Source organism: Triticum aestivum, chromosome 7A, assembly GCF_018294505.1.
Source record: "Triticum aestivum cultivar Chinese Spring chromosome 7A, IWGSC CS RefSeq v2.1, whole genome shotgun sequence".
In the NCBI taxonomy this organism is placed as follows: Eukaryota; Viridiplantae; Streptophyta; class Magnoliopsida; order Poales; family Poaceae; genus Triticum; species Triticum aestivum.
Genome location: NC_057812.1, coordinates 45,583,742 through 45,655,830, shown reverse-complemented (window position 1 = coordinate 45,655,830; position 72,089 = coordinate 45,583,742). Strand labels below are relative to the sequence as shown.

At 45.2% G+C, this 72,089-nt stretch overlaps 1 protein-coding gene across 1 annotated transcript; it reads left to right on the top strand.

The window, feature by feature from the left end:
- Positions 1-31,285: 31,285 nt before the first annotated feature.
- Positions 31,286-40,963, top strand: LOC123152955 (nitrate reductase [NADH]). The gene is made up of 5 exons (XM_044572310.1): positions 31,286-31,439; positions 32,503-32,573; positions 36,131-37,121; positions 39,139-39,371; positions 39,495-40,963. Exons 1-5 carry the CDS (start codon positions 31,286-31,288, stop codon positions 40,818-40,820), a joined length of 2,775 nt encoding a protein of 924 aa, XP_044428245.1. The 3' UTR covers positions 40,821-40,963.
- Positions 40,964-72,089: the final 31,126 nt, after the last annotated feature.

Sequence of the window (72,089 nt, the reverse complement as noted above, 5' to 3'; positions counted from 1 at the left end):
GGATTGGAAACCCGAGCCCTCTTATTAAATAAGGGACAATGCATACCCGCTCTCCTTTGGAGGGATTGGGGGTGCTCTCCGCTTGCTCTCCGCCATTATAGGTGGCAAGTCCGGCTCGAACCGGGACCATATAGGCCGGAGGGAGGAATCCCTTGGTCTGGAGCGATACTAGCTCGCTATGCGGGATGGAGCACCTCTCCCAGTCTCCAGGCTTAGGACTGGAAGCGCGAGAGGAAGAGTTGCGACGGTTGGCCATGGTGGAATGGACCTTTGTTGGATGCGCTCTGATGAATACTCGCGGAGGGGAGGAGGTATGGTTTGGATCTAAATCCCCATCCCTTTAAATGGGCGGCTCATTTACGTGGCTAGGGGTGTGAATGTAAAAACACCCAGGCTTTTCGTATTCGTTTGACACGTGGAAGGCGGCCATTATTGGTGAAAGTGCGTTATATCGACTAGAGGGGGGTGAATAGGCGATTTTTATGAAAGTCTTCAACACTTGGGAGTTATGAAGACAAATAGTGAAGATTATTCCTATTACTATGCAGCGGAAGTTAGATTACACTAGGCCAGCCATGGTCATGTATTCAATAGAGTGAAAGCACAGTGACAAACAGCTTCAGTGTAATAAGGATCAAGTAGGAAGAAGTTATGAAGCCAAACAGATCATGCATTCACGTTGTGAAGACAAATGATAAAGCAAGCATGCAATGACTTCACAATGAGTAACAGCAAGAGAAGGAGGTGAAGATGAAACCAATGACTCGTTGAAGACAATGATATGTTGGACCAGTTCCAGTTGTTGTGACAACTGTACGTCTGGTTGGAGCGGCTAGGTATTTAAACCTTAGGACACATAGTCCCGGACACCCAGTCCTGAACACACAGTTCAGGACACCAAGTCCTCACCGTATTCTCCTTGAGCTAAGGTCACTTAGTCCTCGCCCAATCACTCTGGTAAGTCTTCAAGGTAGACTCCCAAACCTTCACAGACTTCGTTCACTAGCAATCCACAATGTCTCTTGGATGCTCTGAACGCGACACCTAACCGTCTGGAGGATTCACAGTCCTCAAGTGTAATAAGTCTTCAGATCACACAGACAAGAAGACTTAAGTGATGCCCAATTTACTCTGGCTCTGGGTGGTTAGGGCTTTTCTCCTCACTAGGAATTTTATCTCAAAGGCTTCGAGGTGGGTTGCTCTCAAACGACAAAAGTCGTGCACTAAAATCTGAGCAGCCAACCGTTTATGGTTGTGGGGGTGGGCTATTTATAGCCACTTGGCAACCCGACCTGATTTGTCTGAAATGACCCTGGGTCACTAAGGAACTGACACGTGTCTCAACGGTCACATTTCAAACTCTCATGGCAACTTTACTTGGGCTACAAGTAAAGCTGACTTGTCCGGCTCTGGACAAGATTCGCTCTTATTGTCTTCACTCGAAGACATAGGTTTTTGATTTAGACATCACTTCAGTCATTCTGACTGGTTCTCCTGGACCCCACTTAACAGTACGGTGGTTCCTATGACTCAACAAAAAATAAAAGGAACTACGAAAGATCTAAGTCTTCGAGCTCCATAGGCTTCATAACGTGTCTTCTTTTGTCATAGTCTTCAAAGTGAATATCTTCATATACCACCTTTGTCTTCAATGTCTTCATACATTTTTAGGGGTCATCTCTGGTAGTAAAACCGAATCGATGAGGGACTTCTACCTGTGTTTTCCTATAATTCTCACAAACACATTAGTCCCTTAACTAGATTTGTCGTCAATACTCCAAAACCAACTAGGGGTGGCACTAGATGCACTTACAATCTCCCCCTTTTTGGTGATTGATGACAAACTAGTTGAAGTTTTCAACGGGGAATATAAAGTGTGAAGTTTGTAAAGGAATTTTCTTCATAAGTTGCAAGAGCTCCCCCTGAAGATGTGCATATAAGTTAATTTGCTTTTGGAATGCAAATGCACATGGCAGGTTGTACTTGTGGAGATCAGCTTCAGCTTATGATGACAATCCACTATGCATGTGAAAGTATATGAAGATAATGACATGCATAATGAAAAATGGACGTCTGCAGAATGAGATGAGTGCGGAATTTATCGTCGCACATGCGGAATTTATCTTCGCAAACAGAGTGGTAAGCAAAAACAAGAGTTGTAAACACGAAGCAAAGTATAACAAAACAAGGCACCCGCCCATGTTGACCCGCTTGAAGACTATAAACATCATACGCTTCTCCCCCTTTTGTCAGGAATGACCAAAAAGGTTTGAAGACATAGAGTTCTCTACGCGTTCCCAGGCGCAGCAGGGTCGGTGGAGTTGTTTGGCGGTGCTGAGCTTTGAGGTGCTGTTGTAGGTGGTGGTGAAGTAGCATCATCGTCTTCATCAATGATCCTTGCAGTAACTGTGGCAGCAGAGGAAGAAAACTCAGAGTCTTCAAGTGACGGTGTGTTGAGCATCACAGCCCTTCTAGGAGGTGTGGTGTCAAATTTGAAGCGCTCTGTGAAGCCATCCTCTTCAAGTTCAGCTTCAGTGCAGATCATTGAGAGCCCTTTCCACGTACAACGGCAAGTCTCGTGTGCAACGAAGGCATTCTTGGTGGCAAGATTGCGAAGACGATTGACATCCACCAAGAGGCTCTTCATCTGACGTTTCAACCAGTCGTGATGCCTATCTTGCTTTTGGTGAAGGGCCACAAGAAGCTCTCGGTCAGTGAGGACACGAGCACGCTTCTTGGATCTTGGAGCATCTGTGCTATCTGTGGCTTCAGTTGATGCTGGTGCACGTGTAGTGCCAGCCATTGGATAGACCCTGGACATGGCTTCAACACCTTCAGCATTCTGCGTGAAGCTCTGGTGTTTGGCATTTTGAAGACTTATTGGTTGCTTGGCAGGCTCAGGGTATATTGCTTCAGCAGAGATATCCACATCTGGCAGGAAGATGTGATGGTTTCGGGCTGAGGGCTGATACGATGAGATCGCTTGTTTCAAGCTGAGGAAGGGCTGCATCACCTTGCACATTGTCCTGATGACCAATGTCTTCAGCAGGTATTGGATCGACTGCTGGAATATCTTCTGCGTCAGGTGCCTCTATGGGAGAAGGCTCATGAACTATTAGTCTTCTTTCTGTATTGGGGTGAATGACAGAAAGGGGTTCAACCATCAAGGGCTCTGTGAGAGCAGCCCTAGATTTCCTGGTCTTGCGCTTCTTTTTACTGGGAGCAGTAGGAGAGGCTTCAGAGCTCTTCCTTTTTCTGGCTTCAGCTTCTACAGCTCTTGTCTTCTTTAGCTCTGAAGCTGTTGACCGGCTTTTTGGCTTCGAGCCAGTCGTGGCGGTTGGGAAGACAATGGGAGTGGCTGCTTGTCTTGATGCCTCTGGTTCACTCACAGCAGGCTGCTTCTTCTTCTTTGCGGCCATCCTGGGGTCGATACCTGGACGCCCAAGTGCCTTGCGCTTTTCAGCCTCGTTGTAGGCTTGAACACATTTGTCGGCCAATGACTTCATCCTTTCACGCGAGCCTTGAGCTTCAGCACGCTTCTTCAGAAAGTTTTCTTTGAGATCATGCAGCATGATTTTGAAGCTCCTCACTTCCTGCACGTTGAGGCTCGCCATGTGCTTCTTGAACTGAGCTTTTTCGTGATCAATCTTCTGCTTCAGCTCAACAATGCGCTGAGCAATGGCCAGTTCTGAAGCAATTGCGCCTTGGAAGGCGACGCTGAGTCCAACAGGCAGCTGCAGATCATTGAAGCTTATATCTGGTGTGTCAAACCATTCATCGATGAAGCTGTGGATGATGGCGACATCAAAGAGAGGCAGATTGTTGAAGATTTCCGCTTCCTTCTTGCTTTTGATGAGCTGTTCTAGTGCGTCATCGCCCAGATCTTCATCGCTTGATAGATCAATGGCTTCACAGCGCAGAATGGCAGCAGCAGTGAGCTCTTTACTTGTTTGTTGTTGGGGGTCCTTTCCCTTCAGGGGCTTGGAGACGCGGGATACATCTTCAGACTGCACACTGACTTCAGGAGGTGCAGTTTTCAATGGCTTCGCCCTTGAGATTTTGGAGGCAGGGGCCGGCTTCGAAGCTTTTGGTTTCTTTGACTACTTTGGCTTCGGCACAGCAGGGGCTTCATCAGACTCAGAATCAGCTGGAGGGTCATTCACAGCAGTCCCTTGGACCAAGATGTGGGTGATCAGGCCCTCAAGATTGGCAAACGGACCGATGATATTGGGTTCCGCGTCGCGTGTGCCATCTGCCCTTGGTGAGGAGGGACCAGGATTGAAGTCAAGCCCAAATTTCTTCTTGTTTAGCTTCGCTGACTGTTGAGCAAACTGAAAGTTGCGTTTGAAGAGATTGTCGTCACGACACCAGAGAAGTGATGACGGATGTGCATCATCAGGCTGGGGTCCTCGGACCATGCATGGGTAGAAGCCTTGAGCAATGGCTTCATCTCTGGTCCTGGGTACAAGGTTCTTGTATAAGATATCCCCCCATGGACTCTTGATAGCATTCTTTTCAGCATACTCCTGGGTGACGAAGCGATATTTGAACCACTGTTCTGCCCAATAGCGTCGAATCCATTGGATTCGGGTTTTGCGCTGCCCATAGCTCTCTTCTGGATCTGTTTTGTACATTTCTGCCAAGTCTTCAGGCAGATCCCTGGAAGTTCCCTCACGCCTCTGTCTGCCCCCCTTTCTTGCTGATGCAACTGAAGCCATAAACTTTAACTTGAAAGGCTTCAAAACTTTCGAAGGCTTCAAAGGCTTTCTTTTTCTTGACAAACAGGAACTGGCTTCAGGAGAGTTTATGTGATGCTGTAGGAATTCTGCAAATGAATGCAGACTATGAGAACCGAAGGATTCTCCCACGGACATGTACCTGTGACAGCATTAAGGTGCGAGGGAGGGGGAAGAGGTCATATGCATTCTCAGAAGGTTTTGAAGATTAATCAGTTTAGAAGACATTGACCTCATTGTGCGAAGACATTCACTTATAGATAAGAAGTTGGTTCCAGATTTGTACGAACCCATAGATCAGTACAAGTGAGGAACCTAACTACTTTATGAAGCACAAGTGAATATACTAGGCATGTTATGAGATGCAGCGAGAGATCTAACTGGTGTGAAGAGAAACTTCTTATGGTAGAAAGTGACAGAACCATGAGATCAAAAGAGGCTGTAAAAAGTAGTTTTATTTACCACACTGGAACTGCTAGACGGAAGGAAGTTGATGCCGAGCAGTTCAGTCCTCCGTGCCCTAACTTGGCAACGGAAAACACCTACGGCAACGGCGGAGAGGACGATGTCCGCGGTCGGCGTGAGGACGGCATTGGAGAGGTTGCGGCAGCGAAGCGCTTCGTCTCCGACGTCGTCGAGTGCTAGCGGTGGCGCTAGGGTTCGTGCGAGGATGGAAGAAGGAGATAATGACCGTGGTAAGTGTGAATTTATAGACTCAGAGGCGGCACTGTGCTATTACGCAGGTGCCCCTGGCGGTTCGCATTTGAGGCACGCGTGGCCAGTTAGCGGAAGTTTGGGGTTTGTTCCACGACCCACGCACGCCTAAATTGTCGGGCAGTCGTTCCTGCTTCTCCAGATCTTATGTGGAGGAATAAGCATTAAAAACGGACTTTTATGGTTTTCTCTATGTCTTCGGCTGACAAGGACACAGTGAAGACATTCGACAGTTTCAACAGAATGCATATGACTTGGAGAGATAGAGTTTGATATAGAAAGCATAGAGAGATTAGGGTCCGATCACATTCACTTAGTTCAAAAGATTCAACCAAGAAGACATAGCTATAAGTGAATGCTGTAGAGGACAGAACACTAGTATGTATATATCTATATAATCAATGTAGTGAAGATAATCATGAAGACATGTTGAGTTTGAAGCCAAACCAAATGTGAAGATATTGCAAGGTAACGCCAAGAGTTAAACACTTCAAAATGGAATGTTTGGTGGTGGCGTTACCCACCGTATAGGAAGTATTAGACCCAGACACGGCGCACAATTATCGTGGCGCTCCGAAGTCAAATTCCATATTAATGTATTCACACTTAGAATGTATGTCTTCATTGATTGAAGATATACTTTACTTTGTGTGTTGCACATCTAAGTCATCAATATGCATAAGTGTTAGGATGTGTGCCTGATCACAGGACATTTGAGGATTCCAGGATATTTAGCTCACACCGTAACTTGCAAAACCTCTTCTCATCCAAGGGCTTGGTGAAGATATCTGCCAATTGCTCTTCAGTGTTGACGTGTATGATATCAATGTGTTCATTCACAACATGATCTCTGAGAAAGTGATGACGAATTTCAATGTGCTTTGTCTTCGAGTGCTGAACTGGGTTGTTGGCAATCTTGATGGCGCTTTCGTTGTCACAGTAAAGTGGCACTTGCTTCAGATGAATGCCATAATCCTTGAGTGTTTGCTTCATCCACAGAAGCTGAGCGTAGCAAGATCCAGCAGCAATGTATTCAGATTCAGCAGTGGAGAGAGATACACAGTTCTGCTTCTTTGAAGACCAACATACAAGTGATCGTCCCACATACAGAAGCTGAGCGCAGCAAGATCCAGCAGCAATGTATTCAGATTCAGCAGTGGAGAGAGATACACAGTTCTGCTTCTTTGAAGACCAACATACAAGTGATCGTCCCAGAAAGTGACATGTGCCTGATGTAGACTTGCGATCAACTTTGTCACCAGCATAATCAGCATCCGAAAATCAGTCAAACTCTGAGCCCTTTGGATACCATAGTCCTAGAGTTGGGGTGTGAGCCAAATATCGAAGAATTCGGTTCACAGCTAAGTGATGCGACTCCTTTGGTGCCGCTTGAAATCGAGCACACATGCAAACACTAAGCATGATATCTGGCCTAGATGCACATAAATAAAGCAAAGACCCAATCATGGAGCGGTATACCTTTTGATCGAACTCTTTACCATTGTCGTCAGGACCTAGATGATGTTTGGCTGGCATTGGTGTTGTGAAGCCTTTGCAGTCTTGCATACCAAACTTCTTCAGGCAATCTTTGAGATACTTCTCTTGAGATATGAAGATGCCATTGCGTTGTTGTCGTATTTGAAGACCAAGGAAGAACTTCAGCTCCCCCATCATGGACATCTGATATTGCTCTTGCATCATATATCCAAACTCTTCACTGTACTTCTGATTGGTGCAGCCGAAGATAATGTCATCCACATATATTTGGCACACAAACAGTTCACCATCATATGTCTTCGTGAAAAGAGTGGGATCCAGGGAACCAGGTATGAAGCCTTTGCTCTTCAGAAAGTACTTGAGTGTGTCATACCAGGCCCTAGGGGCTTGTTTGAGGCCATACAGTGCCTTGTTGAGCTTGTATACCATATCAGGATGTTTTGGATTTTCAAAGCCAGGCGGTTGTAAAACATACACTTCTTCTTCAATCTTGCCATTGAGAAAGGCACTTTTCACATCCATTTGATATAGAAGTATGTTATGATGATTTGCATAGGCCAGCAGTATGCGTATGGCTTCAAGCCTTGCCACAGGAGCAAATGTTTCATCGAAGTCAATGCCCTCCACTTGAGTATATCCTTGAGCAACAAGACAAGCTTTGTTTCTGACAACTTGACCATGCTCATCTTGCTTGTTGCGGTATATCCATTTGGTGCCTATTATGTTGTGCTTCCGTGGATCAGGACGCTTAACCAGTTCCCATACATTATTCAGCTCAAACTGTTGAAGCTCTTCTTGCATAGCTTGAATCCATTCAGGTTCCATGAAGGCTTCTTCAACTTTCTTGGGTTCTGATATTGACACGAATGCGAAGTGCCCACAGAAATTTGCTAGCTGAGTTGCCCTTGAACGAGTGAGTGGACCAGGTGCATTGATGCTGTCAATTATTCTGTCAATCTGCACTTCATTTGCAACACGAGGATGTACAGGGCGAAGACTTTGCTCTTGCTGATCTGCGTTGTTGTTTGGAGGAATGTCTTCATGCTGAGCATTGTCTTCATGTTGATCAGGTGCTGAGATGATGAGTTCTTCTTCAGGATGAGCTTCAGAAGGCATAATCTCTCCAGTTCCCATAAGCTTGATTGATTCACTAGCTGGAACTTCATCTAGCACATTTGGCAGTTGCTCTCTTTGTGAACCATTTGTTTCATCAAACCGCACATCCACTGTTTCAACCACTTTGTAATGGAAGAGATTGAAGACTCTGTAGGAGTGTGAATTCTTTCCATATCCAAGCATGAAGCCCTCATGTGCTTTTGGTGCAAACTTTGAGGTGTGGTGTGGGTCCTTGATCCAGCACTTTGCGCCAAATACTCTGAAGTAACTGACATTTGGCTTCTTGCCAGTTAGGAGTTCATAAGATGTCTTGTTCAGAAGCTTGTGAAGATAAACACGATTGATTGTATGGCATGCAGTATCAATGGCTTCAGTCCAGAATTTTCTTGGAGTCTTGTATTCATCTAGCATTGTTCTGGCCATCTCAATGAGTGTTCTGTTCTTGCGTTCGACGACGCCATTCTGCTGTGGCGTGTACGGAGCTGAGAATTCATGTGTGATGCCCAAGGTATCAAGATATGTATCAAGGCCAGTGTTCTTGAATTCAGTGCCATTGTCACTTCTGATGTGCTTTATCTTGGCGCCAAAATTGTTCATAGCTCGATTGGCGAAGCGTCTGAAGACATCCTGCACTTCAGTCTTGTAAAGGATTATGTGTACCCAAGTATATCTAGAGTAATCATCAACAATGACGAAGCCATAGAGGCAAGCAGAAGTAGTAAAGGTTGAGTAGTGAGTGGGACCGAAAAGATCCATGTGGAGCAGTTCGAAGGGTTGTGTAGTAGTCATGATTGTCTTCGAAGGATGTTTTGCCCTTGTCATCTTCCCTGCTTCACAGGCACCGCATAAGTGATCTTTCTTGAACTTGACGCCCTCGATGCCTATGACATGCTTCTTCTTCGCAAGGGTGTGGAGGTTCCTCATGCCAGCATGCCCAAGCCTCCGATGCCAAAGCCAGCATTCTGAAGCTTTTGCAAGAAGACATACTGCAAGTTGTGGTCCTGCTGAGAAATCTACCACGTACAAATCACCTTTCCGATACCCTTCAAACACTAGAGATTTGTCAGATTCCATTAGCACTAGGCAACGATATTTTCCAAACATTACAATCATATTCAAATCGCAAAGCATTGAGACAGACATTAAGTTGAAGCCAAGGGATTCAACAAGCATGACTTTATCCATGTGTTGATCCTTTGAGATTGCAACTCTACCTAGACCCAATACCTTACTTTTACCAGTGTCAGCAAATGTGATGTGGCTCTTGTCGGATGGACGTAATGTTGAGTCCATAAGAAGGCTTCTTCTGCCAGTCATGTGATTTGTACACCCACTATCAATAATCCATTCTGAAGACTTTGAAGTCGCTGGTGTCGTACCCTACAGTGCAGTTAGGGGGATAGGCTTCACGAAGAGAATTGTGAAGCATAAACATTTGACGAACCAGTGGGTTATGAAAACTTAGATCCAGATTAGGACTAATAGGGAGAGTAGCATGCGATTCAGGAACGAAGTACATAATGATGCCATTCGGGCATTTTATCTTGCGCCCTACAAGATTTTTAAGGTCCCCAGCAATAGCATCAGAAGATTTTGTTTTTCTGCTGGAGACCTTTCCCTGCAAAAGAGAGTTAAGCTTTCTTAACCACCCACATCTTCAAGGGTGGCTTAGAAGCAATAAGTCTAAGTGCAGCATCTGAGAATTTTGGCTTTGAAGCCTTAGCAAACAGTCTAGCAGGTGGACAATAATACTCATAGGAATAAGCAGAATAATTTTTGGTCATATGAACACGGTTCGATGAACCGCTCTCATATTCATATGCCTGAGTATGGTTTCCCTGCAAAACATTTGCGTTAGTGTGACTCAGGTGAGTCCTCTGTTTGTATGAAGCCATTGGACCGTATGAAGCCTTTGGTCTGAGGTTTGTCTTCTTCAAGTGAGGTGTCATGAAGACATTCACAGGAAGATTTTCCAGACACTTTTTCGGAACCCAGATCTTCTTCATAGGCGGTCCATTCCTGCAGTTAGTACCAATGTACCTGGCAAACACTTCACCATTCTGATTCTTAAACAGTTTATAGTTTGCATCAAAGGATTCATCAATGATAATGGGGTTAGCACAAGTGAAGCCAGATAAGTTGGATGGATCTGCTGAAGTTCCTTTGCAGCAACCCATGTGGTTTTGGGGTACTGCTCAGGTTTCCAGTAAGAGCCATCTGCATTTATTTTCCTCACGAACCCAACACCCTCTTTCCTAGGGTTTCGGTTCAGAATCTGCTTCTTGAGGACATCACATAATGTCTGATGTCCTTTAAGACTTTTGTACATCCCTGTTTCAAGCAATGTCTTCAACCTAGCATTCTCATCAGCAATAGCAGTGGTATCCTCAGCAGAGGGGTTAGTTACCACATCAACAGTTGAAGATATTGCAACAGCAGTAGCAGTGGAACATTCAGCAACAGAATTAGCATTATCACGCTCAATGCATTTAAGACATGGTGGTTCAAATCCTTCCTGAGCGGGACTGATCTGTTCGGCGCGAAGTGACTCGTTTTCCTTTTGAAGATCTTCATGAGCCGCTCTCAATTTCTCAAGTTCTTGCTTCCTTTGAAGATAATCATAGGAAAGCTTTTCATGAGTTGTTGAGAGAGTATCATGACGATCTTCAAGTTCCTGATACTTAACATGAAGGTTTTTTATGTCTTCAATTAAGGATTCAGATCGAGTCATTTCAGCACCCAACAGATCATCGCTTCTGTCTAACAGTTTTTGAATATGTTCCATAGCTTTCTGTTGTTCAGTTGCAATTTTAGCAAGTGTTTTGTAGCTAGGTTTTGAATCACATTCAGAGTCATCGTCACTAGATGTTTGATAGCGAGTAGTGCGTGTGTTTACCTTGGCACCGCGTGCCATGAAGCAGTAGGTAGGAGTGGAGTCGTTCTTGTCATTTGCGTCGGTGTCGGTGATGCAGTCATTGTCTTCAGTGTTGAAGATGGACTTGGCGACGTATGCTGTAGCCAGACTCGCAATGCCAGAATCAGACTCCTCCTCAGACTCCACCTCTGCCTCCTCAGATGCGGACTCCTCCTCTGAATCCATCTCCTTGCCAACAAACGCACGTGCCTTGCCAGATGAGCTCTTCTTGTGTGATGAAGACTTTGATGAAGACTTGGAAGAAGACTTTGAGTATTTCTTCTTCTTCTTGTCGTCAGAATCATATTCCTTGCTCTTCTTCTTCCTTCTGTTCTCATTGTCCCACTGTGGACACTCAGAGATGAAGTGTCCAGTTTTCTTGCACTTGTGACATGTTTTCTTCTTGTAGTCATGAGCAGAAGCTTCATCATTCCTTGAGCTTGATCGTGAAGATTTTCTGAAGCCTTTCTTCTTGGTGAATTTTTGGAACTTCTTCACTAGCATTGCAAGTTCTCTTCCAATGTCTTCAGGATCATCAGAACTGCAGTCAGATTCTTCTTCAGATGAGGAGACAGCTTTTGCCTTCAAGGCACGAGTTCGCCCATAGTTTGGACCGTAGATATCTCTTTTCTCAGAAAGCTGAAACTCATGTGTGTTGAGCCTCTCAAGTATGTCAGACGGATCGAGTGTCTTGAAATCAGGACGTTCTTGAATCATCAGGGCCAGGATGTCAAACGAACTATCAAGTGATCTCAGCAGCGTCTTGACGATTTCATGTTTGGTGATCTCAGTGGCGCCGAGGGCTTGAAGCTCATTTGTGATGTCAGTGAGCCGGTCAAATGTGTGCTGGACATTCTCATTGTCATTTCGCTTGAAGCGGTTGAAGAGGTTGCGAAGAACACTGATTCTTTGATCTCTCTGGGTTGAGACGCCTTCATTGACCTTGGAGAGCCAGTCCCAGACCAGCTTGGATGTCTTCAAGGCACTCACACGGCCATACTGTCCTTTTGTCAGATGACCACAGATGATATTTTTGGCAGTAGAGTCCAGTTGAGTGAACTTCTTGACATCAGCAGCAGTGACACCTTCTCCAGCCTTGGGAACGCCGTTCTCGACGACATACCATAGGTCGACATCAATGGCTTCAAGATGCATGCGCATCTTATTCTTCCAGTAGGGATATTCAGTTCCATCGAAGACGGGGCACGCAGCGGAGACTTTGATTATCCCTGCAGTCGACATAGCTAAAACTCCAGGTGGTTAAACCGAATCACACAGAACAAGGGAGCACCTTGCTCTGATACCAATTGAAAGTGCGTTATATCGACTAGAGGGGGGGTGAATAGGCGATTTTTATGAAAGTCTTCAAAACTTGGGAGTTATGAAGACAAACAGTGAAGATTATGCCTATTACTATGCAGCGGAAGTTAGATTACACTAGGCCAGCCATGGTCATGTATTCAATAGAGTGAAAGCACAGTGACAAACAGCTTCAGTGTAATAAGGATCAGGTAGGAAGAGGTTATGAAGCCAAACAGATCATACATTCACGTTGTGAAGACAAAAGATAAAGCAAGCATGCAATGGCTTCACAATGAGTAACAGTAAGAAAGGAAGTGAAGATGAAACCAGTGACTCGTTGAAGACAATGATATGTTGGACCAGTTCCAGTTGCTGTGACAACTGTACGTCTGGTTGGAGCGGCTAGGTATTTAAACCTTAGGACACACAGTCCCGGACACCCAGTCCTGAACACACAGTTCAGGACACCAAGTCCTCACCGTATTCTCCTTGAGCTAAGGTCACTTACTCATCGCCCAATCACTCTGGTAAGTCTTCAAGGTAGACTCCCAAACCTTCACAGACTTCGTTCACTGGCAATCCACAATGTCTCTTGGATGCTCTGAACGCGACGCCTAACCGTCTGGAGGATTCACAGTCCTCAAGTGTAATAAGTCTTCAGATCACACAGACAAGAAGACTTAAGTGATGCCCAATTTACTCTGGCTCTGGGTGGTTAGGGCTTTTCTCCTCACTAGGAATTTTCTCTCAAAGGCTTCGAGGTGGGTTGCTCTCAAACGACAAAAGCCGTGCACTGAAATCTGAGCAGCCAACCGTTTATGGTTGTGGGGGTGGGCTATTTATAGCCACTTGGCAACCCGACCTGATTTGTCCGAAATGACCCTGGGTCACTAAGGAACTGACACGTGTCTCAACGGTCAGATTTCAACTCTCATGGCAACTTTACTTGGGCTACAAGCAAAGCTGACTTGTCCGGCTCTGGACAAGATTCGCTCTCATTGTCTTCACTCGAAGACATAGGTTTTTGATTTAGGCATCACTTCAGTCATTCTGACTGGTTCTCCTGGACCCCACTTAACAGTACGGTGGTTCCTATGACTCAACACAAAATAAAAGAACTACGAAAGATCTAAGTCTTCGAGCTCCATAGGCTTCATAACGTGTCTTATTTTGTCATAGTCTTCAAAGTGAATATCTTCATATACCACCTTTGTCTTCAATGTCTTCATACATTTTTAGGGGTCATCTCTGGTAGTAAAACCGAATCGATGAGGGACTTCTACCTGTGTTTTCCTGTAATTCTCACAAACACATTAGTCCCTCAACTAGGTTTGTCGTCAATACTCCAAAACCAACTAGGGGTGGCACTAGATGCACTTACAATCTCCCCCTTTTTGGTGATTGATGAAAAACTAGTTGAAGTTTTCAACGGGGAATATAAAGTGTGAAGTTTGTAAAGGAATTGTCTTCATCAGTTGCAAGAGCTCCCCCTGAAGATGTGCATATAAGTTAATTTTCTTTTGGAATGCAAATGCACATGGCAGTTGTACTTGTGGAGATCAGCTTCAGCTTATGATGACAATCCACTATGCATGTGAAAGTATATGAAGATAATGACATGCATAATGAAAAATGGACGTCTGCAGAATGAGATGAGTGCGGAATTTATCGTCGCACATGCGGAATTTATCTTCGCAAACAGAGTGGTAAGCAAAAACAAGAGTTGTAAACACGAAGCAAAGTATAACAAAACAAGGCACCCGCCCATGTTGACCCGCTTGAAGACTATAAACATCATACGCTTCTCCCCCTTTTGTCAGGAATGACCAAAAAGGTTTGAAGACATAGAGTTCTCTACGCGTTCCCAGGCGCAGCAGGGTCGGTGGAGTTGTTTGGCGGTGCTGAGCTTTGAGGTGCTGTTGCAGGTGGTGGTGAAGTAGCATCATCGTCTTCATCAATGATCCTTGTAGTAACTGTGGCAGCAGAGGAAGAAAACTCAGAGTCTTCAAGTGACGGTGTGTTGCGCATCACAGCCCTTCTAGGAGGTGTGGTGTCAAATTTGAAGCGCTCTGTGAAGCCATCCTCTTCAAGTTCAGCTTCAGTGCAGATCATTGAGAGCCCTTTCCACGTACGACGGCAAGTCTCGTGTGCAACGAAGGCATTCTTGGTGGCAAGATTGCGAAGACGATTGACATCCACCAAGAGGCTCTTCATCTGACGTTTCAACCAGTCATGATGCCTATCTTGCTTTTGGTGAAGGGCCACAAGAAGCTCTCGGTCAGTGAGGAGACGAGCACGCTTCTTGGATATTGGAGCATCTGTGCTATCTGTGGCTTCAGTTGATGCTGGTGCACGTGTAGTGCCAGCCATTGGATAGACCCTGGACATGGCTTCAACACCTTCAGCATTCTGCGTGAAGCTCTGGTGTTCGGCATTTTGAAGACTTATTGGTTGCTTGGCAGGCTCAGGGTATATTGCTTCAGCAGAGATATCCACATCTGGCAGGAAGATGTGATGGTTTCGGGCTGAGGGCTGATACGATGAGATCGCTTGTTTCAAGCTGAGGAAGGGCTGCATCACCTTGCACATTGTCCTGATGACCAATGTCTTCAGCAGGTATTGGATCGGCTACTGGAATATCTTCAGCGTCAGGTGCCTCTGTGGGAGCAGGCTCATGAACTGTCAGTCTTCTTTCTGTATTGGGGTGAATGACAGAAAGGGGTTCAACCATCAAGGGCTCTGTGAGAGCAGCCCTAGATTTCTTGGTCTTGCGCTTCTTTTTACTAGGAGCAGTAGGAGAGGCTTCAGAGCTCTTCCTTTTTCTGGCTTCAGCTTCTGCAGCTCTTGTCTTCTTTAGCTCTGAAGCTGTTGACCGGCTCTTTGGCTTCGAGCCAGTCGTGGCGGTTGGGAAGACAATGGGAGTGGTTGCTTGTCTTGATGCCTCTGGTTCACTCACAGCAGGCTGCTTCTTCTTCTTTGCGGCCATCCTGGGGTCGATACCTGGACGCCCAAGTGCCTTGCGCTTTTCAGCCTCGTTGTAGGCTTGAACACATTTGTCAGCCAATGACTTCATCCTTTCACGCGAGCCTTGAGCTTCAGCATGCTTCTTCAGAAAGTTTTCTTTGAGATCATGCAGCATGATTTTGAAGCTCCTCACTTCCTGCACGCTGAGGCTCGCCATGTGCTTCTTGAACTGAGCTTTTTCGTGATCAATCTTCTGCTTCAGCTCAACAATGCGCTGAGCAATGGCCAGTTCTGAAGTAATTGCGCCTTGGAAGGCGACGCTGAGTCCAACAGGTAGCTGCAGATCATTGAAGCTTATATCTGGTTATGCAAACCATTCATCGATGAAGCTGTGGATGATGGCGACATCAAAGAGAGGCAGATTGTTGAAGATTTCCGCTTCCTCCTTGCTTTTGATGAGCCGTTCTAGTGCGTCATCGCCCAGATCTTCATCGCTTGATAGATCAATGGCTTCATAGCGCAGAATGGCAGCAGCAGTGAGCTCTTTACTTGTTTGTTGTTGGGGCTCCTTTCCCTTCAGGGGCTTGGAGACGCGGGATACATCTTCAGACTGCACACTGACTTCAGGAGGTGCAGTTTTCAATGGCTTCGCCCTTGAGATTTTGGAGGCAGGGGCCGGCTTCGAAGCTTTTGGTTTCTTTGACTGCTTTGGCTTCGGCACAGCAGGGGCTTCATCAGACTCAGAATCAGCTGGAGGGTCATTCACAGCAGTCCCTTGGACCAAGATGTGGGTGATCAGGCCCTCAAGATTGGCAAATGGACCGACGATATTGGGTTCCACGTCGCGTGTGCCATCTGCCCTTGGTGAGGAGGGACCAGGATTGAAGTCAAGCCCAAATTTCTTCTTGTTTAGCTTCGCTGACTATTGAGCAAACTGAAAGTTGCGTTTGAAGAGATTGTCGTCACGACACCAGAGAAGTGATGACGGATGTGCATCATCAGGCTGGGGTCCTCGGACCATGAATGGGTAGAAGCCTTGAGCAATGGCTTCATCTCTGGTCCTGGGTACAAGGTTCTTGTATAAGATATCCCCCCATGGACTCTTGATAGCATTCTTTTCAGCATACTCCTGGGTGACGAAGCGATATTTGAACCACTGTTCTGCCCAATAGCGTCGAATCCATTGGATTCGGGTTTTGCGCTGCCCATAGCTCTCTTCTGGATCTGTTTTGTACATTTCTGCCAAGTCTTCAGGCAGATCCTTGGAAGTTCCCTCACGTCTCTGTCTGCCCCCCTTTCCTTGCTGCTGCTACTGAAGCCATAAACTTTAACTTGAAAGGCCTCAAACTTTCGAAGGCTTCAAAGGCTTTCTTTTTCTTGACAAACAGGAACTGGCTTCAGGAGAGTTTATGTGATGCTGTAGGAATTCTGCAAATGAATGCAGACTATGAGAACCGAAGGATTCTCCCACGGACATGTACCTGTGACAGCATTAAGGTGCGAGGGAAGGGGAAGAGGTCATATGCATTCTCAGAAGGTTTTGAAGATTAATCAGTTTAGAAGACATTGACCTCATTGTGCGAAGACATTCACTCATAGATAAGAAGTTGGTTCCAGATTTGTACGAACCCATAGATCAGTACAAGTGAGGAACCTAACTACTTTATGAAGCACAAGTGAATATACTAGGCATGTTATGAGATGCAGCGAGAGATCTAACTGGTGTGAAGAGAAACTTCTTATGGTAGAAAGTGACAGAACCATGAGATCAAAAGAGGCTGTAAAAAGTAGTTTTATTTACCACACTGGAACTGCTAGACGGAAGGAAGTTGATGCCGAGCAGTTCAGTCCTCCATGCCCTAACTTGGCAATGGAAAACACCTACGGCAACGGCGGAGAGGACGATGTCTGCGGTCGGCGTGAGGACGGCATTGGAGAGGTTGCGGCAGTGAAGCGCTTCGTCTCTGACGTCGTCGAGTGCTAGCGGTGGCGCTAGGGTTCGTGCGAGGATGGAAGAAGGAGATAATGACCGCGGTAAGTGTGAATTTATAGACTCAGAGGCGGCACTGTGCTATTACGCAGGTGCCCCTGGCGGTTTGCATTTGAGGCACGCGTGGCCAGTTAGCGGAAGTTTGGGGTTTGTTCCATGACCCACGCACGCCTAAATTGTCGGGCAGTCATTCCTGCTTCTCCGGATCTTATGTGGAGGAATGAGCATTAAAAACGGACTTTTATGGTTGTCTCTATGTCTTCGGCTGACAAGGACACAGTGAAGACATTCGACAGTTTCAACAGAATGCATATGACTTGGAGAGATAGAGTTTGAGATAGAAAGCATAGAGAGATTAGGGTCCGATCACATTCACTTAGTTCAAAAGATTCAACCAAGAAGACATAGCTATAAGTGAATGCTGTAGAGGACATAACACTAGTATGTATATATCTATATAATCAATGTAGTGAAGATAATCATGAAGACATGTTGAGTTTGAAGCCAAACCAAATGTGAAGATATTGCAAGGTAACGCCATGAGTGAAACACTTCAAAATGGAACGTTTGGTGGTGGCGTTACCCACCGTATAGGAAGTATTAGACCCAGACACGGCGCACAATTATCGTGGCGCTCCGAAGTCAAATTCCACATTAATGTATTCACACTTAGAATGTATGTCTTCATTGATTGAAGATATACTTTACTTTGTGTGTTGCACATCTAAGTCATCAATATGCATAAGTGTTAGGATGTGTGCCTGATCACAGGACATTTGAGGATTCCAGGATATTTAGCTCACACCGTAACTTGCAAAACCTCTTCTCATCCAAGGGCTTGGTGAAGATATCTGCCAATTGCTCTTCAGTGTTGACGTGTATGATATCAATGTCTTCCTTCACAACATGATCTCTGAGAAAGTGATGACGAATTTCAATGTGCTTTGTCTTCGAGTGCTGAACTGGGTTGTTGGCAATCTTGATGGCGCTTTCGTTGTCGCAGTAAAGTGGCACTTGCTTCAGATGAATGCCATAGTCCTTGAGTGTTTGCTTCATCCACAGAAGCTGAGCGCAGCAAGATCCAGCAGCAATGTATTCAGATTCAGCAGTGGAGAGAGATACACAGTTCTGCTTCTTTGAAGACCAACATACAAGTGATCGTCCCAGAAAGTGACATGTGCCTGATGTAGACTTGCGATCAACTTTGTCACCAGCATAATCAGCATCCGAAAATCCAACCAAATCAAACTCTGAGCCCTTTGGATACCATAATCCTAGAGTTGGGGTGTGAGCCAAATATCGAAGAATTCGCTTCACAGCTAAGTGATGCGACTCCTTTGGTGCCGCTTGAAATCGAGCACACATGCAAACACTAAGCATAATATCTGGCCTAGATGCACATAAATAAAGCAAAGAACCAATCATGGAGCGGTATACCTTTTGATCGAACTCTTTACCATTGTCGTCAGGACCTAGATGATGTTTGGCTGGCATTGGTGTTGTGAAGCCTTTGCAGTCTTGCATACCGAACTTCTTCAGGCAATCTTTGAGATACTTCTCTTGAGATATGAAGATGCCATTGCGTTGTTGTCGTATTTGAAGACCAAGGAAGAACTTCAGCTCCCCCATCATGGACATCTGATATTGCTCTTGCATCATATATCCAAACTCTTCACTGTACTTCTGATTGGTGCAGCCGAAGATAATGTCATCCACATATATTTGGCACACAAACAGTTCACCATCATATGTCTTCGTGAAAAGAGTGGGATCCAGGGAACCAGGTATGAAGCCTTTGCTCTTCAGGAAGTATTTGAGTGTGTCATACCAGGCCCTAGGGGCTTGTTTGAGGCCATACAGTGCCTTGTTGAGCTTGTATACCATGTCAGGATGTTTTGGATTTTCAAAGCCAGGCGGTTGTGCAACATACACTTCTTCTTCAATCTTGCCATTGAGAAAGGCACTTTTCACATCCATTTGATATAGAAGTATGTTATGATGATTTGCATAGGCCAGCAGTATGCGTATGGCTTCAAGCCTAGCCACAGGAGCAAATGTTTCATCGAAGTCAATGCCCTCCACTTGAGTATATCCTTGAGCAACGAGACGAGCTTTGTTTCTGACAACTTGACCATGCTCATCTTGCTTGTTGCGGTATATCCATTTGGTGCCTATTATGTTGTGCTTCCGTGGATCAGGACGCTTAACCAGTTCCCATACATTATTCAGCTCAAACTGTTGAAGCTCTTCTTGCATAGCTTGAATCCATTCAGGTTCCATGAAGGCTTCTTCAACTTTCTTGGGTTCTGATATTGAGACGAATGCGAAGTGCCCACAGAAATTTGCTAGCTGAGTTGCCCTTGAACGAGTGAGTGGACCAGGTGCATTGATGCTGTCAATTATTCTGTCAATCTGCACTTCATTTGCAACACGAGGATGTACAGGGCGAAGACTTTGCTCTTGCTGATCTGTGTTGTTGTTGGAGGAATGTCTTCAGGCTGAGCATTATCTTCATGTTGATCAGGTGCTGAGATGATAAGTTCTTCTTCAGGATGAGCTTCAGAAGGTATAATCTCTCCAGTTCCCATAAGCTTGATTGATTCACTAGCTGGAACTTCATCTAGCACATTTGGAAGTTGCTCTCTTTGTGAACCATTTGTCTCATCGAACCGCACATCCACTGTTTCAACCACTTTGTAATGGAAGAGATTGAAGACTCTATAGGAGTGTGAATCCTTTCCATATCCAAGCATAAAACCCTCATGTGCTTTTGGTGCAAACTTTGAGGTGTGGTGTGGGTCCTTGATCCAGCACCTTGCGCCAAATACTCTGAAGTAACTGACATTTGGCTTCTTGCCAGTTAGGAGTTCATAAGATGTCTTGTTCAGAGGCTTGTGAAGATAAACGCGATTGATTGTATGACACGCAGTATCAATGGCTTCAGTCCAGAATTTTCTTGGAGTCTTGTATTCATCTAGCATTGTTCTGGCCATCTCAATGAGTGTTCTGTTCTTGCGTTCGACGACGCCATTCTGCTGTGGCGTGTACGGAGCTGAGAATTCATGTGTGATGCCCAAGGTATCAAGATATGTATCAAGGCCAGTGTTCTTGAATTCAGTGCCATTGTCACTTCTGATGTGCTTTATCTTGGCGCCAAAATTGTTCATAGCTCGATTGGCGAAGCGTCTGAAGACATCCTGCACTTCAGTCTTGTAAAGGATTATGTGCACCCAAGTATATCTAGAGTAATCATCAACAATGACGAAGCCATAGAGGCAAGCAGTAGTAGTAAAAGTTGAGTAGTGAGTGGGACCGAAAAGATCCATGTGGAGCAGTTCGAAGGGTTGTGTAGTAGTCATGATTGTCTTCGAAGGATGTTTTGCCCTTGTCATCTTCCCTGCTTCACAGGCACCGCATAAGTGATCTTTCTTGAACTTGACGCCCTCGATGCCTATGACATGCTTCTTCTTCGCAAGGGTGTGGAGGTTCCTCATGCCAGCATGCCCAAGCCTCCGATGCCAAAGCCAGCATTCTGAAGCTTTTGCAAGAAGACATACTGCAAGTTGTGGTCCTGCTGAGAAATCTACCACGTACAAATCACCTTTCCGATACCCTTCAAACACTAGAGACTTGTCAGATTCCATTAGTACTAGGCAACGATATTTTCCAAACATTACAATCATGTTCAAATCGCAAAGCATTGAGACAGACATTAAGTTGAAGCCAAGGGATTCAACAAGCATGACTTTATCCATGTGTTGATCCTTTGAGATTGCAACTCTACCTAGACCCAATACCTTACTTTTACCAGTGTCAGCAAATGTGATGTGGCTCTTGTCGGATGGACGTAAGGTTGAGTCCATAAGAAGGCTTCTTTTGCCAGTCATGTGATTTGTACACCCACTGTCAATAATCCATTCTGAAGACTTTGAAGTCGCTGGTGTCGTACCCTACAGTGCAGTTAGGGGGATAGGCTTCACGAAGAGAATTGTGAAGCAAAACATTTGACGAACCAGTGGGTTATGAAAACTTAGATCCAGATTAGGACTAATAGGGAGAGTAGCATGCGATTCAGGAACGAAGTACATAATGATGCCATTCGGGCATTTTATCTTGCGCCCTACAAGATTTTTAAGGTCCCCAGCAATAGCGTCAGAAGATTTTGTTTTTCTGCTGGAGACCTTTCCCTGCAAAAGAGAGTTAAGCTTTCTTAACCACCCACATCTTCAAGGGTGGCTTAGAAGCAATAAGTCTAAGTGCAGCATCTGAGAATTTTGGCTTTGAAGCCTTAGCAAACAGTCTAGCAGGTGGACAATAATACTCATAGGAATAAGCAGAATAATTTTTGGTCATATGAACATGACGGTTCGATGAACCGCTCTCATATTCATATGCCTGAGTATGGTTTCCCTGCAAAACATTTGCGTTAGTGTGACTCAGGTGAGTCCTCTGTTTGTATGAAGCCTTTGGACCGTATGAAGCCTTTGGTCTGAGGTTTGTCTTCTTCAAGTGAGGTGTCATGAAGACATTCACAGGAAGATTTTCCAGACACTTTTTCGGAACCCAGATCTTCTTCATAGGCGGTCCATTCCTGCAGTTAGTACCAATGTACCTGGCAAACACTTCACCATTCTGATTCTTAAACAGTTTATAGTTTGCATCAAAGGATTCATCAATGATAATGGGGTTAGCACAAGTGAAGCCAGATAAATTGGATGGATCTGCTGAAGTTCCTTTGCAGCAACCCATGTGGTTTTGGGGTACTGCTCAGGTTTCCAGTAAGAGCCATCTGCATTTATTTTCCTCACGAACCCAACACCCTCTTTCCTAGGGTTTCGGTTCAGAATCTGCTTCTTGAGGACATCACATAATGTCTGATGTCCTTTAAGACTTTTGTACATCCCTGTTTCAAGCAATGTCTTCAACCTAGCATTCTCATCAGCAATAGCAGTGGTATCCTCAGCAGAGGGGTTAGTTACCACATCAACAGTTGAAGATATTGCAACAGCAGTAGCAGTGGAACATTCAGCAACAGAAGTAGCATTATCACGCTCAATGCATTTAAGACATGGTGGTTCAAATCCTTCCTGAGCGGGACTGATCTGTTCGGCGCGAAGTGACTCGTTTTCCTTTTGAAGATCTTCATGAGCCGCTCTCAATTTCTCAAGTTCTTGCTTCCTTTGAAGATAATCATAGGAAAGCTTTTCATGAGTTGTTGAGAGAGTATCATGACGATCTTCAAGTTCCTGATACTTAACGTGAAGGTTTTTTATGTCTTCAATTAAGGATTCAGATCGAGTCATTTCAGCACCCAACAGATCATCGCTTCTGTCTAACAGTTTTTGAATATGTTCCATAGCTTTCTGTTGTTCAGTTGCAATTTTAGCAAGTGTTTTGTAGCTAGGTTTTGAATCACAGTCAGAGTCATCGTCACTAGATGTTTGATAGCGAGTAGTGCGTGTGTTTACCTTGGCACCGCGTGCCATGAAGCAGTAGGTAGGAGTGGAGTCGTTCTTGTCATTTGCGTCGGTGTCGGTGATGCAGTCATTGTCTTCAGTGTTGAAGATGGACTTGGCGACGTATGCTGTAGCCAGACTCGCAATGCCAGAATCAGACTCCTCCTCAGACTCCACCTCTGCCTCCTCAGATGCGGACTCCTCCTCTGAATCCATCTCCTTGCCAACAAACGCACGTGCCTTGCCAGATGAGCTCTTCTTGTGTGATGAAGACTTTGATGAAGACTTGGAAGAAGACTTTGAGTATTTCTTCTTCTTCTTGTCGTCAGAATCATATTCCTTGCTCTTCTTCTTCCTTCTGTTCTCATTGTCCCACTGTGGACACTCAGAGATGAAGTGTCCAGTTTTCTTGCACTTGTGACATGTTTTCTTCTTGTAGTCATGAGCAGAAGCTTCATCATTCCTTGAGCTTGATCGTGAAGATTTTCTGAAGCCTTTCTTCTTGGTGAATTTTTGGAACTTCTTCACTAGCATTGCAAGTTCTCTTCCAATGTCTTCAGGATCATCAGAACTGCAGTCAGATTCTTCTTCAGATGAAGAGACAGCTTTTGCCTTCAAGGCGCGAGTTCGCCCATAGTTTGGACCGTAGATCTCTTTTCTCAGAAAGCTGAAACTCATGTGTGTTGAGCCTCTCAAGTATGTCAGACGGATCGAGTGTCTTGAAATCAGGACGTTCTTGAATCATCAGGGCCAGGATGTCAAACGAACTATCAAGTGATCTCAGCAGCGTCTTGACGATTTCATATTTGGTGATTTCAGTGGCGCCGAGGGCTTGAAGCTCATTTGTGATGTCAGTGAGTCGGTCAAATGTGTGCTGGACATTCTCATTGTCATTTCGCTTGAAGCGGTTGAAGAGGTTGCGAAGAACACTGATTCTTTGATCTCTCTGGGTTGAGACGCCTTCATTGACCTTGGAGAGCCAGTCCCAGACCAGCTTGGATGTCTTCAAGGCACTCACACGGCCATACTGTCCTTTTGTCAGATGACCACAGATGATATTTTTGGCAGTAGAGTCCAGTTGAGTGAACTTCTTGACATCAGCAGCAGTGACACCTTCTCCAGCCTTGGGAACGCCGTTCTCGACGACATACCATAGGTCGACGTCAATGGCTTCAAGATGCATTCGCATCTTATTCTTCCAGTAGGGATATTCAGTTCCATCGAAGACGGGGCACGCAGCGGAGACTTTGATTATCCCTGCAGTCGACATAGCTAAAACTCCAGGTGGTTAAACCGAATCACATAGAACAAGGGAGCACCTTGCTCTGATACCAATTGAAAGTGCGTTATATCGACTAGAGGGGGGTGAATAGGCGATTTTTATGAAAGTCTTCAACACTTGGGAGTTATGAAGACAAACAGTGAAGATTATGCCTATTACTATGCAGCGGAAGTTAGATTACACTAGGCCAGCCATGGTCATGTATTCAATAGAGTGAAAGCACAATGACAAACAGCTTCAGTGTAATAAGGATCAGGTAGGAAGAAGTTATGAAGCCAAACAGATCATACATTCACGTTGTGAAGACAAAAGATAAAGCAAGCATGCAATGGCTTCACAATGAGTAACAGTAAGAAAGGAAGTGAAGATGAAACCAGTGACTCGTTGAAGACAATGATATGTTGGACCAGTTCCAGTTGCTGTGACAACTGTACGTCTGGTTGGAGCGGCTAGGTATTTAAACCTTAGGACACACAGTCCCGGACACCCAGTCCTGAACACACAGTTCAGGACACCAAGTCCTCACCGTATTCTCCTTGAGCTAAGGTCACTTAGTCCTCGCCCAATCACTCTGGTAAGTCTTCAAGGTAGACTCCCAAACCTTCACAGACTTCGTTCACTGGCAATCCACAATGTCTCTTGGATGCTCTGAACGCGACGCCTAACCGTCTGGAGGATTCACAGTCCTCAAGTGTAATAAGTCTTCAGATCACACAGACAAGAAGACTTAAGTGATGCCCAATTTACTCTGGCTCTGGGTGGTTAGGGCTTTTCTCCTCACTAGGAATTTTCTCTCAAAGGCTTCGAGGTGGGTTGCTCTCAAACGACAAAAGCCGTGCACTGAAATCTGAGCAGCCAACCGTTTATGGTTGTGGGGGTGGGCTATTTATAGCCACTTGGCAACCCGACCTGATTTGTCCGAAATGACCCTGGGTCACTAAGGAACTGACACGTGTCTCAACGGTCAGATTTCGAACTCTCATGGCAACTTTACTTGGGCTACAAGCAAAGCTGACTTGTCCGGCTCTGGACAAGATTCGCTCTCATTGTCTTCACTCGAAGACATAAGTTTTTGATTTAGGCATCACTTCAGTCATTCTGACTGGTTCTCCTGGACCCCACTTAACAGTACGGTGGTTCCTATGACTCAACACAAAATAAAAGGAACTACGAAAGATCTAAGTCTTCGAGCTCCATAGGCTTCATAACGTGTCTTCTTTTGTCATAGTCTTCAATGTGAATATCTTCATATACCACCTTTGTCTTCAATGTCTTCATACATTTTTAGGGGTCATCTCTGGTAGTAAAACCGAATCAATGAGGGACTTCTACCTGTGTTTTCCTGCAATTCTCACAAACACATTAGTCCCTCAACTAGGTTTGTCGTCAATACTCCAAAACCAACTAGGGGTGGCACTAGATGCACTTACAATCTCCCCCTTTTTGGTGATTGATGACAAACTAGTTGAAGTTTTCAACGGGGAATATAAAGTGTGAAGTTTGTAAAGGAATTGTCTTCATCAGTTGCAAGAGCTCCCCCTGAAGATGTGCATATAAGTTAATTTGCTTTTGGAATGCAAATGCACATGGCAGGTTGTACTTGTGGAGATCAGCTTCAGCTTATGATGACAATCCACTATGCATGTGAAAGTATATGAAGATAATGACATGCATAATGAAAAATGGACGTCTGCAGAATGAGATGAGTGCGGAATTTATCGTCGCACATGCGGAATTTATCTTCGCAAACAGAGTGGTAAGCAAAAACAAGAGTTGTAAACACGAAGCAAAGTATAACAAAACAAGGCACCCGCCCATGTTGACCCGCTTGAAGACTATAAACATCATACGCTTCTCCCCCTTTTGTCAGGAATGACCAAAAAGGTTTGAAGACATAGAGTTCTCTACGCGTTCCCAGGCGCAGCAGGGTCGGTGGAGTTGTTTGGCGGTGCTGAGCTTTGAGGTGCTGTTGCAGGTGGTGGTGAAGTAGCATCATCATCTTCATCAATGATCCTTGCAGTAACTGTGGCAGCAGAGGAAGAAAACTCAGAGTCTTCAAGTGACGGTGTGTTGCGCATCACATCCCTTCTAGGAGGTGTGGTGTCAAATTTGAAGCGCTATGTGAAGCCATCCTCTTCAAGTTCAGCTTCAGTGCAGATCATTGAGAGCCCTTTCCACGTACGACGGCAAGTCTCGTGTGCAACGAAGGCATTCTTGGTGGCAAGATTGCGAAGACGATTGACATCCACCAAGAGGCTCTTCATCTGACGTTTCAACCAGTCGTGATGCCTATCTTGCTTTTGGTGAAGGGCCACAAGAAGCTCTCGGTCAGTGAGGACACGAGCACGCTTCTTGGGTCTTGGAGCATTTGTGCTATCTGTGGCTTCAGTTGATGCTGGTGCACGTGTAGTGCCAGCCATCGGATAGACCCTAGACATGGCTTCAACACCTTCAACATTCTGCGTGAAGCTCTGGTGTTCGGCATTCTGAAGACTTATTGGTTGCTTGGCAGGCTCAGGGTATATTGCTTCAGCAGAGATATCCACATCTGGCAGGAAGATGCGATGGTTTCGGGCTGAGGGCTGATACGATGAGATCGCTTGTTTCAAGCTGAGGAAGGGCTGCATCACCTTGCACATTGTCCTGATGACCAATGTCTTCAGCAGGTATTGGATCGGCTGCTAGAATATCTTCAGCGTCAGGTGCCTCTGTGGGAGCAGGCTCATGAACTGTCAGTCTTCTTTCTGTATTGGAGTGAATGACAGAAAGGGGTTCAACCATCAAGGGCTCTGTGAGAGCAGCCCTAGATTTCTTGGTCTTGCGCTTCTTTTTACTGGTAGCAGTAGGAGAGGCTTCAGAGCTCTTCATTTTTCTGGCTTCAGCTTCTGCAGCTCTTGTCTTCTTTAGCTCTGAAGCTGTTGACCGGCTCTTTGGCTTCGAGCCAGTCGTGGCGGTTGAGAAGACAATGGGAGTGGCTGCTTGTCTTGATGCCTCTGGTTCACTCACAGCAGGCTTCTTCTTTGCGGCCATCCTGGGGTCGATACCTGGACGCCCAAGTGCCTTGCGCTTTTCAGCCTCGTTGTAGGCTTGAACACATTTGTCAGCCAATGACTTCATCCTTTCACGCGAGCCTTGAGCTTCAGCACGCTTCTTCAGAAAGTTTTCTTTGAGATCATGCAGCATGATTTTGAAGCTCCTCACTTCCTGCACGCTGAGGCTCGCCATGTGCTTCTTGAACTGAGCTTTTTCGTGATCAATCTTCTGCTTCAGCTCAACAATGCGCTGAGCAATGGCCAGTTCTGAAGCAATTGCGCCTTGGAAGGTGACGCTGAGTCCAACAGGCGGCTGCAGATCATTGAAGCTTATATCTGGTGTGTCAAACCATTCATCGATGAAGCTGTGGATGATGGCGACATCAAAGAGAGGCAGATTGTTGAAGATTTCCACTTCCTCCTTCTTTTGATGAGCCGTTCTAGTGCGTCATCGCCCAGATCTTCATCACTTGATAGATCAATGGCTTCACAGCGCAGAATGGCAGCAGCAGTGAGCTCTTTACTTGTTTGTTGTTGGGGCTCCTTTCCCTTCAGGGGCTTGGAGACGCGGGATACATCTTCAGACTGCACACTGACTTCAGGAGGTGCAGTTTTCAATGGCTTCGCCCTTGAGATTTTGGAGGCAGGGGCCGGCTTTGAAGCTTTTGGTTTCTTTGACTGCTTTGGCTTCGGCACAGCAGGGGCTTCATCAGACTCAGAATCAGCTGGAGGGTCATTCACAGCAGTCCCTTGGACCAAGATGTGGGTGATCAGGCCCTCAAGATTGGCAAATGGACCAATGATATTGGGTTCCGCGTCGCGTGTGCCATCTGCCCTTGGTGAGGAGTTCCGGTGGCCCACTCACCGTACCTTCAAACCTGACGCTGGCGAAAAGTATAGCGGCAAGACCCACCCGTCTGAGTTCCTCAGCATCTACACCATCGCGATGCAAGCTGCCGGAGCCCGCGACGATAAGGTTCTTGCGAATTACTTTCCATTGGCTCTTAAACCCAACGCCATGTCATGGTTGATGCACTTGCCGGTAGACTCTATTTCCTCCTGGTCGGATTTGTGCCATGAGTTTGTGGGCACCTTTACTGGAGGCCACCAAGCCCATGGCTAGGCAAGCGACCTGCACGTCATTCCCCAGACGGGAGGCGAGAGTCTGCGCAAGTATATACAGAGGTTCAGCCGGATACAGTACAATATCCCTGATGTTCACCCTGCCGCCATCATCAGCGCGTTCCATCAGGACGTGCGTAACCGCAAGATGCGCGAAGAGCTGGCAATAAACAAGGTGAAAGATGTGGCAGAACTCTATGTTCTCGCTGACAGATGTGCCCGAGCTGAAGAGGGAAGGAAGTACCCCGGCAAAGATGTCGGCGTGGAAACCGACTCCTCAGATGAGGATACTGCCGCCCCGGCGAAGAAAGGTCGGCGCCGCAACAGGAAGCGCAAAGGTAAAGCCGTGCTTGCCGTCGAGGGATCTGATGACACCGGCTCCGCCAAGAAAACCAAGGGAGATGACCCCAGCAAGGAAATTGCCAAATGTGTCGCCTGCCGGGCCTTGGCGGCTGCCGGGAAGCCAGGAAACTCCGACAAGCAATACTGCAAGATCCATCGCACCAAAGGCCATGATCTCCAGAACTGCCGACAGGTTGATCTCCTTGCTGAGAAGCAGAGGGCTGAATATGAGAGGCGGGACAAAGAGAAGGGCCAGGACGGTGCTGAGGGGTCCGGCAAGAAGCGTGATGGCCAGGCAGGCCGTCGCGGCAAGCATAAACAGCAGGAGAGGCCCGCCCGGGCCCGTGACAGAAAGCCAGAAGACAACGATCACGAAGGGGACGACGAGTCCGGCGACCAAGAGTTTCAGAAAGCTACAGAGGCCATGTGCGTCGATGGCGGCGCCTCACTGCATACCTCTCACCGCCGGCTTAAACAGTGGGCGCGTGAGATTACAGCGGCAGAGCCGTCATTTGATGCCCAAAGGCCGCTGAAGTGGTCCAGCACAACTATCGTTTTTGACACTGAGGATCACCCTGATCGCACTACTGCGGTCGGGTGCTTGCCATTGTTGGTTTCACCAACAATACGCAACCTCAAGGTGACAAAGATGCTAGTCGATGGCGGGGTCGGTCTGAACTTAATCTCGCCTGCCGTGATCGAGAAATTGCAGATTCCTGATGGAGACCTCGAAGAAACGGGCACGTTTCAGGGGGTCAACCCGGGAAGAAGTCAACCAAAGGGAAAGGTCACGTTGTCCGTGACTTTTGGGAGTGATCTGAACTACAGGACAGAAAGGGTTGTGTTCGACGTTGCCAAGATCCCCTTGCCTTACAACAGGATCCTTGGCCGCCCAGCGCTGGCCAAGTTCATGGCGGCGTCACATTACGCCTACAACACCTTGAAGATGCCAGGATCTGTGGCGATCATCACCATCCCCTCCGATAAGAAGGATGCGTTGATCTGCGCTGACCAACTCTACCAACAAGCAGTTGTAGCAGCCGCCACTGCTAAGGCGCTTACTCCTGCCGTTCGAGCCCCGGGAAGACAAAAGAAGAAGACCGGTGAGACCTCAGGCACCCACTCCGGCAAGCGCACCTCTTCAGAGTGTAGCGCTCCCGTCGAGGACGTGCCAGAGAGCTCCGCCGACAGAAACAGGATCCTTGCACTGCCTCAAGAGCGACGACGACAAGGCAGATCGCCGGGGCGGACGGTCGAGTTGCAGCAGGTGGATGTGGAAGCCTCTGCCGGACACCGAGACCTCCCCGCGCTTCTTCTGGGGCTGGAAGAACGACTACACTACCCGGGTCCCGTTCGACTGGACCAGGATCACCGCCCTGGTCCGCCCACGCGGTGCACCCACGAGGGGGCACCATCTTCCTGTCCGCCGCCAACAAAATCCCCGCCGGAGAGTGGGCTCACGTGCCCCCGGGCACCTTCTCCTACGGCGTCCGGAGCGGGAGGTGGACGCGCCGCGGCGACTGGCTGCTGCCGTTCAAGGGCCCCGCGCACTACGACCCCGACCTGGACGCCTGGGTCGGCCTCGACGCCTCCTGCGACGACCCAGACGACGACGTCTCCCGCCGCAAGGACGAGATCCACCTGTGCGCGTGCCGCGTCCCGTCCGGTGGCCGTGCCAGCAGGCACAGCCAGCCGACGCCGTGGAAGAAGGTCCGCGTCGACGAGCTGTTGTGGGAGGACCCGGGCTGCAGCCACGTGAAGATGAAGCTCCTGTACGTGGGTGGACGAAGCGAGTACTGCCTCCTTGAGCATCTGCGACTGCGAGTCAAGGCCACGGCGGGGGATGGCGAGTACGAGTACATGCTCCGTTTAGCCATGTTCCGAGTCGCCTGCGGTGACGACGGGCAACTCCTGATCGTGGCTCGGCGGCCTGCCCGCTCTTACCAACTGCCCAGCGGTGAAGCTTCTCGTGCCTTCTTCTGCATGTAAACCATGCATGCATATGCATGCTCTGAAATTGCAAACTCTAATTCGACCCACACATGCATACACAGTGACATGGTTACGCATGTATGTCAGTGTTTGTCAAGATTTCCAATATACTCCACTCAATATGCAATATGCAGTGACAGAAGTCACAGAACTTGCGTGGAATACCAGAGACAGAGAGATCATTTTGTTTCTTCTAACTTTAGTGATTGTGCCTGAGCTTTGCTACCTAAATGAAATATTTTATATGGCCTTTAGATTCTGTTCTCAAAATAGGCTTTCGCCTCATTTTATAAATAAAGCAACATCCAAAGAAGTACACGGTCAAACAATACAAGATGGTGAGGTAACTCTCTTACAAAGTCGATCCTAAGATATCCGACACACGCATAACACACGCGACTACGCTACCAGCAACAAGCATCGAAAGATCTAAACACCCCCACGCTATGACATAGCACCCCTAAGCTGCACGACAACGCCCCCAAGAGGGATCAACGGCGCAGAGCGTTGCCGCTGCCGACTCCACACCGCACAAAAGTCTTCACGCAGAGCCCAGGCACGGAGAGAAGAACCACGATGACTCTGCTCCCCAAGGTGACACGGTCCAACGAGAACGGTTCTGCTTCCCAAGCATATGTATGTAGTCCAGAAATTCCGTCGAAACTCCCTACACCCATTTGCGTCTCATAATATAAAAAGTTTTTGCAAGCTAGACAGAGGTCGACGGTGGTGGAAGGGGACTCCCTCTCTCCCGCGTCTTAAGGGTGGTGCGGGGCCCCTAAACGCATGGTGGCGCGACCGATCCAATCTATCCGGCACGACGGCGATGGCCGCGGCAGGAGGCGGCGTGGTGGCCGGCCCTTCCTCGAGCGGCGACAGCTGCAGGCATGACGCGTCACTGTACCGGGAAGGGCAGTGGCTGCGATCAGCGGCGGCGTGCCATTGGGCGTCAGATCGGCGCCCGCAGTGTGGAGGGCCTGGTGGACCGTTTGGCGGCGCCTCTGGCCAGATCTGATCTGCCCGGTGTAGCGGGCAGTGGTGGCCATCTCCTCCGTCGGAGGTGGTCGTCCTGAGGCTGGATGGTCTGATCTCGAGATCCGTCATCTAGTCCCGACTGCGTGTTAGGAAGACAGAGTTGCTGGTGAAAAATGAGCCGATGGCGGCGTTCTGCGCCATTACCTTGATGAAGGCATCATCGTGTAACTTTTGTCGACCCACTTGTGCTGCTTCTGGGGAAACCCTAGAATCTGGCCTTCCAGGTCGGACGATGGTGGCATTGCAGCATCGTTTCTCTCTTCGGAGCATCGTTTGTGGAGCAGCGCTGGAAGATAGAGGCGAAAGGTGGAGTGGCTTCATCTTGCATGGAGCTTCGGTGGAGATGTCAAGTCATGCCTGGTCGGCAGGTGCTATGTTGTGTCATGCCTGGTCGGCAGGTGCTACGCACGACAGATCCTCCAGAATCTTCGCGTTTGAATGGACGAGCGCAGGGCGGTGGCGTCATTGGGCGTCGTGGTGTCGTTGACGGATAGACGGACTGTCAAGAATGATGTGGATCTCTCTCCTAAAGATGGGTCAGCGGTCCGACGATGATGGCAGCTTCTAAAACGTGTGCATTTCGTGTACGCTTTAGGTCTGCTACACCGGCTATTGGTTCTGATACGTTATGTGGATGAATCGGCGATGATATCGGTTTTAGATATGGGGAGTGAGAGCACTCTACATTATCGAGTTTTGTAGGTGTGAGTGATGGCTTTGGGTGGCTTGATGTATGTTTTTATTAGACCATTGTTGAATAATAAATAAAAATGGTCGTATGCATCGATTGATGCAAAGGCCGAGGGTTTTAACCTTCTTTTCAAAAAAATATCAATGTTTGTCAAGATTTCCAATATACTCAATATGCAATTGGCAGTGACAAAACTTGCATGGAATACCAAAGAAAAAGAGATCATTTTATTTCTTCTGAATTTAGTGATTATGCCTGAGCTTTGCTACCTAAATGAAATATTTTTATATGGCCTTTACATTCTGCTCTCGAAATAGGCTTTAGCCCCCTCTTTATAAATAAAGAAACATCCAAAGAAGTGCACGGTCAAATGATACAAGATGATGAGGTAACTCTCTTACAAAGCCGATCCTGAGATATCCGGCACACGCAGAACGCACGCGGCTACGCTACGAGCAACAAGCACCGAAAAAAACACCCCCACACTATGACCTAGCACCCCTAAGCTGACCCGACCCTGCGCCGGCCCCTGCATCCCCTCCCAGGCCCCAGCTGCCACCCCCGCCTCCCATCCTTTTGCCGACCAGTTGATACTTTTCCTTCTTTTTTGGGCAGCAGGCTTGCCGTGTCACTGAGTTGATCTTCCAGACGGCCACCTTCTCTGGAGCCTACACCGCCGCCGGCTCCGGTAGCTCTTCGCACGGAAGCGAAAAGGGTAGGAATTGGGGTGAAGTGCGGCGACGATGGGAGAGAAGAGGATGGAGAAATTGGGGTTTTGATGCGAAAACAACGCGGACCATTCCAAATGTGCAGGCTCCACCTTGATTTTGAGTGGGCAAGGGTATCGTAGTCTTACGTGGCGGATGTATGGACTCCCATAGATCACCCTGGTTTACTCCGTGTTTAGGAGAAAACGGACATCCGGACTAATCCACGGACAAATATGGGACCCCGTTGGATGGCTTACAACTTTCGGACAGCTCGGTCGAGACGTTTGCGAGCGATTTTCAGGATCCGCGTCAGAGATGCCCTTACCAAGTTTCTTTAGCAAACCAACTGTGGGCAGACAGTGCCGAACCTTTAGGTGTTATATTAAGTATATATTTCTGTTCTCCAGCAAATTATAACCATGCATTACAAGCGAAACATCATGTACTATTTAGTTTCTAGCCTGACATTTTGATCTTCTCGTGGATGAAATCAACCAACACGAACTAATGTGGTGGTGAAACATCTGGACAAGTAAACCAAAGGTGACACGGTCCAAGGAGAATGGTTCTACTGCCCAGCTGTAGTCCATCTGTATACGCTCGCTCCCGATGCGAATGTATCTGGTCAAGAAATTTTGGCGAAGCTCCATAGCTACTTTCTGCTAGTAAATTTTCATGGAACGCAAAGGATGCATGGGCGCGCGCGGCTAGTCGTTTAAATTTGGCCCTTGCAACCTCCTTCCCGGTGAGATGACAAACTGAATCGACGACTTTGCTTATATGCTTATAGTAATTAAGTAGCTTTCAGATGGTACGGAACGGACTATCCGACTTGATTATTTAGATTTCCGGAGTAGTATTTTTTAGTCCTAATATCCCAAACTCGATCATTGCGTACGTGATGGGCCGTACATGCGATCGAGAAGGTCAGACCTCAGATGCGTACGTCATCCATTTAACTGGATGAATCAACTTTGGCCTCCCATTTCAAACGGAGTATTGTGATGAGCAGTGCTAAAAAGCTTGGTTCACGCACTGCAAAGGATGCGTGCATGCATGCGCGCGGCGCGCCATATATCTTGGCTGGCCCTTGGAACCTCCTTCCCGGTGAGATGACAAAACCGTTAGTCAGTTACTGCCTCCGTTTTAGTTTAAGGCGTGCGCGTACCTTTAGATTGTCAATTTTATCACCGTAATATAAACTATATAACACAAAAATTATACCGTTTAAAAATAAAGCATCTAAATTTTATAATGATATGATTTTTTGTAATATATGACTTCTATTATGTTGGTTAAATTGACGACCTAAGGGTACACGCACGCCAACTGGGAGAGAGGGAGTAGAATGCTGTCAGTGTAAGATAACCATTGTCATCAGTTGATCAATTGTCTGGTCTATCTCAAAATCTTGCCTAGCAGTGATCTAAAAAAAACATTTGCCTAGTGGCCGTACGTGGTGCCGTACAATGCCAAGGTCAACTGTCCAAAACATAATTTAAATAGTACTGTAGTACAATGCCAAGGTCAAATGCCAGTGAATCTTTTTTGTTCCTTTGGAGATAGCAAGCACTTGGACCGGAATCTGGACACGTGATTCCATCTTGCACGGAACGTCGTGGTCCATACCAAGCACGATCGACGCGGCTGCTTGGATGCCCTTTCAAGCCTCCTTTCCGGTGAACTGGCAATGGAGATCTCTCCTTTTTTTTCTTTCTTTAAGTTCGCATCCATCGATTCAAGTTAAGTCAACCACGATTTTAATATGCAACCACTGGTTCAACACACGGAATGATGCATGCATGCTTACCTACTCACTAAAATACTCCCTCCGATCAATTTTAGTCTGTATATAAGTTTGTCCAAAGTTAATGTATCTCTATTTTGACCAAACATTTAGAAAAAAGTATCACCATTCACAATGCCAAATTAATATTATTAAATTCATTATGAAATGTAGTTCTATAATATATATATATATATATATATATATATATATATATATGTATGGTATTGTAGATGTTGATATTTTTTAATATAAATTTGGTCAAACTTTTCAATGTTTGACTTGATACAAATATAATATACGGAGTAAAAATGACTAGAGGGAGTGCAATTAACTCAAAGAGTTATATGTACGACAAATAGGGCAGCAACATGTTCAAGTTCCGTCGTCATTAATCATGTGTCACTATACTTTTACACTTTAGCTACTTCTTAGTCGCCTGAATTTAGAATTTGGGTTAGTCAAATTTTGCATGAAAAAAAGGAACAACCGAGGAAAGGAAAGAGCTCGCCGGAGAAGCACTTTTGGTCTACCTTCGGATGACAGGCAACCCCGGTATCTATCTTAGGACGGCAGACGACCTCATTATCTATATTAGGGTTGTGGAGGTGGTGATGGTGTGTGTGTGTGTGTGTGTTGGGGGGGGGGGGGGTGCAGGTTCGTCAGAAAAAAAACTAGTCATCGCCTGGGTTAGAAGGATGATCGGCGGCGGCGGCGACACAATCGTGGGCGACAGTTGAGGGGAGGGTGCGGCGGCGAGGCTGGCGCAGGAGCGCCACCGACCGCATGCGATGGTGACGGGTGGTTCAGCCGGTGGTACATTGGGTGGTTGAAAAAAGAAGAACGTGGGGAGCTGAAGGTCGAAGAAGGAATTCTGATCGCTAGTTTTGCATCGGATAGCTGAAACGAAACAACTGGCCCAAATTGGATTTTCAGCTGACTTACCCTTAACCAACCCCATACTTTTAGATGTTTCCTATACAGGTGTGGTTATGTCTCAATCGACTGAGACTTAACCAAATCTCAGTCAAATGACATAGTATAAGAAGAAGAAACAACAAACTGGAAAGAAGAAACTTGTATGAATCTTTATACAAGATCACAGGAATATAACATCGACTGAGACATAATAAAATCTTTATGCAAAACTGCTCCTATACATGTCAGCTAGCGGAAGATGAACGTTTCAGAACCAGTGAACTATATATGAACTGCACGGATCGTACATAATGCATACAATAGTCAGATCGGCGAACGTTTCAAACGGGATAACCCTGAAGCAATTAATTAGCTGGCATCTTTCGTCACTGATTTAGATGTTGCGAGTGTATATATAGTATACCGACCAGCGGAGCGGCAACGCTTGTCTCACAACAACAACAACAACAACAACACAACATGGCCGCTTCTGTGGAGCTCGATGAGCTTGCTCGGACGCCCCGCGTGGAGGAAGAGGCGTCGGACGACGAGGAGGAGCACGACAACTGGAGGGAGCTGTACGGCTCGCAGCTGCAGCTGGAGGTGGAGCCGCCGGTGCGCGACGCGCGGGACGAGGGCACGGCGGACGCGTGGACGGAGCGCAACCCGTCGCTCATCCGCCTCACCGGCAAGCACCCCTTCAACTGCGAGCCGCCGCTGGCGCGCCTCATGCACCACGGCTTCATCACCCCCGCGCCGCTGCACTACGTGCGGAACCACGGCCCCGTGCCCCGCGGCGACTGGTCCACCTGGACCGTCGAGGTCTCCGGCCTCGTCACCCGGCCCGCGCGGTTCACCATGGACGAGCTGGTCCGGGAGTTCCCCGCCGCGGAGCTCCCCGTCACGCTCGTCTGCGCGGGCAACCGCCGCAAGGAGCAGAACATGGTGCGGCAGACGGCCGGGTTCAACTGGGGCGCCGCGGGCGTCTCCACCTCCGTGTGGCGCGGCGCGCGCCTCCGCGACGTCCTGCGCCGGTGCGGCATCAAGAAGGGCCGCCGCGCAGCGCTCCACGTGTGCTTCGTGGGCGCGGAGGACCTCCCCGGCGGCGGCGGCGGCGCCAAGTACGGCACCAGCGTCACGCGCGAGTGGGCGCTGGACCCTTCCAGGGACATCATGCTCGCCTACGCGCAGAACGGCGAGCCGCTGCTGCCGGACCACGGCTTCCCGGTGCGCGTCATCATCCCGGGCTGCATCGGCGGCCGCATGGTCAAGTGGCTCACGCGCATCGTCGTCACCGGCGCCGAGTCCGACAACTACTACCACTTCAAGGACAACCGCGTCCTGCCGTCGCACGTCGACGCCGAGCTCGCCGACGCGCAGGCGTGGTGGTACAAGTCGGAGTACATCATCAACGAGCTCAACACGAACTCGGTGATCACCACGCCCGGGCACGACGAGATCCTTCCCATCAACGCCTTCACCACGCAGCGCGCCTACACCATGAAAGGATACGCCTACGCCGGTGAGTCGTCCGTGCACCATTCATGCCTTTGACATCTTATTAGATATTGATATTTCTTTCTATAAACTTGTTTGAGATGTTTGACTTTTCAGTTCCAATTCGAGAATGGGGATATTACACATATTCTTGAAGATTAGATAATCATAATACCTTTATACCTGTTAGCTAGTGAGATTGACTATCTTCTTGAAATTCTTCATCCATATTGAGCTGGCATATAGGACATCCTATCTATCTAAAAGAGTGATCCCACCAATTATCTCAACGCGGTGTACTTCCACGTCATCAAAACTATGATAGTCGTTACATTTACTAGTTTGATCCACTAACATCTGTCCAATCTATACATGGGAATCATATACCATGCAACATGCATTAGTATTGTAAGAAGGCTTAAATCACACTGTATTTAATTGTGACAAACACAACTTTTCATGTTAAGATTTATTTTTCTTATGCGGAAATTTCTCATATTTTTTTAAATCATAAGGACCAAATTAGTACACACTATTTAGAAATTATATATCCAATTCCGCTGCAACACGCGTGGAATCGTATAGTCTATATAGATGATACTCCATCATTCCAAAACATTTGAAGTTCTAACTTTGTCCTAAATCAAACATCTTCTGGGTTTGACCAAGTTTGTAGCAAAATTTATCACGGACCGGGAAGGGAATCTAGTTTCTAAATAAGGGAATCTAATCTAAGAGTATATAAGGTGTATAGATTAAAAATTAAAGTCAAATGTTTTTATGTTTGACTAAGTTTAGAGCAAAATATACCAAGTTATTAGCATACAATACCAAATAAACAAAATATAAAAATAAATTTAGTAATCAATCTAATGACACTGATTTGACATCTTAGATATTGATATTTCTCTCTATAAACTTGTTAGAGATGTTTGACTTTTCAGTTCCAATTCGAGAATGAGAATATTATGCATATTGTTGAGATTAGATAATCATAATACTTGTATACCTGTAAGTGAGATTGACTAGCTATCTTCTTGAAATTCTTCAACCATATTGAGCTGGCATAAGATATTCTATTTACCTAAGAGAGTGATCCCACTACTAATTAGCTCAACACGTGTACTTTCAAGTCATGAAAACTACGATAGTTGTTAGATTTATTAGTTTGATCCACTCTCATCCATCTAATCTATGCATGAGAATCATATACCATGCAACATGCAATTGTGTATTCTAAGCAAGTTTTAAATCACAATGCATTTAATTGTGATAATCACAGCTTTTCATGTTAAGATTTATTTTTCTTATGCAGAATTTTCTCATATTATTTAAATCGTAAGGACAGAATTAGTAACAATATTTAAAAATAAAATGTCAAATTCCTGCTGCAACACGCGGAGAATCGTATACTCTATATAGAAGATACCCAGTTGTTCCATAATATTTGAAGTTCTATAGCTTTATCCCAAGTCAAACATCTTTTGGGTTTGACCAGGCTTATAGCAAAATTTATCGATATCCATGACTTTCCATATATATAGTATGAAAATAGATTTTATGATGAATCTAATGAAACCAGTTTGGTGTTGTCGATACTTTTCCGTAGACTTGGTCAAACTTCAAAAAGTTCAACTTAGGATAAATATGAAAGTTCAAATAATTTTAAACTAATGAAGTATAATAAAATTGATAAACCTTATATTTTCGAACTAAATGAACCTTCATTAGCATCCATCCAATCTATTCATCCTCACTAATATATTGATCTCAACATACAAACATGCTACCTCACCATCCAATTATGAATGAGATAAGTCTCACCTCAACATGCAATCATGCTTTCAACCACGCATGAGATTTTTTTTAATTATTATTCTACTTATATTCAATAAAAATTGCTACAACTACACATAATCGAATATAGCAAGTCATACTACTACGTATTAAGAACCAGGTGTGTTGTTAAGTAGTCTTAATTTCTTGTGAGTGTAATTAATCATATTTCTCACAACTCTTTTTCTTGTTGTTGCGTCTTAAAGGTGGTGGCAAGAAGATCATAAGAGTGGAGGTGACGCTGGACGGGGGCGAGACATGGATGTTGTGCACGCTCGACATCCCGGAGAAACCCAACAAATATGGCAGGTACTGGTGCTGGTGCTTCTGGTCCGTCGATGTCGAGGTCCTCGATCTCCTCGGCGCCAAGGAGGTGGCGGTGCGCGCCTGGGACCAGGCGCAGAACACCCAGCCCGAGAAGCTCATATGGAACCTCATGGTATGTAATGTACCCTGCATTCACATGTGTCCATCCATGGCATCGTGGCCTTTGCAAATGCGATTGATTCGAGGGTGTGACTTTACTAATCCTAATGTTTTTGTACACATGACATGATTGCAGGGGATGATGAACAACTGCTGGTTCAAGGTGAAGGTGAACGTGTGCCGGCCGCACAAGAGGGAGATCGGTCTGGTGTTCGAGCACCCGACGCAGCCAGCCAACCAGACGGGCGGGTGGATGGCGCGGCAGAAGCACATGGAGACCGCTGCACCGGGGCTCAAGCGGAGCACGTCCACGCCCTTCATTCACACCACCGACGACAAGCAGTTCACCATGTCCGAGGTGCGCAAGCACGGGTCGCAGGACTCGGCATGGATCGTCGTCCACGGACACGTCTACGACTGCACCGCCTTCCTCAAGGACCATCCGGGCGGTGCCGACAGCATCCTCATCAACGCCGGCACGGACTGCACCGAGGAGTTCGACGCCATCCACTCCGACAAGGCAAAGTCGCTCCTCGACACGCACCGCATTGGCCAACTCATCACCACTGGCGCTGGCTATAACTCTGACAACTCCGTCCATGGAGGCTCCTCTCTCGCCCCTATCCGCGAGGCTACCAAGGCCGCCGCCGCACCCATCGCGCTCTCAAGCCCGCGTGAGAAGATCCGCTGCCGCCTCGTCGACAAGAAGGAGCTCTCCCGTGACGTCCGACTGTTCCGCTTCGCGCTGCCGTCCTCCGACCAGGTGCTCGGCCTACCAGTCGGCAAGCACATCTTCGTGTGCGCCAACATCGGGGGGAAGCTGTGCATGCGCCCGTACACGCCAACGAGCATGGTCGACGAGGTCGGCCAGTTCGAGCTCCTGGTCAAGGTGTACTTCAAGAACGAGCACCCCAAGTTCTCCGACGGTGGGCTCATGACACAGTACCTGGAATCGCTTCAGGTAGGCAGCTCCCACATCGAGGTCAAGGGGCCTCTCGGCCAAGTGGAGTACACCGGCCGCGGCAGCTTCATGATCGGCGGCAAGCAGCGGCGAGCGCGACGCCTGGCAATGATCTGCGGCGGGAGCGGGATCACGCCCATGTACCAGGTGATCCAGGCCGTGCTCCGCGACCAGCCGGAGGACAAGACGGAGATGCACCTTGTGTACGCGAACCGGACGGAGGACGACATCCTGCTGCGCGACGAGCTGGACCGGTGGGCGGCGGAGCACCCGGACAAGCTCAAGGTGTGGTACGTGGTAGACCAGGTGAAACGGCCGGAGGAAGGCTGGAAGTTCAGCGTCGGGCATGTGAGGGAGGACATTCTACGCGCGCACGTGCCGGAGGGCGGCGACGACACCTTCGCGCTTGCTTGCGGGCCGCCGCCCATGATCAAGTTCGCCATCACGCCCAACCTGGAGAAGATGAAGTACGACATGGCCAATTCTTTCATCTCGTTCTAATCTAGCTTCTGCGACGACGCGTCTGGATGTATATACCTGTTATATACATAAGAGAACTAAGGCCCTGTTTGATTCATAAGTCCTAGACTTTTTTAGTCCCAAATCCCTAAAAAGTTCCTATCTATTTGGTTCCTGGGACTTAACATGGACTAAATGACCATATTACAACTATAAGTCCCTATAAGTCCCTCCTTGAGAGTCTTATTTCATAAGTCACAAATGCCCACTTTAAATCACTATAAATCCCTCCTGTTTGATTTAGATGGGACTTATAGAGACTTTAATTCCCAGAAAACAAACACCCTCTAAAGCGCTCGAATGGTTAGGTGGCCAGTGATACTCTCAGCCAATCAAAGATTAAGCTCCAACTATAATACTTTGGTATCTCATTAATGTGGATTATCCATTCAATTGAAGACCACGTTTTTGTCGATGCCATCCACGTTTTTGTCGATGCCATGATGCGCGTGATGACTTGGTCAATCTTCAAGCTCGGCAACTTTGACTCATCTTTCATAGGTGTTCTGTGAGTATGTGAAGTGTGGTGGGATGAGATGTGTCTGCGTTGTAACCAATGTTTCTGAAAAGTAGCGAACCAACCTGTGGTTGGATGGTTAGAGGGACTGTGGTATCGCCAGCCCACCAGGGTTCAAATCCTGATGCTCGTATTTATTCCTGGATTTATTTCAGGATTTCCGACGATGCACATTTAGTGGGAGGAGACGTTTCCGTCGACGACGAGGCGCCTACGGCGACTTCGTAAATTTAAAGATGATATGCCGGCTCAGTCTTTCGGAGGTGCTCATAGAGGTAGGGTGTGCGTGTGTGCATTCATAGAGGTGAGTGTATGCGTGTGTATATGAGCGCTTGTGTCTGTACTAATGTTAAAAAAAAGTTTCTGAAAAGTAAGAAATAAACAAAGAGTAATATATTGTGTACATATGAGCCGGACACACCAGCGAGGGCTCCCAAAGCCAAACATGTCAACCTAGAACAAGCGGCGGCCAATTCCTGGCAGTATTGTGAGCATCCATATTAGTCTCTCTTTCTTCATGCTTAAGCACTTTTGTTTTAAGAGATGGGGTTTCCCGCCTTATTTTGTTATTATTTTAGGCCAACCCCGTTTTATGAAACTAGATGATATTCTCACACATTGTTGCGGGACTATTTTGCAATATATTTCTATGTGATTCATTGTATGAAACATGAATATTTAAAGTAATAATATAAAAAGCTAAAACTAAAAATACATATAATTTATTTATGTTTGATTACTATGTAGTTGTAAATATTTTATTAAATATACATAGCATAATAGAATGGAAATATTCATGTATATTTGCATGTTGAGATGCGTCTGTTTTTCATGCATGTCATGATAAAGTGGCATGCTTGCATGTTGAGAGATATATGATAGTGAGGATGAGTCTTTTCTCATGCATATTGTGCGATGATGTGGCATGCTTGCATGTTAAGATAAATAGTTAGTGGGACTAGTTTTTTAGATATAAAAGATGAGGCAACGCCAAAACACACATCACTGTTCGCAGCGTTCGGGCTAAGCCAAAGTACCTGAGCCAGAAAAGGTCCCCACAATATGCAGCAAATACATGATGTTCCCCTGTCTCCGCCACTGGGCCGCCTACATGCATCCTTTTTACTGCCTGAAGCTTTTTACTTGCCCAGATAAGATCATGTTTCAATCTGACCTTTTTTTAATAAATGGTATGGATCATTTTTTAAACAACACATGAATATTTTTTACATTTTAAAATATTTTATAAAAACTCACGAACATATTTGAAATGTGTAAGCTTGTTTTAGATGACATGAACAATTTTCGAATGGTACAAAGCATTATTTTTTAAAATCATGCAAACATTTTTTACATTATATAATCATATTTTAAAATAGCACCACCATATTTTGAAATGGGTCAATATTTTCTTTTTATGGTAGGGCCATTTTTTTAACAATGCACAAACATTTAAAAAAATATCATGAATGTTTTTTTAAATGTGTAAACAAAACTAAAGATGATGAACATTTTTCTTTCAAATGTACTACTCCCTCCGATCAATATTAGTTGTCACAGATTTAGTATAATTTGTATTAAATCTGCGACAATTAGTTGTCACTGATTTCTCTGGCCAAACTGAACATAGAGGAACCCCTCAAAAAAAAAAAAAACTGAACAGAGAGGCTCGTGGTCATGGCCTCCTGCCGCCGCTCGCCGTCACCACTTGCCGGTCTGGAGCGCGTTGGTCACGGAAAACAGGACCGCTCTCCATCGACCCGCATTGTGCAGTTTCGGGCCGCCGGCATCCCTCCATAGGATCCATGATGACAATTGACAAACCCTAACCAATATGTGGTCTGATTGCGTTTGTCTAAAAAAAAAAATTGTGGTCTGATTGCGTAAACCGCCCCAAAGAGATACGTACGTGTATATATAAAGAGAGCAGCCAACCTTTTCCCCAAGCGCGTAACCCTAGCCGGGACCGGGAGGGCATTATCCGCAATCCACTGCAGACGGGCGAACTGCCGATGTTCCTTCCCGGCTAAGCTCGACGCACGGAATCAGCTAGGATAGTTTGCGCGACGTGAGTGTCTTCTATTTCCTCATGACCAGTCTCTTCCCTTCCCTTCTACGTATACTGTTTTTATCTGTCAATCGCAGATTCGCAGTCCACCCCCCTCTAATCACAGCAACAATTAAGTTGATATACCAGCTGTTTGGATTTGGATTTCTAAGTTACCTTTTAAATAACTCTTTGATTCTCGATGTATGCAACACTGTGATTTTTGCAATCATATTATCTCAGATTTGGTTTTCGACCTATGCAACACTGTGATTTTGGGAGTATTAACAAAAAACTACCACATTTCGCGGAACTGCGCCTATAAACTACCACTTTATAAATTTATGCTGAAAGCTACCATTTTTGACTAATCTTTGACTAAAAACTGCCATGTCGGGAAAGCGACCGATTCACCTCTTATGAATGCCTTTCTGACAAGATGGGCCCACCTGTCAGCATCAATCTTCTTCCTCCTCCTCCTCTCTCTCTCTCTGGCATTTCCTCGAACACCACATATGCATTCCGCGCTCTTCTCCATTGCGACGCCCCGGTGAAGCACCTCTCCGGCGCTAGCCTCCCAGTCGATGGCGTACACGAGGTGCAAAGGCGGGGGCGTCGGTCGGCAGGGCCGAGCGGGGGGTGGCCAGGCCTTGGCACGATGGCGGCCGCCATGGCCGAGGCGAGCAGGCGGCTCGGCTAGGAGGGAAGGCGGCGCAGGTGGCGGGGCTCGCCGGCCGACGGGGCAGAGCGGCGGGTGACGCGGGCTGGGCGGAGCGGCGGGTGGCGCGAGCGGCGGATGGCGCACACGCTCGCGGAGGACGGCGGCTACGCGCACGGCTGCGCACGCACACAAGCTAGCATGCAAAAGCCAGCACAGTGCACGCGAGGCTACGGCTGCATGCTAGCACGCCCGCAACGCTCCATTGGCCGGCTAGCTAGCACACGGCGCTGGCTTCGACCGATGGATGGCGCAGGTAGCGTTGCTTGCTGGCCGGCAGTGGGGGCGGGCACGGTGCGTGGCTCGCGTGCATCTCCCGCGCGGCACAGCCTGGGAGTTGACCACTGTGCCATGTCAGCGCCTACGTGTGGGCCAGCCCTGTCATAATCATATTTAATTTCAGCAAACTGCCATGAGGCAGAAATTAGTGTTTTTGGAAAAATTAGTCAAAAAGTTGTAGTTTCGGCACAAATTTGTAAAGTGGTAGTTTGTAGCCACGGTTTCACGAAATGTGATAGTTTTTTGTTAAATACTCTGATTTTGGCAAGCATATTATCTCAGATATATGTATGTGCTGTGTTTCAGGACTGCAAAAACCAGTAGGAAGGCAGCAACAGTGGCAAGTGGTCTGGGGTGAGGGCAACCGAAGCTGCGATGAAGAAGTGGAAAGGTAAGTCATTGACCGATATATGAGCTTTCTTGCTGCTGATTTTTTCACCGATTTCTTCTAAATGTTACTATGTTAGTTGCTTGCTAGAGTACTGATGATCTAGTGGTTTATCATGCACGTTCTTTAATTAGTTCGGAAAGCTATCATAGAGCAGGCTCGAGCTAAGGAACAGTTCTCCAGGGAAAAGGAACCTGACCGACATGTTACTCCATTCAAACCCACAAAATTTGGTGGCTGCGTCCAGGAAATTTCAGATTCGCGTTTCAGCCACAGTGTTGTCTCAATTGCTCTGCTCCAGGGTGATTATTCTGCTTATTCTCTCCAAATTCATATTCATTCATCTTACTGATTTTAGTCGTGATCTTAATTTGTACGGGCGAAAAGATAGTATTTGCATGCTCCGGAACAGCCGTACGACACTGGAACAATATAATACAAGCACCCCATATTTGTATCTTCGATGTATAGTTTGTTTTCTTTTCTTCAGACCTTATTCTTTGTACTATTTTTTTTTAAAATCAATAAAAATACGCAGCAGAGTCCTGCTGTTTCCCTCAAAAAAAAAAAAAATACAAGCACCCCATACAGTATTTGTGACTAGCTCACGTTTGGTGGTGGAATTTGAGAATAACAGAACCAGAGATGATGATTTTGTGGTTAGTGCAACTTATTGTTTTCCTCTGCTATGAAATGATCGATGATTCATCATCATTCTGTAGTAATGTTGTACTGAGGCTTTCCTCACTGCAGGTTCAAATCCGTCGTCCTGATGGTACAACAATCCATGGGTTGTTGGGGTTATGGGATGAAAAAAAATGGAAATTGCTATCGTCACGGCCTTCAACACCCGACATCTCTACCTTGTGGATACATGTGGCCCTCTGGATCTGCACCGAGACGACACACATAAGCTTAATCTATCTGCAGCTGGTCGTGACTTCGACGGCACTTTGATGAGCATAAAATGCAGTGATCCTCATTTCAAAGATGGCATTGGGTTTTGTGAATGTGGTATCACAGAGGTATAGCCTTGATTTTTGTCTGGCAGTTTTGCATGTTATCTGTGAATGTTTCCTTTGCAGTCCCTGTCTCTTTTACTAGGCTGGACTTGGAGGGCCAGTTATACTATTTAATGGCGGTGAAGGGCGCATTGCTGGCGTGATAACTATAAGTTGTGTCAAGGCGGTTTCTTGTTCATACCAATGGAGCTACTTCATGAACGGTTGCAGCAATTTGAGATACCCAGGTATTATCTTCTGGCTAGTAAGAGCAATTCCAATGGGGCGACCCATTTCGTCCGCGGCCGTCCGTTTGGGTCGGCGCGGACAGAAAAGGCGGCCCAACGCGCCGACTCAAACGGACGCGCGTCCGTTTTTTGTCCGCGGGCGACCCATTCCCGGCCCATTTTTGAGCCTGATTTGCGTCGACGCGGACACGCGACGGACGTGCGCTTGCTCGCCTACTCCTGTCTCCGGGCCCGCTCGTCTGTGGCACATTGGCCTTCCCTCCCCCCAGCCAACAAGCAACCCCCGCCCCGCCTCCTCCGTCACCGCCGCCGCCGCCCATTTTGCTGGCGACTCTTCCAGCTGCCGCCGCCTCCACATCCGCCCAGCAACGCCGCCGCTGCCCCCAGTCGCCCGCCGCCGCCGTTTTGCCGCCGGGGAGCAAGCTGGTTCCCCGCCGCTATTTCCCCCACGCCCAGCCGCCCCACGACCAAGAAGACGCCTCGCCGCCCCAGCCACAGACGACCGACACGCTCGTCGGACGCCGTCACCCTCGTCGGACGCCGGCCGGGCAGCTGGTCTGTGGGCGCCGCGTCTCCCCTCGCCGGCCGTCTCCTTCTTCGACGCCCGCAAGCTGTTCGACAGTTTGCCAAGGTACGAAAATGGACTCCGCCGACGAGTTCTTTTTCCACAATTTCCTTTGCGACTCCGACGATTCGTCCGACGACGAGGAGGAGATATTGGCTGCTGTGTTGGTCCATCACCACCTCAACAACCAGCGGTCGTTGTTCCGTGGCTCCATTCCGGGCCACCTTCCGGCGTTGAATCGTAACCGGGAGAGCGGGCATTTCCTTCTTTGGAAGGACTACTTTGATACAACAAACCCGTTGTTCAAACATCACAAATTCCGCCGCCGGTTCGGTATGAGTAGGCATGTTTTCAACCGTATTAGAGAGGGAGTGGTCGGCTATGATGACTACTTCGAGTGCAAAGAGGATGCCGTCAGCAAGATTGGTTTCTCCTCTTATCAGAAATGCACTGCCGCCATCCGAATGTTTGCATACGGAGTGCCCGGTGATCTCATTGACGAGTACGTCCGTATGAGCGAGTCTACATGCCTAGAGTCCCTGTATAAGTTCTGCAAGGCTGTGATTGCTGTGTTTGGCCCTGAGTACTTGAGAGAGCCGACAGCTGAAGATACAACCCGTTTGTTGGCGATGAATGCTAGCAGGGACTTCCCGGGGATGCTTGGCAGCATAGACTGCATGCACTGGGAGTGGAAGAACTGCCCTTCTGCTTGGCAAGGGAAGTATAAGGGACATGTCAGGGCTTGCACTGTCATACTAGAGGCCGTGGCGTCTCAAGATCTCTGGATATGGCACTCTTTCTTTCGCATGGCTGGATCACACAATGATATCAACGTGCTTCAGCGCTCGCCGGTGTTTGCTAGGCTTGCCGAAGGCAACAGCCCACCGGTGAACTTTACTGTCAACAGCCACACCTACGACAAAGGGTATTATCTGGGTGACGGTATCTATCCTCAGTGGACCACTATTGTCAAGACAATACCCAACCTTGTCGGAGAGAAAAGAAAAAGATTTGCCCAAGAGCAAGAGAGTGCTAGAAAGGATGTCGAGCGTGCCTTTGGTGTTTTGCAATCTCGATGGGGCATCGTTCGGTATCCTGCTAATACTTGGAGCACGCAGAAACTATGGGAGGTGATGACTGCTTGTGTGATCATGCACAACATGATCGTAGAAGACGAGCGCCCGGAACGTCTGTATGATCAAGGCTTTCAGTTTCAGGGTGAGAATATTGTGCCTGAGCATGGAGTAGCGGCAACATTTGAGCAGTTCACTCAGTTTTATGAAGACATGCGTGATTGAGAAACTCACGTGCAACTGCAAAATGATTTGGTTGAGCATATGTGGACTCATGTTGGCAACCAATAGATGTATCTTTTTTATTCGTTTTGCAAAACTATGTGAAACATTTTTATTTTTATTTGGCCTGTAAACTATACTATTTATTTGGGCGGACTATTTTGCTTGTTAAATTTTCATTTCACCATATGTGAGAATGCAATGCAAAATTGGGTGGCCAGCCGGCCACACCTGCACATATGGGTTGGCGCATTGGGCGCGCTGCCGACCCATATGAAAAACAGGGCGGACGCCGGGCGGGCGGCCGGCCCAAACGGACAAAAAGCGGACGAAATCGCCGTCCGTTTGGGTCGGCCCGTTGGAGTTGCTCTAAGTATTTATGAGTCACTAGCGTAATGTCCATATGTTGCTACGAAGCCATAAACAGATTAGTAGTTAGGTCACTGGCTTAATAGATTGTCGAAAGACGTTGGTATATGACATTTAAAGGAGAATGAGATACAATTAGAGATGTTGTGGCAGGCGTTAGAGAATCTTAAGGGATCATTGTAGGTCCTTTCCAAGAATTTAAGTGAAGCAGCAGCAACAACAACAACAAAATCTTGGGGTATGCTAGAGTCATGGTTCTGGCACATGGATAGCCAACTTCCACGTACCGCTGTCCATTGCTAGTTCTTTGGGATATTCCAGTCCTTCATATCTCTTTATATGGACTCCTCTCATGTTAAGTTTGATCCACCGGACCTCTATTGACATTATTAGCTCGCTTTAAGCGTCCTCTATGCGCCGGTGCTTCTGCAAGCATGCGTTGTGTAGCCCACATAATCTCAGACAACGTTGGATAGATTTAGGTTTATCTTGAAGGTAGCATTTCAAATTTTGAAAACAGGCCTATTGTTGCTCTGGAGTTACAATTTTCTCTCTCTCTCTCTCTCTCTCCTCTCTCTCTCTCTTCACAAATATAAGATGTTCTAACTTTTTTTCAGAATAGGATATGTATAGACATGTTCTAGTGTGTTTGTTCACTCATTTCAATTCGTATATAATCCATATTGAAGTATCCAATACATGCTATATTTGTGAATGGATGGAATATATTGGAAGAATTGTTTGGGAGAGAAATTTGAACCAAGAGCATAATTTTGAGGTAGTCTCATTTCTGCATTTTCCATTTGTGCCTTTTACAAGAGTTCTGATCTCACACGAAGTAAAAGTACATTTGTTGATTTACCTCTTTTGAGAAGTTACTAGTCCACATGTGGATAGGAGTGCATTTGTTTATTTATGAATGTTGTTCGTCCCACATGTGAACTCGCCACCAACTCCAACCTTTATACGTGTCCATGATTTGCTTATCTATAGAAGTTCCAAATACCCCTCTTGTTCCGCTTGAATTTAATGTTCTTGCTTCAATGTTGAAGCTTGGGCATTTGCCTAAATGAAGAAGAGCATGAGCATTTCCGTTCAGGTGGGAGTCAAGAACAATGCCACTCATTTTTTGCTATCTCAATCCTCGTTTTTTGCTGATTATTTATAAGTTGATGTTCAAGTCTTTTTTATACATGTTTCCTTTCATACAGTTTGGTGTATATCTACTTCATTTGCTTGTAGTAAACATGTTTAATTGCAGTAATACTACCCAGTTCCGTGAATATTCCTTGCCTCAGGGTGCATCCTGCGTTGTCCCTTCAGGTTTGAATTATCATGCAAGTCATCATTCTAAATGTTACATGTGGGCCATTAATTGACTATGTGAATGCTATCTTAATTAGTATAATCTAACACTCTTATCAATCATCTTATTGCATCAGGATTTAAGGTCAGATCTAAGATGCTAGATTCTTTGGGCTACTCCCTACCACCACCGCTTGTGTTTGAGTGTAAGTTGTAGTCTTATATTGCTTTCTTCTCCCTTGTGCTTATTTATTTCCAATTTATGTACTTGTTTCCTAATTAACTAGGTAATGGGCGATTAGTTGGTACGTTCGAAGAAAGGTTTGGTGAAGTTCACTGCTGGAAAGGGTATTGTTTCGACATCTACGCCAACTATGAGAAGCCTCTCTGGAAGCAACTTGGAAAAAAAGTTGTTGAACGTGTATGTAGAAGTGCTGTCTCAGTTGCTTCATTCAATGGTAACCACACGAGGTGTTTTGCTTGCACAGGTTTGCTTATAACTATTGAGGATCGCATGTTTGTCCTTACTTCGGCCAGTTTGGTCAGAACTGGTGATGCTGAAGACAACATTGATCCGGACTTGATGGTGAGTTGTTGATCCTACTCAGTTTTCTTCGCCTTTTAAGTTTGATGATGGTTAATTAGTTGAGCTTTATAAACTCTATTTTTTGCAGATTAACGTGTTTCTCCCGCCAGAACAATCAGTGGTGGGGAAACTAGAATTTTACCATCAAGATTACAACATTGCCGTTGTCGGTATCGTGGATAATCTCACTGATGTTTGTCCAAAAGATATCTTCGGAGTCACAAAGTCATCTAAATCTGATGTGGTAGCTATTGGGCGTACAACTAGAGAAAATGATGGGTTATTGATGGCCTCAAAGGGTAACACGAAATGTATAAGTACAAGAAACAGGGATTTGGGTTCAAAACTTGATTGCAAAGATCTCAAACTGTCAACTTGTCAAATCAAGAAGGTACAGTGATTTTTTTCCTGGCATCCTTTACGTGGAACCTGTGTAGATAGTTAATCTATTTGAGTTGTATCTTCAGTTTATTAATAATAATGAGGTGCTAGCTAGATTTACCACTGCAGCTTCTCCTTGTAACTTTATGGGCCTTATTTTTGTTAGAATAAATCCGAGGCATACCGTCGATCATCCGAGGACCAGGCAATCATACGAGCACGACACCGAGATTTGTTAACAAGGTTCATCGATATGGCTACATCCTCGGGGCATGACTACGGCCGCTCCTCCCTATGACACCGCTACAATACCGTACTCCGGCCGCCCGGGCGCCGGCACACGCCGCTGGCTCCCCCGCGTGCCCGTGCTATTATGTTGGCATAGGTTACATCGTGTGTCTACCCCCGATATATATGAGAGGCTTAGGATACAAGTGTCCTATTAGGACACAACTCCTATTCTGTCTACACACAGTCTAAAACCAAGTCTAACTGTAACCTACCTTATACAATAATATTCGACACAATTCTAACAAACTCCACCTTGGCAAATATTCTCCACCACCTTGAATTCATTCATGTGTCGAACCTCCATATACATTGGACTTGAGATACGCCATGAGCATCGCTGCTACTTCCAGACTCCATGTAACTCCACCTGCAACTGTAGTCCCTTCTCGTCTTCTTCATAGTCAACCCTCGAGCAAAATTAAGTTCCTCATTACTCTACTTTGTGCTTTCAACTTCCGGAGAATCCGTTCAACACCATCACATACCGATCACTGTCCGCGTGAAAATGAACAACTCACATATTGGACGCCACATATAAGAGTTATCTGAACTCAATGCCACCGCTCTTTCTTGACCGTCTATCTAAAACTTGAAGGAATTTCACCATCGCCTTGTGTCACTCTGAGTCAAATTCACAGTTGTCTCACCCTTTTCCCCGGATAGTCTCTGGCATGTCCCGCAGCTATAGCACTCCACCTCCTTCTGTACTTGTCACCCGCACTTTGCCATGTGCACCGAACACCACAGAATATACGGCCATGTACTCTCTTCGCTTTTGACAATTTCAGACTTTCCGTCACTTTCACAGATTCTCCATGGTCAACTCCTGTCCATCAACTAGCACCGATAGACCCAGTCACCAACTTGAATCCGGTACTCGTCAATACTGCTTCAGCACCCCTGCACACTTTGTCTAACAACATATCAGACCACCGGTGCCCTGGCCTGTCGCTGTGTCCCGTGCATACCGCACGCCTCGCCGCTATCACTGCGTCGAGCCTCTGCTGTCCTGGCTGAGTCTCCCGGGTAGCTAGCCCCCACTGCCTCAACCCTCACTCAAGAGAACCATCGATCATCACCGACCGATGCCGAGTATCACGTCTCCTTCAGACCACTGGTACCCAGTCCAATCCACGTGTCTCTCGCTATCCCGCTGAAATAGGCTTCGATTCTCCGATATCTTACACCGTAGCCCCTCCATCAGCACAGAGTGAAGTCTTCCGTTAGACTCCAGCTCCACCTTCAACATGACTCCATGTAGCTGGCCGTGCTACCCCGCGCCCTGTCGATTTCAAGCTCTCATGTGTACACTTCCTTGAATCAACCCCGCGCCATAGTCTTGTCGAAGCCGCACAGGCCCTCGGGCCTGCACCACGTGTTTCCACGCCCCAGAAGTCGGCCACCATCAACATCACGCTCCTATGTCGTTGTTGCTAAAATCATCGCCGTCTTCTGGTTTGACCGACATCCCCGTCGATCCATCAGACAGTCCAGTCCGACCCAGCCGAAATTATCCGACTGCAACCATGCTCCATCCTGCGTCGTGTCCGCCCGCAAATCCGTGCATTGCTTGACGCCCTGTGTATGCATGATACTGCCACGACGTGCTCCAGACTCTGCCCAAGCCGTGTATGCACGCCACCATCGCCGCACATGTCCATCTTCATCGACTTGCATCCTATCAAATCTTTCATGGACTTGCGACCGCGCCTTATTTTTCCGTAGCGTGCACCACTGCCATCCTGTACATACATGTACATGTACCAAGCAAAGATAGCCCATCGAAGAATTCCTCTAGTAGCCTTCCTGTGCACAAAATCAAAAGTTCAATTACCCTTGCTCACGTGCAGCCCCAAACCTTCTCCATCCTGCTCTTTGGCTTGCTCCCGATGAATAGCTACACACACGATACCTGACGCCCTTATTTTCCTTTAACAAATCTCAGGCAGCCACGAGTCAAACTCACGATCTGCTTCCGTACGCAACCCGCTCGCTCACGCAGCTCGTAGCACTTGCCATTAGCCGGCTCCGCCTCAGCCTTTCTTACTGGGCCTTGGCAGCCAGCGCCGCCCCGGCCGCCCCGCTTGGGCCACGCCTTAGGCCCCGCTGGCCCTACCTGCTGGCTGCTGGACGGCCTGTGCCACTGCCGTGCGCCACGCCTGGTTGCATCCTGGGCTCCCAGCGTAACCCTGCCGCCACCATCATGAACGTAACCCTGCCGCCACCATCATGAACAGATCAATCCCATCGCTCACGAAGACGCCATTCCCATGTACACGCTACTCGAGCCTCCAGTCCGATCGAAATCCTACGAGTTCCACGCTGACGCATCTATGTGCTTCTCACGCCCGATCAATCCGCCGCTGCCTCACGCCGCCACGCGCGGCTGTCCTGCCGCGACTTCGATCGATCTTGCCAAGAACTGTTGCTGCGATTGTCTGCTGCTTCCGATTGCTATTCCACCGCTACCGATCCCGCCGATGCCCTCGATCGCCTCGCGACGAACAAAAACCAGCATACGGCTCGGCCTCCTCTAAATCAACAATTCCCGCCTCATCGAACCTTGCTCTGATACCACTTTGTTAGAATAAATCCGAGGCATACCGTCGATCATCCGAGGATCAAGCAATCATACGAGCATGACACCGATATTTTTTAACGAGGTTCACCGATATGGCTACATCCCCGGGGCATGACTAGGGGCGCTCCTCCCCATGACACCGCTACAATACCGCACTCCGGCCGCCCGGGCGCCGGCACACGCCGCCGGCTCCCCCGCGTGCCCGTGCTATTATGTTGGCATAGGTTACATCGTGTGTCTACCCCCGATATATATGAGAGACTTAGGATACAAGTGTCCTATTAGGACACAACTCCTATTCTGTCTACACACAGTCCAAAACGAAGTCCAACTGTAACCTACCTTGTACAATAATATTCGACACAATTCTAACAATTTTTGCATTAGGTTGGGATTGGAGGGCCCCTTATTTGTCTTGATGATGGGAGTTTTGTTGGCATGAACTTCTATGATGAAAGTGGAACAACTCCTTACCTGCCAAGGAGCAGTATTCTAAAAGTTTTAAAGAGAGGGCGTAGTCTTCTGTCACAAGGGTAAACTTTTTTCTCTTGATGCTGATTGGCAGACATGTGTATCCCACAAACTTTCATTGACAAATATATGTTGGACGACAGAAAATTGCTCCCTCCCATTATGCTGGACACAAAGAGGAGTAATGCTACAAAGAGGAACCGGTAAAGCTTTCTATTTCTCAATGCCACTTGTTTGTGATAGCATACTGTTTATTCGACAATGGACATATATTGAAAAGATTATATTGAATGTCAGGTGGCATGTACCCAAGCCATATTGGTTCCTTGCTGGTCAACTTGATGTTCTAGGCCAGCTTGTTGGGAAAGTTCCCATGTAAACGTCAAGCTGCTGTCCCACGCAAACATTATATAATTTATTAAGAGGCATGTGCAATTTATTATGTTTTGTCAAAAATGTTTTTTATGGTATTTGTTTAGTATGTCTATCGCTGTCAAGTATCTAATCATGAATGGAAGTGTTGGATCTGTATTTTCTACGATATATGAGTTTGTTTTATGCTCCCGCAGATCTGGAAAATCGCAATTCTTTGATTTTTTTTACTAGTAGCTTGGACCATTTGCACTTATAAGAGCACCTTCAACATCCTCTACTAGTTGATACATCATCGCATGAGGGTCTATTAGGAGAGGTTTTATTTTTTAAAAGAAGGAAACACCTTCGGCCTCTGCATCGAGTAACACACACAGCCTTTCATTGATTATTTCAAAGTTCATGATCCGAAGTAGTTGACTCCATGAGATAAGTTTGACACCCTCTCCACATCAGATACTCTCTGCAACCAGCTTCCTATTTGGTGCTGTTGCTAAGTCTCCGCCATCAAGGGATTTGTCTGCCTATATTAGGCCCATCATCTCACAGGCTTCTCTGAAGGTCGAGCAAAGCCTTACATTTACACTTCTCAAATCCTCAAATGAAGTGAAACCTCTAGCATGACCGAGAAACACACTCATGAAGTACCACTAGCAGAAAAATGCTTAGACACCACTTTATTGGTGGCGCACTAGTTTCAATCAACGCCACCATTATTTCATCCAGATCCAACAGAGTTTCAGGATATTGGAGACTGTAGAAAAATGTCATGACATTTTACAGAGTCGTTGTACTCCCTCCGGTCCTTTTTACTCTGCACATTGGATTTGCCGAAAGTCAAACTAGCTAAGTTTGACCAAATTTATATTAGAAATTATTAGCATCTATAATATCTAATAAATATAATATGAAAATATATTCCGAGATGAATCTAATGATGTTGGTGTTGTTATGTAAATGTCAATAATTTTTTATATAAACTTGGTCAAAGTTGGATGAGATTGACTTCAGACAAACCTAATATGCAGAGTAAAAAGGACCGGAGGGAGTACACTCAATTATGCACAATCCCACAAAAGGAACCGTCAAAACAACGCTCAAGGCTCGAGGAGGCGGGGACGACCAAAACTAATCTGTTGTCCAAAAAATTCTGCACGATCGAGCAAGGGCAAAGTTGACGTTGAGCCCCCGAGCTTCATGGGAAAAATTTTCCATGATCTCGGTTGAAATCGAAGTTGATGTTTGAGTATGACACCCATAGATATCTGACAATCTGGCATGGGGCATGGTCCTCGACCTGGCCGAGGCGACCAGTAGAGTAGGCGACGAACGGGATCCCGCTGAAGACGAAGATCTGGCCCGGTACGAAGGTCATGCTGGTCCCGATCTGCTCGCCGATCTTGATCTCTCTGTGACTATGTAGCGGGACCTGAATAGGCCACCAATGGCAGTCGATTACCGCAGATCTCTGGTAGGGAGTCCCGAGCTAGTAGCCTTGGGACGATGGTAACAGAGACACAAATTTTTATCCAGGTTTGGGCTGTCCTAAGGGATAAAACCCTAAGTTCTGCTTTTGTTGTATTAATTTAGGGTGGAGTACAAAGTACATGTGATTTATCTCGAGATCATTGTGTGTAGATTTGATGATCTAAATTGTCATGATCTATCGACCATCCTACCCTTGGTTTATATAAGTTACCAGAGGCATAGGATTACAAGAGTCCTAGTCGATTATGTCAGTGGAGAGGAGTCCTCCACGAATACTGAGCCCTTGTCTTGAACGACAAGGCTTCTTGATTTTCCTTGTAGATTGCCATGGGCCATCCAAAGTGACATCCAAAGTGGCCTAGGATGGAGCCGACAATGGGGTCCTCAGCCTAACCCATCAGGCGGGAACCAACATGGTGAGAGCCCACCTAGCTAGGAGAATGTCACCCGGGGCCATTCCTATTTGCCACCCAAGAGCAACAAAAAGAAGTGGCTTCGCTGAAGGCACCCACCCCGATGCCTCAGTTTGCGCTGGCCCATGGTCCGATTTCAGTGTTTCTTCTCTTTTTATGTATCTATCTATTTTATTTTATTTTTTTATCTTTTTATTTGTTTTTATCACATTTTCAGAAAATGCTCAAAGTTCCAAAATTTGTTCACGATTCCAAAAATAATATTCGCGGGTTTCAAATTTTTTTCGTAATTCAAAAACTGTTCAGATTTTCAATATTGTTCAGTTTTTCAAAAAATCACATTTATAAAATTTGTTCACAATTCAATAAGTTACTTCAGAATTCTATTTTTTTGTTGGTTCCAAAAAATGCTCACACCTTTGAAAAAAAATGTTCATATTTCAAAAAAATTGGCGTTTTTCAAATTTTGTCACTTCTTAAAATTTGTTCACAATTCAAAAAATTGTTCAAAATTCGAAATTTGTTTGCAATTTTTAAAAAATGATCATGTTTTTTAAAAAATCATGTTTTTCAAAATTTGTTCACAACTCAAAAAAAATGGAATTCAAAGCCTTTTTTGGGTGAAAACTGACTAAAAACCAAAGGAAAAAAAATAGAAAATCTGTCACGAAACAAGTGAGCTGCCCATTTGCACTGCCCTTCACCGAAAGCTCCCTTGTATGATGCCTACAGACGTCTTAGGAGCTCTCCTCACCCAGGGTATTTTTCCCTTGCAGATACCTCACACGTCTACGTGCCACAGATGATGATGTATCCGCTATTCACGGAGTCCAAAGCTTTCAAAAGTTTCTCAAGACGTGTCACGCGTGTATAGGTTGTAGATATTGATAGGTGCATAGCGGGTGTATAGTGGTGTGTGGTGTAGTCTCTTTTTTTTGTGAAGAATGTGTGTGCTGTGCGTCTGGTCAATGCCTACAACTTGTATCACACGACTAAATTTTTTAATGAAACTTTACACATACTTGAAGAACATGTGTTTGCATTTGTAAAAAAATGATAATCTTTGAAACTTTTAAACATAGCTGTTTTTTTTCTTCCTATTTTAGAGTTTCGTCGAAAAGGGATATCAAACGGAGTCCAAACGGAATGAAACCTTCGGGAGCGTTATTTTTGGAACAAACGTGATCTAGGAGACTTAGAATGGACGTCAAGAATCAATTGAGGAGGCCACGAGGCAGGGGGGTGCGCCCACCCCCCTGGGCGCGCCCTCCACCCTCGTGGGCCCCTCATTGCTCCACCGACCTACTTCTTCCTCCTATATATATCCATGTACCCCGCAAACATCCAGGAGCACCACGAAAACCTAATTCCACCGCCGCAACCTTCTGTACCCAAGAGATCTCATCTAGGGGCCTTTTCCGGAGCTCCGCCGGAGGGGGCACTGATCAAGGAGAGCCTCTACAACAACTCCATGGCCCCTCCGATAATGTGTGAGTAGTTTACTTCAGACATTCGGGTCCATAGCTAGTAGCTAGATGACTTCTTCTCTCTCTTTGGATCTCAATACAAAGTTCTCCCCGATTCTCTTGGAGATCTATTCGATGTAATCTTCTTTTGCGGTGTATTTGTCGAGATCCGATGAATTGTGGGTTTATGATCAAATTTATCTATGAACAATATTTGAATCTTGTCTGAATTCTTTTATGTATGATTGGTTTATCTTTGCAAGTCTCTTTGAATTATCAGTTTGGTTTGGCCTACTAGATTGATCTTTCTTGCAATGGGAGAAGTGCTTACCTTTGGGTTCAATCTTGCGGTGCTCGATCCCAGTGACAGAAAGGGAAACGACACGTATTGTATTGTTGCCATCGAGGATAAAAAGATGGGGTTTATATCATATTGCATGCGTTTATCCTTCTACATCATGTCATCTTGCTTAAGGCGTTACTCTGTTCTTATGAACTTAATACTCTAGATGCATGCTGGATAGCGGTCGATGTGTAGAGTAATAGTAGTAGATGCAGAATCGTTTCGGTCTACTTGTCTCGAAGGTGATGCCTATATACATAATCATGCCTAGATATTCTCATAATTATTCGCTTTTCTATCAATTGCTCGACAGTAATTTGTTCACCCACCGTAATACTTATACTATCTTGAGAGAAGCCACTAGTGAAACCTATGGCCCCTGGGTCTATTCTCCATTGTACAAGTTTCCAATCTACTTTATTTTGCTATCTTTTACTTTAAATCTATATCATAAAAATACCAAAAATATTTATCTTATTATTGTCATCTCTATCAGATCTCACTCTTGCAAGTGGCTGTGAAGGGATTGACAACCCCTTTATCGCGTTGGTTGCGAGGTTCTTATTTGTTTTTGTAGGTACGAGGTGACTCGCTCTTGGTCTCCTACTGGATTGATACCTTGGTTCTCAAAAACTGAGGGAAATACTTACGCTGCTTTACTGCACCACTCTTTCCTCTTCAAGGGAAAGCCAACGCAGTGCTCAAGAGGTAGCAAGAAGGATTCTGGCGCCGTTGCCGGGGAGGCTTACGCAAAGTCAAGTCAAGATTTGATCTCCCGCCAACGTGCGATTTCTGGCGCCGTTGCCGGGGAGATCTACGCCAAGTCAAGACATACCAAGTACCCATCACAACTCTTATCCATCGCATTATATTATTTGCCATTTGCCTCTCGTTTTCCTCTCCCCCACTTCACCCTTGCCGTTTTATTCGCCCTCTTTTTCCGTTCCCCTTCTCTTTTTCAATTTGCCTCTTTTGCCTGTTTCTTGTTTGCTTGTGTGTGGGATTGCTTGCTTGTCATGATGGCTCAAGATAATACTAAATTGTGTGACTTTGCCAATACCAACAATAATGATTTTTTTAGTACTCCAATTGCTCCTCTTACCGATGCTGAATCTTGTGAAATTAATACTGCTTTGCTGAATCTTGTCATGAAAGATCCGTTTTCTGGCCTTCCTAGTGAAGATGCCGCTTCTCATCTAAACAACTTTGTTGATTTGTGTGATATGCAAAAGAAGAAAGATGTGGATAGTGATATTATTAAACTTAAGCTATTTCTGTTTTCACTTAGAGAACGTGTTAAAGCTTAGTTTTCGTCTTTGCCTAAAAATAGTATTGATTCATGGAATAAGTGCAAAGATGCTTTTATATCTAAGTATTTTCCTCCCGCTAAGATCATCTCTCTTAGAAACGATATTATGAATTTTAAGCAACTTGATCATGAACATGTTGCACAAGCTTGGGAGAGGATGAAATTAATGATACATAATTGCCCTACACATGGATTCAATTTATGGATGATTATACAATTTTTTATGCCGAATTGAATTTTTCTTCTAGAAATATTTTAGATTCGGCCGCGAGAGGTGCTTTTATGGAAATCGCTTTAGGAGAAGCTACCAAACTTCTAGATAATATTATGGTTAATTATTCTCAATGGCACACTGAAAGATCTACTAGTAAAAATGTGCATGCAATTGAAGAGATTAATGTTTTGAGTGGAAAGATGGATGAACTTATGAAATTGTTTGCTAATAAGAGTGCTCCTACTGCTCATATGATATGCCTTTGTCTACTTTGATTAAGAATAATAATGAATCTATGGATGTGAATTTTGTTGGTAGGAACAATTTAGGTAACAACGCGTATAGAGGTAATTTTAATTCTAGGCCGTTTCCTAGTAATTCCTCTAATAATTATGGTAATTCCTACAAGAATTCTTATGGAAATTATAATAATATGCCCTCTGATTTTGAATCTAATATTAAATAATTTATTAGTTCGCAAAAGAGTTTCAATGCTTTGATTGAAGAAAAATTGCTTAAGATTGATGAGTTGGCTAGGAACGTGGATAGAGTTTCTCTTGATGTTGATTCTTTGAAACTTAGATCTATTCCACCTAATCATGATATCAATGAGTCTCTCAAAGCTATGAGAATTTCCATTGATGAGTGCAAAGAAAGAACCGCTAGGATGCGTGCTAAAAGAGATTGCTTTGTGAAAGCGTGTTCTTCTAGTTTTCATGATAATAAAGATGAAGATCTAAAAGTTATTGATGTATCCCTATTAAATCTTTATTTTGCAATACGAATCTTGATAATGGTGGGACTGGAGATGAGTCAACTTTAGTTAGAAGGCGTCCCAAAAATTCAAAGTTTTTAGATCTTGATGCAAAAATTGTTAAAAGTGGGATTGAAGAGGTCAAAACTTTAAATAGCAATGAACCCACTATCTTGGATTTAAAGGAATTTAATTATGACAATTGCTCTTTGCTAGATTGTATTTCCTTGTTGCAATCCATGCTAAATTCTCCTCATGCTTATAGTCAAAATAAAGCTTTTACTAAACATATCGTTGATGCTATGATGCAATCTTATGAAGAAAAACTTGAGTTGGAAGCTTCTATCCCTAGAAAACTTTATGATGAGTGGGAACCTACAGTTAAGATCATGAATGCTATGCTTTGTGTGATTTGGGTGCTAGTGTTTCCACGATTCCAAAAACTTTGTGTGATTTGCTAGGTTTCCGTGAATTTGATGATTGTCTCTAAACTTGCACCTTGCGGATTCCACTATTAAGAAACCTATGGGAAAGATTAATGATGTTCTTATTGTTGAAAATAGGAATTATGTGCCCGTAGATTTCATTGTTCTTGATATAGATTGCAATCCTTCGTGTCCTATTATTCTTGGTAGACCTTTCCTTAGAACGATTGGTGCAATTATTGATATGAAGGAAGGGAATATTAAATTCCAATTTCCATTAAGGAAAGGCATGGAACACTTCCCTAGAAAGAAAGTTAAATTACCATATGAATCTATTATGAGATCCATTTATGGATTGCCTACCAAAGATGGCAATACCTAGATCTATCCTTGCTTTTATGCCTAGCTAAGGACGTTTAACGATAGCGCTTGTTGGGAGGCAACCGAATTTTATTTTTATTTCTTTCTTTTTGCTCCTGTTTAGTAATGAAAAATTTATCTAGCCTCTGTTTTGGTTGTGTTTTTTTGTGTTTAATTAGTGTTTGTGCCAAGTAGAGCCGTTGGGAAGACTTGGGGAAAGTCTTTTTGATCTTGCTGTAAAAAACAGAAACTTTAGCGCTCATGAGAATTGCTGCCATTTTTATTGGAGAGTGCTATTTAGTTAATTGTTTTTGCAGATGATTAATAGATAAATTCCTCACGTCCAAAAATTATTTTAGAATTTTTGGGGTTGCAGAAGTTTGCGTTAGTTACAGATTACTACAGACTGTTCTGTTTTTGACAAATTCTTTTTTTCGTGTGTTGTTTGCTTATTTTAATGAATCTATGGCTAGTAAAAGAGTTTATAAACCATAGAGAAGTTGGAACACAGTAGGTTTAACACCAATATAAATAGATAATGAGTTCATTACAGTACCATGAAGTGGTGTTTTCTTTTCTTTCGCTAACGGAGCTCACGAGATTTTCTTGTTAAGTTTTGTGTGTTGAAGTTTTCAAGTTTTGGGTAAAGATTTGATGGATTATGGAACAAGGAGTGGCAGGAGCCTAAGCTTGGGGATGACCATGGCACCCCAAGGTAAAATACAAGGACACCAAAAAGCCTAAGCTTGGGGATGCCCCGGAAGGCATCCCTTCTTTTGTCTTTGTTCATCGGTAACTTTACTTGCAGCTATATTTTTATTCGCCACATGATATGTGTTTTGCTTGGAGTGTCTTGTATGATTTCAGTCTTTACTTTTCAGTTTACCACAATCATCCTTGCTGTACACACCTTTCGAGAGACACACACATGAATTAGAATTTATTAGAATACTCTATGTGCTTCACTTATATCTTTTGAGCTATATAGTTTTTGCTCTAGTGCTTCACTTATATCTTTTAGAGCACGGCGGTGGTTTTATTTTATAGAAATAATTGATCTCTCATGCTTCACTTATATTATTTTGAGAGTCCTTTAGAACAACATGGCAATTTGCTTTTAGGCATAATAAAAACTTTCATATAAGTGCATTGAATACTAAGAGAAGTTTGATACTTGATGATTATTTTGAGATATGGAGATGATGATATTAGAGTCATGCTAGTTGAGTAGTTGTGAATTTGAGGAATACTTGTGTTGAATTTGTGATTCCCGTAGCATGCACATATGGTGAACCGTTATGTGATGAAGTCGGAGCATGATTTATTTATTGATTGCCTTCCTTATGAGTGGCAGTCGGGGACGAGCGATGGTCTTTTCCTACCAATCTATCCCCCTAGGAGCATGCGCGTAGTACTTTGTTTTGATAACTAATTGATTTTTGCAATAAGTATGTGAGTTCTTTATGACTAATGTTGAGTCCATGGATTATACACACTCTCACCCTTCCATAATTGCTAGCCTCTCTAGTACAACGCAACTTTCACCGGTACCATAAAACCCACCATATACCTTCCTCAAAACAGCCACCATACCTACCTATTATGGCATTTCCATAGCCATTCCGAGATATATTGCCATGCAACTTTCCACCGTTCCGTTTGCTATGACACGCTTCATCATTGTCATATTGCTTTGCATGATCATGTAGTTGACATCGTATTTGTGGCAAAGCCACCGTTCATAATTTTTTCATACATGTCACTCTTGATTCATTGCATATCCCGGTACACCGCCGGAGGCATTCACATAGAGTCATATTTTGTTCTAAGTATTGAGTTGTAATTCTTGAGTTGTAAGTAAAAAAGAAGTGTGACGATCATCATTATTAGAGCATTGTCCCAGTGAGGAAAGGATGATGGAGACTATGATTCCCCCACAAGTCGGGATGAGACTCCGGAAGAAAAAGAAAAGAAAAGAAAAAGAAAAAAAGAGGACAAAAAAAAAAGAAGGCCCAACTAAAAAAAATGAAATGAGAGAAAAAGAGAGAAGGGACAATGTTACTATCCTTTTTCCACACTTGTGCTTCAAAGTAGCACCATGATCTTCATGATAGAGAGTCTCTTATGTTGTCACTCTCATAAACTAGTGAGAATTTTACATTATAGAACTTGGCTTGTATATTCCAATGATGGGCTTCCTCAAATTGCCCTAGGTCTTCGTGAGAAAGCAAGTTGGATGCACACCCACTTAGTTTGTTTTGTTGAGCTTTCATACACATATAGCTCTAGTGCATCCGTTGCATGGCAATCTCTACTCACTCACATTGATATCTATTAATGGGCATCTCCATAGCCTGTTGATACGCCTAGTTGATGTGAGACTATCTTCTCTCTTTTTTTGTCTTCTCCACAACCACCATTCTATTCTCACGCTCATATATTGCGTGAAGATTGAAAAAGTTTGAGAACATCAAAAGTATGAAACAATTGCTTGGCTTGTCATCGGGGTTGTGCATGATTTAATACTTTGTGTGATGAAGATAGAGCATAGCCAGACTATATAATTTTGTAGGGATAACTTTCTTTGGCCATGTTATTTTGAGAAGACATGATTGCTTAGTTAGCATACTTGAAGTATTATTATTTTTATGTCAATATTAAACTTTTATCTTGAATCTTTCGGATCTGAACATTCATGCCACAATAAAGAAAAATTACATTGAGAAATATGTTAGGAAGCATTCCAAATCAAAAATTCTGTTTTTATCATTTACCTACTCGAGGACGAGCAGGAATTAAGCTTGGGGATGCTTGATACGTCTCCAACGTATCTATAATTTTTGATTGTTCCATGCTATTATATTATCTATTTTGGATGTTAATGGGCTTATTTTTACACTTTTATATTATTTTTGGGACTAACCTATTAACCGGAGGCCCAACCCAAGTTGTTGTTGTTTTGCCTATTTTAGAGTTTCGCCGAAAAGGAATATCAAACGGAGGCCAAATGGAATGAAACCTTCAGGAGCGTTATTTTTGGAACAAACGTGATCCATGAGACTTGGAGTGGATGTCAAGAATCAATCAAGGAGACCACGAGGCAGGGGGGCGCACCCTCCACCCTCATGGGCCCCTTGTTGCTCCACCGGCCTACTTCTTCCTCCTATATATATCCATCTACCCCGCAAACATCCAGGAGCACCATGAAAACCTAATTCCACCGTTGCAACCTTCTGTACCTAAGAGATCCCATCTTGGGGACTTTCTCGGAGCTCCGCCGGAGGGGGCATTGATCACGGAGGGCCTCTACATCAACTCCATGGCCCCTCCGATGATGTGTGAGTAGTTTACTTAAGGCCTTCCACTACTAGGGAAAACCCTAGTAGTAGCGCGGGTTTAAATCCCACTAGTAGTGCGGGCAGCCGCACTACCAATAAGGCGCTACAACTATTACTTAGCAGTAGCGCGTGCGACAAGCGCTACTTGTAAGACACATAGCGGCAGCGCTGCGCTTGTTCTATCCCGCGCTGCTGCTAATCTAGCTAGTTGTAGTGTGTTTCTTATCCATTGCTACTAGTACTCTCTTTTTTCATTTTTGTGTGTATTTATACAACGTTATACAAATTTTGGTACAATACCAATTATGAGGTTTATATCATTATGTCCATAACAGTGTGTCAAATGAAGGTGGATTAGGTTCAAGTGGAGGCAATATGTGGTGCATGTCAAAAGTATACTACTAATCCAAACTTGATCTAGTTTGGACTAGTAGTACTTTCGCTGTGCACGACATGTTGCCTCCACTTGAATCTAATCCGCCAGCACAAGCCATTTAATCATCATCATAGTCATTACCACCAACAGTATTTATTTAATCACCATAGTCATAGTGTAGCACATCATCATCTTCAAACTCATTCTAACTAGCTAATCACCACGAACACTAGCTGCGATAGCTATCTAATCACCACCAACACTAGCTAATAATAATTATCATAGTCATTACCACGAACACTAGCTATTTAATCATCATAGTCATAGTGTAGCACATCATCATCTTCAAACTCATTTCTAGCTAGCTAATCACTCCTGCTGCTCTCTCTCAGGTAAAATAACATAAAACATGTATAGCACTCCTCCTTCATCAAGTTGGAGCATGCAGATGAACCTGTCTCCTAATCGTGGGCTGCGCTTTTGATTGCTGCCCCCTAGTACTTCTCTGCGATCATTCACAATTTTGCTTCAGTCTTTCACTATTAAGCATTCCTCGCTATTAGAAATCCTGAATGCACTAAAGTGCATTGTAGGATATCTTGGCCGTAAGCTAACAATATTCATGGTACCTTTAGTCTCGATCCAATCAGGCACAACATTCATCGGGAGTCCCTGTTGAAGAACATCGTATAGTAACATACTTAGCAATGGAGTTTAGCTTAAAAATAATGTATGCAAAAGATGAACTGAGAACAAATAGTAAAAATCTTACCATCTTTCCTAAATAGATGTGACCGTAGTTCAGTACAAACACTATTGGTCGCATGTTTTCGGTACTAACATTTCTAAGTGCAGGAAGAAAATTTGTCTTGATAGTATCAAGATCCTGAAGCCATGAAACATAATGACTTAGCTCCTCGCAGTTTAGTTCAGCCCCGGGACAGTAGTAGGTCCTATCTACCAATCGCTGGTCATGTTTGCTTGAACGGAAATAAGCTGACAATCTATCTATCTATCTATATCTATACTAATTAGTCACTTCCTAGAAATTCCCACGTTAATCAGTAATTAGCAGCCGTTAATCTGGTGGGACCAAATTATTACAGTGTAGATCGATCCATCTAATTCTCACTAATGAAAACAAATCTTCAGTTAAAAAAGAAAGCAATCTTTATCTCTTTCAAAAAAAAAACTGAATGCAGCATGTTCCATCTATCCCGAAGCAGTTTTCGCAGGAAATACTCAGCGCTTCCTCCAAACGTCGCCAACCTATGCTCTCGACCCGCACGTTCTCAGCTCCGATTCAGCGGCCATGTTCATCTCGCCCTTGATGTTTCCTGCAGAATTCATCTCCCATCCAGCAGCCATGTTTGTCTCGCCATCGGCTTTTCCTGCTGAATTGTTTCTTCTATCAACAGCACCCCATCTATCGATCTCCCTCCACTGCGATTCAATGATAGGTCGCATACCTCCCTTCTTCCCTCGAGATGATGAAGAATCAGCCGATGGCTAGCCTATGTAGGTAAGAAAAATACTATCTTAGCTTTGGGACCTGATTCCCTCAATTTGTTTGGACTTTGGATATATTAATCCGACAATAATTTTCTTATGCACCACAGTTCAAACGATTTGTTTGTCTGAAATTTTTAGCTATTAGGTAAACAGTCCAGCTAGGACCAGAGGCAGCAGCAGTTCGCACACCAGCCCGCCAACATATGGCAAAAGGAATAAGCCAGCTGAGGCGCTGCGAGAAACAATGGCATTGCTGCTAGTGCTTGCAAGGAATAGAGCGCAATGGCCCGTTCAATGGTGGAAGTGAATCGTACCGGCAAACTAAGAAGTAGTTGATGAGTCCATCCATTGCAGTGCATACTTTCCTCTAGCAGACCCACATCTCCCTTAATTTCCTCTTCCTTTTCCTCACAGGAATTGCCGAATCATGGTAAAGCCGTAGGATATACTCATGCCGTACAGAAGCCACATGCAGCACGATTCCAATCGACCACCTCTCTCATTAAAAAAAGGCAGAATATCCTTCTCTGAAAGATAGTTTAATATTTATATAGTAGCCTGTTTTGCCACGAGATAAATGATCGTTCTCCCAAAGAAACAGGAGCATTAGGTCACGATCTGATAGAGAAAAAGGAAGTCACAGTTGGCTTCCTCGGCCTATAGGCCATCGCCGCAGCTATCCCACGCTGCGCCATCGCGGCCGCCATCCCATGATGCCGCCGCAATCCCACGCCGCTGCCCACCGTCAGCCCATGCCGCCGATATGATGGACTCCTTCCTGATGCTCAGGATGGTACGGTAGAGCTATGACGAGGAGATGGACTAGCTCGATCGTGGCTACAGACGTGTTCTTCTCTTTCTGAAACCTGCTCGCTCTCCTTTGAGGCATATGTGAACAAAAACATGATAATGTATGGCTGCACGTACATAGTGGGAGAAGTAGTAATCCGTGCAGGAGTCTTTGTTGCCATGGTACTCTGGACAGGAGCAGCAGATGCCAACACATACAACATGATGCATGGCTGCACGTACATGGTGGGAGACGTAGTACTCTGTGAAGGCGACGTTAGTTGCCATGGTCGCCTGGATAAGAGTGTCAGTGATGTAGTGCATAACATTCCTGGCCAGCAGAAGGCAAATAGCATGGTCCATGCCCCATGAGACAACGTCAGGTTGAGGCGTGGAGCTAGCAAGCGAAGGTATTATATGACGCTAAGCAGATTTCCCCATGCATTCCGGGTCAATCATGAATCAGGAAAGGCATGAAATCTACATGAAATCAGGTCAGCACGATGGTACTGTCTACCTAGCCACTAAGTACAAATTACCTTTTTCACTCTCAGTAATTACTTCACAACTACGAATTACCTTGGTTGGCAGGAATCATCAACATCGCACCACAAACCCAGAAAAGCGGCAAGTCGACACAAGTTATTGCTCTGACAAGTTTTATCCCCTGAGGAGTTGCTTGGTACGCTTTTATTTTTGTGTATTTATACTGCTATATATCTTGAAATTACAAAGGAAGGTCACATTTATCCTTACTCAGACAAATTTGGTACATTCAAGAATTTTTGTTTCCTCCTCTGAGTAAATGTTACATGCGTCTGAGTGGATGTTGAAACGAAAAAAATTGTTTCTCAAATTACTATTACATTTTCAATTCATTATTGATGTTTTCGAAAAAAAACTTTGCACCACTTGATCACTGAGTTTATACTAATATTTTAGTTGCCCGGTGGATTGAGAGAATAGGTGATGCATGTGGACAACTGTCTTCAAAGTTTGTGTATATTTTTATTTTGTACTAAATCTTTTGATAAATGAGTTCAGTTGCGGAGAATATTGTATCCGTTTTGTGATCCTTATTTTTTTTTCATAGTTACAGCTTTTGAAGGTGCAATAGTGTACATGAGTAAATTTATTTGGATGAAAACACTGACATGCTATCTTCCAACAATTCCACTTGGTTAATATAGGGTGAGTATGCAGGAAGAAATCATGTGATTTTCAACGTACAATGGGTTCATATTTTAGTAGTTTGGCATAATGGCATGATTATATAGACCATAATAATCTCTATAACATTCAAATACATATGATCAAAATTTAAGAAAGTACATAGCATTTTTGTTTATTGGTTTGATTTGGAATATTTGGTGTTCCCCCAATTGTATCGATATTTTAAATATATACTTGGGGGGGGGGGGGTTCAAAAATGGAAGAAGTCTTTGATATATCACATGTATGGTTACCCGAAAAATTGTCATCCTTTAAATATTAAACTTTCAAGAGCTTAATAAAAAGTATCTGGATTTGTAATTAATTCCATTTCTCCACGTATAACCGATGTTTTCACAATTCCCTAATCTATTTCCTAAATAACTAGCCCGTGCAGTTGCACGGGTTGACGACTAGTAGAAATTAGTTGTCAACTATTTTTGAATAAACAATATCAAAGACATAAATATGGTTAAGAAACTCACATAATGGTATAACTGGAGGCGTCTGCACATCGACCCAGATGTCGGTATTACCTTCAATATCATCTTTCGGACGAATATCAAAGGTGATAACCATATCAGGCTCAAATGCATAAGTCTTGCATAGTGCTCGCCAAGTTTTGCATCCAAAATAGGTGTAGTCATCTTCGTTGTATAATTTTGCATGGAAAATATAACCATGCTCGGTCTTCAAGTAAACTTTCTTTACCTCCATAGTACGACTGAAACCTATCTTATCCAAGACAAAAACTCTTGCATGGCAGGGGATATGCTAGTAGAATAGTAAAAAATTAAATTATAAGTTTAAGCAAATGAAGGAGATGTCATGCTTAATTACGAAAAAAGACTTGCCGTTGTGACTTACTGTATCCACTTCGAAGTTCTCGTCCAGCTTGATGCTGAAGTGCCTATCATCATCTAGGAAGATTCCGTCGCACAGGCCGCACTCGTCTTTGCAGTACTTGCAAATACCGAAATCCTTTTTGTCGTCAGACATTTCCTATGTTCATAGTTGAAACATTAATTGAAAATCGATCGAAGACAACTACCAGGATACTCAACACACAAATCCGGGACACTCGATATTTCCTACATATTCTGGCACAAGTCATGCCAAAATTCACGGAAAAATCCGGCATGACCTTTGCTAAAATAGGACATATCGAGGGCCTGAAATTTGCCGGATGGAAATGAATCAACACTCCAGCAAAACATAGGCCACTCGGAGGTGTAACCTGCAAACATGACTGGCCACTTGGGCAAACACATATCCTATTTGAGCAACACAAGATATACACTTCAAAATATCTTATAGGACTCATATTGACATGAGCATTCAATAAGCAAAACCAAATCGTAAAATAAGTAAGTATTCAAATTAGCATGCATTCAATAAGCAAAAGTAAATCATCTCATGCGTCCATACATCATCGAATATTATCACTAATACATCCCAAATAGTATCATACATATAACATCACTAATACAACTAAAACTCTAGCGCACGACGGGTATCGGCGTGGGCGGTGGACACCCACAGAGAAGGAACCATCACAGGATCATAGCTCCAGTGAGATCCATGGAGAACCTGCCAGGTATTGTAGAACCTATGCTCCAACGCAAACAAGTAGCGACGGACGTGCGCGTCCTCCTCACTGACACGGTGACGCACCACCTCCGCGGGGTCCTCGAGCCTCTGGACTGTCACTGGCCCACGCGACCGCCACCAAAGAAGGTTCGGGTCAACGATGGGCTGACTCCTCACCAACCTGCGCCCCCCGGTAGGTAGCGCCTCCCAGTACTACCCCGGCGGAGCCCAGTCCCGAACATGACCCATCTGGTGATGCAGGTGTCCTCCGCCGACTCAACGACGAGGATGCGGGATAGGCATCGTCAACGTCGATGCAAGAATAATTGCTTTAACTAAAGAAGTAAACTAGTTCTATTAATTTTTGTACTAAAAATAAAATAGTTGTATTAACTCAACTAGTTCATTTAAGCACTTACTATGAATAAAAATAAACTAGTTTTTACTAAAAATAAACTAGTTCAACTAGTTATATTAATTTTCTTACTAATTCTATTAAACACTTACTAAAAATAGTTAGATGAACTCTAAAATTTAACCCTAACTGATGAACTCTAAAATTTAATGAACCCTAACTAATTTGATAAACTCTAAAATTTAACCCTAACTAATTTGATGAACTCTAAAATTTAATGAACCCTAACTAATTTGATGAAGTCTAAAATTTAACCCTAACTAATTTGATGAACTCTAAAATTTAACCCTAACTAATTCGATGAACTCTAAAACTAATTCTATTTAACAACTACTACCATAATTAGCACCTAATTTGATGAACCCTAACTAATTAGATGAACTCTGAAATTTAACCCTGAGAACCCTAGCTAGGCAGAGGTAGGGGAGGAGGAGGAGGGCGTGCTCACCTCTGGCGCCGACGGAGTTAGGGAGAGGGGCACGCGGCATTGAGGTCGGGGACGGGGTCGGGGTCGGGGCGGCGGGCGCACGGCGGAGGGCGGCGATGTAGGGGGGGCGTCAAGGTCGGGGTCGGGCGCGGCGTCGAGGTCGCGGTCGGGAGCGGGGGCGGCGTCGAGGGTGTGCGGAGAGCAACGGTTCGCGCGCGGCGGCCGACGGCTATGCAGGGCGGCGACAGCGGAGGAGTAGGGATTTGGGGGAAGTGGCCGTGGGGGAAGAACGAACCGCACAGTTAAGTTAAAAGTAGCAGTAGCGCTTCCAGGAAGTGCGCTGCTGCTACGGTAGCTATAGCGCATTTCATAACAAGCGCTACTGCTATTCCTTCTCTTTTTATTTGCTTGCCATTTAATTTTATTTTCGTTAGCAGTAGCGCCTTTGTTCATAAACGCGCTGCTACAAAACAAGTAGCGGTAGCGCGGTTCTACGTAGATCGCTACTACTATGTGTAGCCTATCGACTAAGCCGTGGGAATTTTAGTAGTAGCGCTTTTGTACTCGGGCGCGCTACATCTATAACTTTAGCTGTAGCGCGGTTTAAAACACCGCGCTGCTACTAATTAGCACCAACGTGCGTTTTTAGCCCGCGCTACTGCTAATGTTCTGTGTATAAGGTTTTCCCTAGTAGTGTTTGGGTCCATAGCTAGTAGCTAGATGGCTTCTTCTTTCTCTTTGGATCTCAATACAAAGTTCTCCTCGACTCTCTTGGAGATCTATTTGATGTAATCTTCTTTTGCGGTGTGTTTGTCGAGATCCAATGAATTGTGGGTTTATGATCAAGTTTATCTATGAACAATATTTGAATCTTGTCTGAATTCTTTTATGTATGATTGGTTTATCTTTGGAAGTCTCTTCGAATTATCAGTTTGGTTTGGCCTACTAGATTGATCTTTCTTGCAATGGGAGAAGTGCTTACCTTTAGGTTCAATCTTGCGGTGCTCGATCCCAGTGACAGAAAGGGAAACGACACGTATTGTATTGTTGCCATCGAGGATAAAAAGATGGGGTTTATATCATATTGCATGATTTTATCCCTCTACATCATGTCATCTTGCTTAAGGCGTTACTCTGTTCTTATGAACTTAATACTATAGATGCATGCTGGATATCGGTCGATGTGTGGAGTAATAGTAGTAGATGCAGAATCGTTTTGGTCTACTTGTCTCGGACGTGATGCCTATATACATGATCATGCCTAGATATTCTCATAATTATTCGCTTTTCTATCAATTGCTCGACAGTAATTTGTTCACCCACTATAATACTTATGCTATCTTGAGAGAAGCCACTAGTGAAACCTATGGCCCCCGGGTCTATTCTCCATCATACAAGTTTCCAAT

Excerpts from the sequence above, each read along its gene's own strand:
- LOC123152955 (XM_044572310.1), top strand. The coding sequence starts at position 31,286 with ATGGCCGCGGCAGGAGGCGGCGTGGTGGCCGGCCCTTCCTCGAGCGGC. Across the intron at positions 32,574-36,130 it reads AAATGATACAAGATGATGAG|GAAGAGGCGTCGGACGACGA; the intron begins GTAACTCTCTTA and ends CCCCGCGTGGAG. Across the intron at positions 39,372-39,494 it reads AGCTCATATGGAACCTCATG|GGGATGATGAACAACTGCTG; the intron begins GTATGTAATGTA and ends ACATGATTGCAG.